Consider the following 70,984-nt stretch of genomic DNA (forward strand, 5'->3'; position numbering starts at 1 on the left):
AAGGACTGTGGCTGCTGTTTATAACTGCAGTGAGCTGAGGGACTGCTGGTCCCGCGGGGCCTCAGGACGAGGGGAGAGGAAGAGGGCAGAGAAGCCCCCGACTCCGCATGCCCCCTGCCCCCAGCCCACCTTCCCTTCCCAGGACAACTGTCCCAGTGGTCTCTGTCCCCTGTCAGTGGGCGGTGCACACAGAAGCCGCGTGTCTCCTGGGGCTGCCGTAACCCATGACCACAACCTAGGGAACGTGAAACAGCAGAAATTGATTCCTTCACAGTTCTGGAGGCAGGAGACCAAAATCCAGGTATCAGAAGAGCCATGCTCCCCCCAGAGATTATAGGGGAGGAGCCTTCCTGCCTCTTCCAGCCTCTTCTGTGGCTTCTGGCTGCATCCCTCCCATCTCTGCCTCAATCTTTCCACGGCCCCCTCCTCTGTGTATGTCTCTTACAAGCACACTTGTTGCTGGATTTAGTGTCTGGATGATCCTGGCCTTAATTACATCTGCAAAGATCCTTTCTCCAAATAAGTTCACATTCTTGGGTTCTGAGGATTGGGTCACATGGACAGAGGTGTTTGGGGACCACCGTTCTCCTCACTACAGGAGAGGTACAATGAATGTTTGATGAGTGAACAAATGAATGAATGGTGACCAGCTGATCACTCCCTGGCCCTGGATCTCTATGGCTCCAAGATTAAAGAAGAGAAGAAAAAATCTAGTCCCATCACCCACGGGAGATGGGGACACTGAGGCTCCTTGAAGGGAAGTGACTTACCCAAGGTCACTCTGCAAATTGAGGTGGGGGGCAGGATCGGGGCAGGGTTCTGTCCACTTCGTGAAGTAGTGGAGTCCAACCCAGGCCTCATCCTTCGACGCCGAGGAAGGACCACAGGGAGGGAAGGGACACGTGGGGAGGGCGTTGGGGGAGGGAGGGAGGAAGGAAGGAAGGTCCACTGTGAGTGACAATAACCCGTCCCACCGGGTTCCCGGAGAGAAGTCCCCGCCTCTCCCACCTCATCCTGGCCTCCTGTGTCCTCAGGATGAGGCCAAGCAGAGGCTGGACAAAGCCCTGTCCCTCCGTGAGGACAAGTCCACCTGTGCCTGGAGGAGATGGTGCCAGGCAGGGATGGGCTCCTGGAGTGACACGGGAAGAACCCCCTCTCCACCAGCCCCCTCGTCACCTGAGCCCTGCACCCACCTCCCTGCACCATCTCAGGGGCCCCTGGTGCACCCTCCTCCCCCAGCCCGGCTGACACCTTGACTGCAGCCGCGAGAGACCCTGACCCAGAGGCACCTGGTTAAGCTGCGCCTGGATTCCTGACCCCAGAGCCTGTGAGATGGTAAATCTGCGTTGTTTTTAGCTGCTAAATTTGGGGCTGTTGGGTACCCAGCAGCTGACGGTAGTGCAGGCTGCAGGCTGCATCTGTCCCAGGCAGGCGGCCCAGGGACCCCAGGGCCCACCGAGGGCTCTGGGGAACCTGAGGGCGAGGGGGGCCTCAGCCTCTGGGTGGCAGCCCTGCGTGGGACCACGTGCCGGGTGCGGGCGGCAGGTGGGACCGAGGCCCTGCTCTTGCAGCATCTGTGTCCCTGCAGGGCAGGGAGACTGGCGGGGCTGGTGCTGTGTCGCTGAGCGTGGGCACAGGCCTCCGCAGACACTGGTGGCAGGTCTCCATCGGGGCCGCCCAGAGCAGGGGCCGCCCACCACGGCCATCGCCCAGGCCCTCACTGGGAGCCCATCGCAGGCTGTCCCCACTCTGGCCAGTGGTCACGCTCTCCACGGTCACAGGGCTCCCCCGACTCTGCCCGAGCCACGAGCCCAGCACCGCCTCTCCGCACACAGAATCCTCCTTGCTGCACGTCTATCTCTTGCTGCGAAATTGCTGCTCCTAATGGTCCCAGGTCAGAGCGGGTGCTGGCGCGTTTCAGACCGTGAGCTCATGCTGCAAATCAGATGTGGGGCGGGGCCCTGGGGGAGGGGAAGCAGAGCTTCCCCCCTCGTCCCTCTCAGCTACCAGACCCCACCTCCTGCAGGCAGGTGCCCAGAGCCCGGGGAGGGCGTTTGCAGGCCATCACCACGGAAACCAAGAGCGCTGCCTTTGTCCACAGGCAGCGGTGGAACTGGCCCTGGGACCGCCTCCCAGCAGGCAGGGCGATGGGCAAAGGTCCCCGGCCACTCCACCCGCACCTCAGTCACCAGAGCAGCTGGGTCATGGGCGTCCCTCAGGGCTGCGTCCAGGAGAGCGGGGCCCGCTCATTAGGGGTGAAATACTGGGCGCGGACCCTGCAGACCTGTCAGCGAGGCGGGGGCTGCGGGTGGCGGAGGACACGCCGAGCTGATTAGCCGTGTAATCGCATCATTACTGCGCTGATGGCTGTGTTTGTCACCTTAGCCAGCCCAGAGCACGCAAATCCCCGCTCAGCCGCCGGGGTGAGGCCCTGAGCTGCCCCGGAACAGCGCCAGCGTCCGATTCTCTTGGTGCGTGGACAGCCGTGGGGAGGTGCCCGGCACCCAGGACGGAGGTGCAAAGGGGGGAGCAAGGGGGTGTGGGGCCCCCAGGCGTAACGCCATGGCCTGACGGGGCTGGAGGGGCCTGGACGGACCGGGCACCCCAACCCCTAGTTCCAGATGAGGACACCAGGCCCAGTGCGGGGAGGGGGGTGGGCGTGCCCATGTCACTGAACAGTCAGGGCGGGGCAGGGCAGGAGCAGAACCGGGTCCCCCGTTGCCTGGCCCAGCGAGCCCGTGGGGAGGCCTTCCCGAGGCAGATGCAGCCTGCAGCCTTGTACCAGTCGCCTGCGGCTTCGTGAGAAACCGCCCGAAGCTGAGGATCTGGAACCAGCACCGCCCAGCGCCGCCCAGCACCCCCCAGTGTCCTGCCGGTTCCCTTAAACCCGATCTCATCCCGCAGACCCTCAGTGGGGAACAGGTGACAAGGCCAGTCAGCCGCTGCCTCTGCCATGTGGGCAGATGGCAGGGACAGGCTCGCTAGGGTCTGACCGCCTGCCCACCGGCCCAAGGTGATCTGGTCAGCCAAGCACAACGTGAGGTGGGCAGGGAGGCAGTGGAGGGACCCCGTCCAGCGTGTCTGCTCTGCCCCACCTGCCACTCGGCGTCTGCAAGGCCAACAGGGGCTGCAAGGGCCCAGCTCTCAAACACCCAGCCAGGCACAAAGCCCTCCTGGATTCCGCCAGTCTCCCCGGATCCTGGACTTGGTCCACCAGGGACTCAGAACCTGCCCGCAGGGCATGGTGCCTGTCTGACCTCGGCCCGTGCAGAGGTGAGTGCTGACCGGCGGTGGGAGGGGGCCCTGCGTGGCGCCTGCCCCGGGGGTGACCAGGGAGTTGGGGGACTGCCCAGCTGGACCAAGCTGTGCTGTTTCCCTGAGGCATCAGGCAGAGAGGCTGCCCTGTGACCTTTGTCCCGCCCCTCTGGTCTCTGTTCTGAGTCCCGAGATTCCAGGGCTTGGGACTCGGGTCCGAGATAGGTCACCTCCTCAAACAGGGTCAGCGTTCTGGGGCCTGACCCTCTAGGGCCGGGTGTACGTGAGCCCTTCCCGAGAGGACGGAGCTGCATGGTGGGCCTGGGGCTCTCCTGGCACCCACCCCCCTGGCCCTGTCTTGACCCCTGTGTGATGCTGACTTACCCAGGCCTGGCCTATGGGCCCAGGGACTCTGGGTTGTGTGGACCCAGAAGTCGTCCCCAAACCCCCAGGGTCACATCACCATGGGATTGGCTTTCCAGAGGACCGTGTGGGCTCGTCTTGCGCGCACACACACACACGAACATACACCCTGTCTCATGCACACACGCATGGACACACACGTGCACACACTCTGCAGGTGGTAAGTGGGGGAGGTGGAAGCCGGGCCCTGTGCTCTGCGTCTGTCCCTTGGCCGCTGACCAGGCAGCCAGGGGCCATGTGGGACGTGACTCGGCCACAGCCGTCCTTCCTGCTCTGCGGGGAGCTTCAGAGAGAGAGGTGGTGTCCGGGGAGGCCCACAGGGTCCATGCGTTGAGAAAAAGGGCACGACTTCCAAGGGTGGGCCACAAGCAACCTCCTGGACCCCCAAAGGACGAGGGGCTGCGGCACTGGGCAGTGCTGGGCGGGCAGGCTCCAGTCCCTATCGGGGTGACAGGAGAGCTTGAAACTTTTGGAATAAAAGAAAACTGGCCTTTCATTTACCATTGCCCCCAAGTCCTCCTCCAATTGGTTCCAACACCGGCATCCAAAAGAGAGGAGCCATCTGACACCCCCTCATGCTCCAGGCCCCCCTGCCCTCCTGCACCCCAGGCCAAGAGGCTGCACAAGCCTGAGCTTGGCATTTTGGGCACTCCCTGCCCTGATGTCCGGAGAACCGCGGTCCTCTAGACTCTCGTGCCAAGATAGGAAGCAGGGGTCCCAGGGTAAGTCACAGCAGGTGCAAAAGTGGCAGGCAGGGAGAACAAGGGGCTGTGGAGCTGCTGGGGGGAGACTGTCCATCAGGGGTTGGGTCTTGAGGTCCCCCTGGTGTCACAGTGTGAGAGCCTCAACACAAGCCGCCTTCTTCCGGAAGGAAGCAGCCAACCAAGGAAAGGGGCTCATGAGGTGGTGCTGCCAACCTGGCCCCGTCTGTCCTTGGGTGGGAGACCGCGGCCGAGGGTGGACACGCTGGGAAGTGGATGCTGGGCCCCCTCCCCTGCCCTCCGCACCCGCCCCCTCTCCGGGTCATGCCTGCCTGTGTTTCCATCACATCTCGGGTTACAGATGAGGGATACTGAGTGGCCCATCCATTCTGCTGCGATCCGCTGCTTCCAGGTCTGGCCGTTTTCACTGCCTTTGGATAAACAGGAGCGGTCGGGCTTTGTGCTGGGCTAAGAGAGGACATTTGTCAGGGAGATTTACGAACGCTTTCGGGCCAGGAGCCAATGCCCCTCCCACGTGTGTTCATCTCCCGAAGGTCCCCGCTCACCTTGAGTCCTTCTCTGAGAAGGTGCTTCCTGGGCATGGGCCCAGGAACCCCCCAGAATTTGTGCAGAGGGTCCCAGACGTGGGGAGATGGTGCGCTGCATCTCCCACCTGCTCCCCCCGCCCGCCTCGAGCCCTGCCGCCCAGGGCCGAGGCAGAGCCAGAGCCTGGCAGACATTTGCTGAATAAATGTTGGACGAATGCATGCAGTGGGGCCTGAGCCCAAGGGGGAGAAAAACAAGGTCCCCATGGGAATCTGTCGTGGCCAGAGGGGCTGGTGGGTCACGGCCTCCAGCAGCAGAAGGGGTGGGCAGTGGGAACCTGGAAGTCCTGAGGGTCATGCATGGAGAATCCTCTGCTTCTTGGGGGCCTGGGCACCCAATACCCCCTTGACAAGTCCTTGTCCTGCTCTCTCAGGGTTCACTCTGGATTCCATGCCCAGGGGCCACCAGCAGGGGTCAAGGGCACAGGGGCATGGGGATCATCAGTGTGCAGGTGGGAGAAGCTGGGCATCTAGGTGAAGGCATTCCACGTCTGGGGCGATGCCCCCACCCCGCACTGCCACCACGGCCACCCCACTGTGACTCCGTGGGCCCCCCCACCCTGTGTATGCAGGGCGCTGACCAGGGTGCTGACCTGGTGGGACCGGCTTTGCTGACCCACTGGCACTTGAACCTGCACCTTATCTTGACCAACTTGGTTTGGGGCGGGGCAGCCATCGCTCCCCATGGGGTGGTGGGTGGGAGGTGCCACCCTGCTTCCCACCAGTTTCCAGCCAGCCTCTTCTCCTGGCCCTGGAGGAGGGAGGTCCGACACAGGACCTGAAGAGGGAGGGAGGGGCTCCAGGAGTCCCCAGTCCTGAGGAAGGTCTAGAAGTCCTGCTCCAGGATGTCTCCTCTGTTCCCGGTCCCCAAGCACGGCTGTGCCCAGAGATGGGACGACGAGTGGGGGAGGGGAGGGGCGAGAATGAATAAAGAAAACAGAGCCGTTTTCCAATGTTCCCTTGATTTCCTTGTAAATTTAGAGACACTGTAAAGGTCATCGCTCCTCCAGGCACCTTCCCTGTCCTTGTTCATGGGTATTTGAGCTCCTCAGGTAGGGCACCAGTGAGGTATGCCCTCTAGCTCTTTATTTTGCAGAGCTTTCCCGGCACGTGGAGCCTGTCTTAGCTGGGTCCTCAGCTCGTGTTCTGCTCCTCTATGTTCTGGGTTCCCAGCTGCCTTCCAGCCACAAATCCCTCTGCCCCCAGGAAGGTGCTCATGCCCACCAAGAACGTGGCCTCGGGACCTTGAGGGCGCAGCCCAAGGTCACTGCTGCAATCTGTTTTATTATCACCTGTTATTCATCTCTCCAGTTTCACTTGCATGCATTTTTTCATTTCTGGTTTCTTTCCCATGAAATGATGTTTTGAAGATCCATCGTGTTGGGTGTTGCTACAGCTTACCACTCTTCTGGCTGCAGTTTCCTGCGCCATGACTCTACCACAATGTTTTTATCCATTTTCCCATCAATTGATGTTTGGTTTTCCTGAGTTGACATATTACACCTAATGCCCCATCCTTACACCTAATGCCCCATCCTTACACACGTCTTGTGGTGCACAGGTGTGTGCATTTCCCTAAGCTGTACTTCTGGGGTGTGGAATTTTTGAGTCTGAGCAAATGCACGTCTCCAACTTACCCAGATATTGGCAAGTAGTTCTCGAAATTGAGTGTGGCAACTCACACACCCAACTGCAGTGATGAGACCCCGTTGCTTGTCTTCTTACCCCCACTTTTATTGTTAGTCTTTTTCTTTTTTTATCCATTCTGGTGCCTATGTAGTGATAAGTCTTTGGGGTTTTAATTAGCATTTTCATAATAAATGATTCTGATGAATACTTTTTCATACGTTTTTTGGACATTTGGATGTCCTTTTTGGTGAAGTGTTTGTCTGAGTCTCTTGCCCTTTTTCTTGCCTTTTTTCTTATTGTTTGTAGGAGGCTGTTTTAAATTCTGGATACAAGCCCTTTATTTACTACGTTTTTCAAATATCCTTTCCCCTTCTGTGGCTTGTCTTTATCCTCTGTGAGTGATTTCTTCTGATGAACAGAAGTTCTTAATTTTAATGTCGTCAAATACATCCATATTTTCCCTTAGGGTTAGTGATGATAAAATGTTTTCTATCCCAACAGCATGAAGCTTTTCTTCTACATGAACTTCTAAAGACTTTATTATTCTGCCTTTTGCACGTAGACTTCCATCCGACCTGGAACAGATTTGAGTGTGTGGTGTGAGGTGGGGTTCAAGTTCATCTGTATCCCCTTGGGTATCTGATCATCCCAGCACACCACTAGTTCTCCACTGCTCTTTGGTGCTACATTTTTCACAAGCCAAATATCTGTCTATGCACAGGTCTGTTTCATGGTTCTCTGTTTAAATCCACTCATGTCTATTGTTTTGCCAATACCGTACTGGCTTAGTTTTAACATCACAGCAAATGTCACAATCAGGTACTAAGGTCCCTCTTCCTCCCCCTCCTTTTGTGTCCTGGTTATTCTTCATCCTTTATATTGTAAAATAGATTGTAGAATTTCCTGGTCGTGACACACACAGAGATGGGGGCTGGGGGCGGGGGGGTGGAGGGAGAAGATCCATTGGGATTTTGGATGGTATTGCATTGAAATATTAGATTGATTTGGAGAAATTTTAAATCGTAAAAATATTGAATCTTAAAATCCATGACCATCATTTTCCTGGTCATTTTCAAAATTAAATTTTAATCTAAATTTTTAAAGATTTCTCTCAATAATGTTTTATAGACTTTTGAATAGAAGTTTTACCCCCATTCTGTTAGGTTCATTCTTGGGTATTTAACACAATCGTCCATCCGTCTTTATCCTCGGGGGATTGGTTCCAGGACATCCCACCACCACCACCCACCCACTCCTTCCTCCCGTGGATACCAGAATCCCCAGATGCTCAGGTGCCTTATACAAAATAACAAAGTATAGTCAGCTCTCCGTAGCCGAGGATTCCGCGTTTGCGGTTTCAATCAACAATTTTATTAGCGGTTAGTTGGATCCACGGATGCAGAACCCGCGGATATGGAGGGCTCACTGTATTTCCTGATGTTTTACCAATAGTATCTTTGTTTTAAACTTTATTTTCTAATTGTCGACTGAAGGATTGTAGAAACATAATTGAACTGTGTATCCTATTTTTTTTTAATTCAACAACCTTGCTGAACTCCCTATTGATCCTAATAACTTAACTATAAGGTATGACATTTACTATGTTCTCAACAATTTTATCTACAAATAATGAAAGTTTTGCTCTGTCTCTTCCTATCCTTACAACCTTTCTGCTTCCTCTCTGACAGGTTTGTCCAGGGTGTCCGGAACTGGGCTCAGGAGGGCACCATTCTCTGATTTCTAAGCGCAAAGAGAAAGACTCTCTGTCTCACCATTAAGTATTATGCTTTTGTATGTTTTACACAAATACTCTTCATTGTATTAAAGAGCTCTCTTTTACTCCAAGTTCACTAATGGATATTTTTATTATAAATCAGTGTTGAATTTTATCAAACATTTTTGGTACATCTTTTGAGATGATCATATAATTTTTCTCCTTTAATATCTTTTTTATGGGTAATTATACTGATAGATTTTTTTCTGTTCAACTTTGTGACACTGAAATAAAGGCAACTTGCACATGATGGGTGACCTTTTGTAAAAGTTCAATTGGCTGATGTTTTATTTAAAATGCATCTGTATTAATAAGTGGGATTTTCCTTCCTTATACTTTCCTGTTTGGATCTGTGTATTAAGGGTACACTCGCCTGATAAAATAAGTTGGGAAGAGCTCCCTCTTTTACTGTCACCTGGAAGAGCTTGTATAAAATTGGCATTAGTTCTTCCTCAAATATTTAAGCAGAACTTGTGAGTGAGGGCTATCTAGTCCTGGAGTTTTCTTTGAGGGAAAGTTTTCAATTTCTTTTTTTTTAATTTTTATTTATTTTATTTATTTATTTTTGGCCACGTTGGGTCTTCGTTGTTGCGCGCAGGCTTTCTCTAGTTGCAGCGAGTGGGGTCTGTTCTTCGTTGAGGTGCACGGGCTTCTCATGGAGGTGGCTTCTCTTGTTGCAGAGCACAGGCTCTAGGCACACAGGCTTCAGTAGTTGTAGCACAAGGGCTCAGTAGCTGTGGCTCGCGGGCTCTAGAGCACAAGCTCAGTAGTTGGGGCACACGGGCTTAGTTGCTCTGTGGCATGTGGGATCTTCCCGGACCAGGGATCGAACCCGTGTCCCCTGCATTGGCAGGTGGATTCTTAACCATTGCGCCTCCAGGGAAGTCCCTAAATTCAATTTCTTTAATAGTCATAGGCAAGGACTTTTCAGGTTTTCTTTTTCTAGTGTGTGAGTTTTAAGTGTATTTTTCTAGAAATTGTCCATTTTATCAAATGTTTCCAACACATTGACATAAATTGGTCTATAATACTCCATTAAAATTGTTCCTCTTCCTAAACTTTTGTTATCTGCAAATGCTGTGGAGATGCTCCCTTTCTCACTCCAAATCTCAGCCATTTATGTCTTCTCTCATTTTTCTTGATCAGATCTACCAGAGATTTATAGGTTTCATAAATCCTTTCAAAGATCTATTTTTTGGCATTATTGAGCCATTTTTGTATATTTATTTTCTTATTTCACTAATAACTGCTCTTCTTTTTATTTCCCTCCTTTTTTTTCTAATTTATTGAGCCAAGTGCTTAGCTTCTTAATTATGGTTTCCTCTTTGACTGATGGGTTACTTTCTTAATTCCCAGGAACCTGGGTGATTTCCATCTTCGTTGCGCTGCAGTAGAGAATGTTCTCCACGCGACTTCAGTGCCCTGGCCTTGCTTCTTGGCTCAGGTGACGCCCCAACCCTCCCCGACATCGGCCTCCGAGGGTTCCTGTCACCTGTGGGCACAAAGGGCAACGGTGTTTTGGGCGTGGATGCCCGTCAGGCCTGGGGCCCCTCTGGTCCCTACTGACTGGGGTCTCAGCCCCCACGTGACTCAGAAGAGGGCGCAGGTGCGAGCTGGAGGTGGAGGAAGGAAGGGGTGTCACCGTTCTCCTCTCTGGGCCGTGCCTGCATGAAAAGAGAGGGACCCTTTGTGAGGAATCAGTCACCTCCAGGAACACGGGCTCAGCCCCATTGCCGAGGGCAGACGGAGTCCTGGCGGGGTGGCTCTGACCCAGGACATCCAGCCACATCGATGTGCTGCACGGCTCAGGCCACCACCCCGTCCCGGCTACCCCGCTGCGTCCAGCGACCTGGACGACCCTCGCTCCGCTCCAGTGCGTGTCCTGGAAGTGCCCTCCCGAAGTCACCTGGTGGTCTGCTCGGTGGTCCCTCGGGCTGCGCAGACCCCATGGCGGCGCTGCCCCTGCAGAATCCCACTGAAGTCGCTCCCCCAGAACTTGTTCTCTGACAACACACGGGGACGAGCACTCGACACCGGAGCTCTCCCAGCTAGTCGCCTCCTCTGACAGTTGGGTGCCCCGAGGGGAAGGGATCGGTGGGTGCCAGAGGGAATTAGAACCACAGTCAGGAGATCCCTCCTCCCCGGGCGTCACCCCCTCCTGGTCAGCTCCAACCTCATGTAAACAGCAAGCTGACCCACCCATCCATCTCCCCTGAGGCCGAGCCAAGCGCCACCCCGAGTGCCCAGCTAGGACCCTTCCAATCCCCCTCGACCAGGAGCAGCCCTGACTTGCACCTCCCTGCCCCCGGGCCCCAAGCAACTGACCCCAATAAGAAATTTCACTGCCCTCCCTTTTATGGCCCTGGGTTCTGCACCATGAAGTCTGGCTCTTATAAAACACCCGGCAGCTTCTCTGGAGGATGGGAACCCCCCTGTGAGAAGTGAGAGTGCGGACAGCCAGGGAACCGCAACAGCCCCGGAGAAGGGAGTGGGGCTTCTCCTGTGTGCAGGTGGGTTCCCCTGGGGGGTCCTCTGTGAACGGGTTCCCCTGGGGGCAGTGGGTCTGGCACAGCCTCCAGGGCAAGGCAGGGGTGCAGGCTCTGGCCAGGATCTACCGTGGTCCGAGGCTCCAGGGCATGACCCCTGACTCCTGGCCAGTATCCAGGCCGATCAAAGAGAGCAGGGCACGCAGGCTCCCTCCTGGCTTGCCGTGTGTCTCTGGGGGCTCGGGCAAGTCGCTAAGTGTCTCCAAGCCTGTCCCCTTACACAAAACGGGGACTGGGCCTGAGCACTGATGCCCTCCCAGCCTTCCGTCCATGAGCACAGGGTGTGGTCTGGAGGGCCGCACCCGTCTCTCTTGGGACAGTTCACTCTCAGAGCGATGTCTGCAGAGCCCAGCTGTTGTGCGAGAGCCCAAACCCTCCCAACACTCAGCCCTTTTCCCGGTTGGTGTCGATTTGTCCTTGGCCAGTTCCTCCCGGGCTCCAGAAGACACAGTGGGCAAACCAGAGCTTTCTTTAGAGCTCATGATTTGGGGCAAACTGGGGAGAGAAGGCAGGAATATACTGACAGAGTTTCCTTTCTTCAGCACACAACCATGTGAATCACGGAGGACTTCCTGGAGGAGGCTAAGCCTTGGCTGACAGCTTTGTTCCAGGGGAGGACGTGCTGCTTCCAAAGCTACAGCATCCCCTGCACACAGAGGTGTCTGTCCCAGGTCTGCCGGTGCCCACACCCTTCCAAAGCAGCTCAGCCACTGCCCACCGGGCCCTTGTGAGCCCACCACAAGCTCAGGTCCCAGTTCAACCTCTGGTGAGGGCACAGGCTTTGCTCCTCCAAGAGCCTCTTCCCAAGGGGCTTCTGTCCCCAGGCCTGCTGGGGTCCTGGTGCTGACCCCATCTGCTGACCCCGTGTGCCCTTGGTGGATGCCCAGGCTGACTGCTTCCCATGGTTCTGGGTAACGTGGAGGAGCCCCGCCCCGTGGGATGGTGAGAACCGGGTGCACGAGCTGGTCCCGGGAGCTTGCTCCAGGCCAAAGGCCCCCAGGAGAGCAGGGGAAGCACTCCGGGGATCTCAGGGGCAGGGGCACAGAGGAGAACCACTATCCCCACGTCCTGGTTGAAGTCAGCGCTCCCTCAGGTCAAAGTCAAATGCCGGGAAAGGCCAAGGCATCCATCAACCCAGACAGACCACAGCCGGTCAGGGGCCAGAGCGGGGTGGGGGCCATGCCGTGGAGCCAGGAGGCCTAGCTGAGGGCGAGGACGGGGCCCAGGCAGCTCCCCTGGCCCCTGGGGGTGGCTCAGAGCCCCTCCCAACCCTGGGCCTCGGTTTCCCCATCCGTGCATTGAAGGACCTGGTTTCTGTGATTTCAGATGTTATGGGAAAGCCGCATGTTTCCAGAGAAGACCGAATTCCACCCGGCCACTGGGGCCCCCAGAGGGGAGGAGACAGGGAGCCAGCTGGGGCCCGAGGCTTCTCCCTCGAGGACCCGGAGCCCCCGATGAGGGCAGGGCAGGAAACTTCTCAGACCTGAAAGGAGGCCAAGGGTCGTGAGGGCAGCTGTGCTCACGTCGGCTCAGCAGCTTCCTGGGTGGGGCGTGCAGGCCTCCGAGCAGGAGTCACACTAAGGACCCCCGTGCCCAAGGTCCCAGCCCCAGGGGGGCCAGGGCCCGGGGCTGGACGGACGGAACGGGCTCCTGGGCCTTTGGCACGGTGGCCACTGGGCCGGATGGGGACTGTGACGGAGCCTCGGGGCAGGACAGGGCAGGCGAGGAAGGGCTCCGGGGACTCAGGTCAGGGTACGGGCCCAACGGCCCTGGGGTCTGAAATGCCACGTTGCACAGTGGGGCTCCAGCGGAGATAAGCACCCCTGTGCCTGGAGCCCCAGGAGGCGGCGGAGCCCGAGGGGGCAGCAGCGGCCCCAGCCCTGCCAGCTGCCGGGCATACCGGCCCAGCTTGACACGCGCTCTCCGACGGCGTGTGACGAGGGGGCCTGGCGAGCAGGACATGAGGTGCATAACCTCCCGGCGCTGGTCAGCTCCCTGCAGGGCCTCAAAATCCGTGTCCCCAGAAAGGGCTGGAAGGGCGAGGACGGCAAGTCCGGCAGCTCCAGCCCCGACACCTGGTGCGGGACCGCCGGCCTCGGGGCCCCCAGTGGCCGCCCCCTTCCGCCCACCCCTGCGCCGTGCCCCCCGCCGCAGCACCGGACTTCCGCTCCCGCGTTTCCTCACTCGACGTTTGCGTCCTGCCACCGCAGCCCCGGGAGAAAGACAGCCACGCGGGGAGGCGGCCAGAGCCCGCGGGCCGGCGTCTGTACCAGCTCCCGGGGCTGCGGCACGCGCGGGCCTTCCAGTAACAGAGATGTCTTCTCTCACGGCTCCACAGGCCAGTGTTCCAAAGTCAAGGTGTCCCAGGGCCGCGCTCCCTCCGGAGGCTGCAGGGGAGGGTCCTTCCTGCCTCCCCCAGCGTCCGGCAGCTCCGGGCGTCCCTGGGCTTGTGGCCGTGTCCCTCCTGTCTCTGCCTCGGCCCACCAGTCCTTGGATTTGGGGCCCATTCGGATAATCCAGGATGATCTCAATATCCTTAACTGAACTACACCTGCAAAGACCCTTTTTCCAAATAGGGTTGTATCCACAGGTTCCAGGGGTCACTGCGTGGATACACCTCACTGGGGGCACCATTCAACTCACTGCAGCATCTGAGGACAGCCGTGCCAGCTGGCGCCCCCGGGCACGTGGCTGCCTGAAGCCTTCCTATAGCAGCCACACCGTGGGCGGGCGGGGCCTTCCAGCCGCGTCTTCGCGGAGGACGGTGGCAGAAGGAGCCCCTCAGGTGGGACCCGGCCAGGCCGGTGCCGCGCAGCCCGGGACACAGGGACCACCAGCACGGGGACCGCTGGCCGTTTCCCGTCTGCCCTGGAGCGGCGGGGCTACCCTGCCACACGTGCACCGGTGCAGGAAGCTGCACAGAGCGGCCGGGGGCTGCGTCGGACAGCGTCCCCCGCGGGCCCCATCAGGAAGCATGGACGTCCCACGGCCGGGCCTGGGCAAGGCAGCCGCTGCCGGAATTTCAGCACCAGAGTTGGCAATTCCCTCCTGAGGGGGACAGACGGGAGGAGGGCATAAAACCCACCTGTGGGGTCTGACGGGCAGGAGGGGACTGTCCCAAACTCAGCCCCGGATACCCAGGGCACCCCATCACGGCATCTCCTCCCACACAGACCGCCCCCCACCCCCGGGACTGACGCAGACTCCCGGAGGCCCCGCCCATCTTTTCAAAGCCCCACCCCAACCAGCATGGAGGGTCCAGGGGAAGGGGGGGAAGGGCCTGCAGCCGGGCAGGGCCAGAGAATGACCTGGAAATCTGCTCTCCCGGGAAGGGCAGGGGTGCCTTCTCTGTGTGATGATAAAAGGCACTTTTAGCAAAAAGCTCGAAATTGTCTCTGAGCAATTTCTTTCTTTTTTTTTTTTTTTTTTCTTTTTTGAGTGGCAATGGAAAAAACAAAGAAAAGGGAAGAAAGAAAAGAGCCCTTTCCCCGGCTGGCACTCCCCGCGGAGGTGGCCGCCTCGGCAGCTGCGGCCACGCTGGGGGCGGGGACAGGCGCAGGCCCCAGGAGGGGAGGCTGTCCCCATCCACCCACGTGTGTCGGCCACACAGCTGACCGCGAGACAGTGACCACAGGCAAATGCTCTGCCGGGCCCGAGACGAGGAAGGCAGCTGCCCCGCCCCCTTCGTCCTGGCCGCCCCTCCCCAAGGTCACTGCAGGATGCTGAGGACCCCACATTCCTCCCAGGGCCTCCGGCTGTGGAGCCGCTGGGGGGCCGGGGTAGGTGGGTGCAGACTTGGCCGGCATGAGGGGTCCAGGAACCGTGGCTTGGCCAGGAGGAGCCCATCCCGGCCAGGGGGCGAGGTCAAGTCTGCAGCAGATGAAGATGGGTGGGGGGACGGCGGAGTAGCTGTCGAGGTTGGCGGCTGGAGCTGGGTGACGTGAGGGCGCTGGACTGGTCGGGCGGGCGTGGGAGCCGCCCACGGGGGAGCCCTGCCCTCAGCTCCTGCGCAAAGCGTCACCAGGGGGCCCCCCAGTGTCCCCCGACCGGCTTGGTCCTGCTGTGGATGTGAGCTCGGGGGTACACTTTGCCCGCTCTGCGGCCATCTCAGTCCGGCCTCCCGGTGACCTGGGCTCCCTGGGGCAGGCCCAGGACAGGATTCATGAGCCAGGATGGATGGGAGGGCCGTGCCCCTCCCGGCCCCGCAGGCCCCGCTCCCCCAGCGGAGCTGGGCGCCCCGCCCCACGGCAGGGACCTGTAGCCACACACCTGCTCGCGGGGCAGCTACTCCGCCTCCACCCACCCCTCCTGCCCGTGGAACAGTTTCAATAATCCAAAGTCATTTGAAACATGGATAATATTTTAGCTCTGCTCCACCACCATTATGGATTCTTTTGACATTCAGTGGGCGGCAATAACAATGAATTTCCTGGATGCTGAATGTCACAGCCGCCCCCAGAGCCAGTGCAGCATCGTTACCAGGACTGGGCAGGCTCCTGGGAGGTGAGGGAGCCCACTGCCCTGGACCCCCGCGCCGTCCTGCCCCCCACGCCAGCGCTTCCTGGCAGAGAGCACCAGCGGGCGGGCAGGCACACAGGCCACGGCACAGCCAACACCACCCCTCACCCCAGCCTAGGCCTCCAGCACTTACGAGCCCCCGGGCGCCAAGCCAGGGCCGCCACTCTGTCCCCTGCACAGCAGCCCTCAGCAGGCCCGTCTCTCCACCTCCTTTCCTGCACCAGCGCAGTGGGGCCCAAGTCCTCGGCCCACAGCCTTCCCTCCTCCGTGATCTTTGAGAAACCAAGTTGGGGTCTCCACGCTGCACGAGCGGCTCCGTGGTTTCCACGGCACAGTGATGAGATTCGAGGCTCCCCAGCACGGCCGAACGCACCCCCAGCCTCACTGCTCGCTCTGCCCCTCCCCCAGGTGGTACCCCAGCCACCCTGGCCTCATCTCTGTCCCCTTGTGCTCCCCTCTGCCTGGAAAACTTGTCGCCAGAACGAATGCTATTTAATTCCTTCCAAAGACCTCTTGTGACCGAGCCCTTCAGGCTCCCGACCCTCCCGACAGCCTCCGGGCGGTGGGCACGACCCTTCCGTCCAGTTTACAGATGAATAAACCGAGGCTCTGAGAATAAAGTGGGTTGGTCAAGGCTGCAGCTGGCTCAGCCCTGCTCCTCCTCATCCGCCCCTCAGGCTCTCACCGGGCTGGAGCCCGGGAACCAAGTGGGGAAGCAGCGATGCTGCCCTGGGGGCGGGCTTGGGAGTTTGAGGGAGGAGGGCTCTGACAGACTCCCCCGCTCTGTTCACGCTCCGCCCCCAGCCCCGCCCTCTCAGCCCCGCCCCTCCCCCACCTGCCGAGACCCCTTGACCTCCTCCGGAAGCCACCTGCTCTTCCGAAGGCCCCTCAGCCTCCTCGGCCCTCGCCCCCTGGTCCTCCAAGTCCCCCTGCCCATGGGCTGCTGTGTAGACACTTGGGGGCCCAGAGCCACCCAGCTTGGGAGTAGCTGGCTGGGTGTCCCCCCTACCCAGGCATGGAGACTTGGGGGCGCCACACTCGTTCTCCTGATGGGGATTTAGGCCTCAGAAGCAAAGAGAAGCTTGGGCAGCTGGCATCCTGGAAGGGGCTGGGAAGCAGAGAGCCGTGCCGGAGACGCCAGGCTGCAGGGACCACGGCCGAGTCAAGATGCAGGTGAATCCTTGCTTCTCCTCCCTCGAGAAATGGGGTCTAACGTCCTGGCACCCTGGAGTCCGCACCTGCCTCAGCCACTGGCTTGACCAAGGGGATGTGGCAGAAGTGGTATCCAAGTCTTCTGAAGACCAGAGCTCTGCCGGTTCACTTGGGAAGCCTGCCCTAGGGGACCCACTGCATGGGAGAGCCCACCTCCCTCGCCTCTGTGTGGAGAAAGAGGGACCGAGGGGCGCCAGGGTCTGGGTGTGTGGGTGAGCTCAGCATCTGGGGAGTGGCGGCCACAGCTGATGCCATGGGAGCCAAGGAAAACCTCCTCGCTGAGCTCTTTCCAAACTCTGACCGTCGAATCAGGAGAGAAATAAGAGGGGATTGTAAGCCGCTGAATTTGGGGTGGTTTATTACTTCGCAACAGGCCCCGAGACACAGAGTGGGGCCTGAGAGTAGGTGCTGCTGCAGCAGAAGCCTCAGACAGGAACTTTTGTGGTGGTCCAGTGGTTAAGGCTCCACACTCCCAATGCAGGGGGCACGGGTTCAATCCCTGGTCAGGGATCTAAGATCCCATGTGCCATGCGGTGCGGCCAGAAAAAAAAAAAAAAAAAAGCAGAAGCTTCAAACAAGGGTCACTGCACTGGCTCGGGCACCAGGTGGAGATGGGGCTGGAAGGGCACTGAGGTCAAGGGGCTTGTGAGGGCTCGAGGGGCCATGGGGCGTCCCTGGGGGCTGAAGGAAACGCTCCCTGGTACCTGATGATGGCAAGTTCGCCAGCGCTTAGCTGTGGTTCCGCGGAAGAGAGATGGGCAGGCGTGAGACTGGCTGTGGAAACTTCCAGGCAGGATTCAGAAGAGCCAGCTGGCTTCCTCTAGCTGCCTGTGATTAAACACAAAAAGAGAGATGAGCTAATGCAGGCACGGTTACATTTCTGAGCAGAATTTAGAGGAAACATGAAGGATCCAGGGTTTGCTGCGCTCCAAAATAACTCACTTCAAACCCTCCACAGAGATTCTCAACACGAGAAATGACTTCGGGGCAGAGACATGTGGCTGAAAGCCAGGGCGCTGGCAGACCTTTTGTTCAGACTTCAGAAAGGTTTCAGGTGGCATCTCAGCTACTCCCCCAGTTCAACAAAGGTGCCTCTCAAAGTCTCGAGGGTGTGCCCTGACCCTCCCAGCCAATCAACAGACTGCCAAGAATGGTAAGGGCCTCACCCCTCCAGCAGCCCGAGCAGGTCACCCAAGGGGAGGAAGGCCTTCCTCGGAAGGCAGGGTGGGTGGCTTTTGCCCAGTCAAGATGACCACCAATTAATGCGCAAGAATCCGCACAGCTTTTAGAGAAGTTGCACCACCACTCTCCACCTCCTGTGGGCAGGATGAGGGCCAAGCAACGGATATTTCCTGTGGAAAAGGAAGAGTGACTCAGGCAAACCGGGACGCAGAGGGTGAAGCTGGGGCCCGGGGCGGTCTTTCTCAGGGAGCCAGAGCCGGCCACAGGGCCCCGGCTGGATTTCGGGATTGCTGTGGACAGACCATCATTTTCTGCTTTGTTGAACAGGCGTGCCCATCCTGGCGAGCCCGTCTAGGTCTCTGCATGGACGCTGATGGGTGGGGTCAGATGACCAGGTCAGGGTCACAGGTCTTCAGGGGTCTCAGGGCCCTGCGCTCAGGAGCCACACCGGGGACCCCCGTGGGCAGGCAGTGTTGACTTGACGAGGTGATCCTGGACTTCAAGCAAGCCAAACCCGGGCAAGGCCAGTGGAGGCTGGAATGGGGTCCAGTTTGTTTGGTGGGAGCCCCGAGTGAGGTTGGGTGTGTTTTTCCTATGAAAGGCATATACACACTTTGTGCCCACAGGGCAGACTTTGGGAGGTTGAAGATGGTCCTTTGCTTCCCCTCCCATTGAGAACTGAACTCTAATCCACCCCAGCCTTGGATCTGCACTGGCCTGTGTGGCGTGACCAGAAAACCTGTGGGTGTGATGCTCTGGGACCTCAGAGACCGAGTCATGTGAGGTCTCGCAACTCTGCCTTGCTCAGCGGAATGCTCGCTCTAGGGAAACCAGCTGATGTGTAGGAAGTTCTCCTGCCCTGAGATGAACCAGATGAAAGAAACCAAGCCACGTGGGGAGGCCCCGGAGGACGAGACTCCGCTTGGGGATCCACGGGGGTGGGGCCCTGAGACCCCCAGCGTGGAAGTGGAGCCTCCAGCCTCAGTCGCCCCAGCTGACAGCCACTGAGTGACGGCTGAACTACCCAGACCACCCAGCCCCCAGCTGGCACATCGCTGACTGTAGACGCATGAGGGGCCCAGCTGAGACCAGCCAGCACCGCCCGCAGAGTCGTGAGCGGCACGAATGGTTGCTGTCAGCCACGAGGATGGGGGTGGTCTCTTGCACAGCAGAGGCAACTGATGGTGAATTTCACGGTGTGTGAATTCTGTCTCAACCATTTTTATTTTTTTAAATTTTTTTTAACATCTTTATTGGAGTATAATTGCTTTACAATGGTGTGTTAGTTTCTGCTTTATAACAAAGTGAATCAGTTATACATATACATATACATATGTTCCCATATCTCTTCCCTCTTGCATTTCCCTCCCTCCCACCCTCCCTATCCCACCCCTCTAGGTGGTCACAAACCACCGAGCTAATCTCCCTGTGCTATGCAGTTGCTTCCCACTAGCTATCTGTTTTACGTTTGGTAGTGTATATATGTCCATGCCACTCTCTCACTTTGTCACAGCTTACCCTTCCCCCTCTCCGTGTCCTCAAGTCCATCCTCTAGTAGGTCTGTGTCTTTATTCCCGTCTTACCACTAGGTTCTTCATGACCTTTTTTTTTTTCCCTTAGATTCCATATATATGTGTTAGCATACTGTATTTGTTTTTCTCTTTCTGACTTACTTCACTCTGTATGACAGACTCTAACTCCAGCCACCTCCCTACAAATAACTCAATTTCATTTCTTTTTATAGCTGAGTAATATTCCATTGTATATATGTGCTACATCTTCTTTATCCATTCATCTGATGATGGACACTTATAATCAACCATTTTTAAAAGAGTGTCCGGAGGCCGCATCTGCCTGCCAAGGGCTTGCAGTCTTGCCTTCTTGTGGTACCCACAACCTGCCTCTAGGGCAGGGGGCCCCAAGGCTCAGCTGGTGGTATCTGTGCTGAAGAGGAGAGGGTGACAGAAACAGACCTTCATTCTGGCAACACAGCTGATTCGGTGTGCAGAGACTTAAAAAGATAAGTGATATTTTTAAAGCTTGCTTGAGTTTGTGAGGAAGTAAGAGAAAACCCCAGAGGCACCCACTGGCCCTGGATGGCCTTCAGCCTGGGTTTCAGAGACCAGGTGTGTGTGGGGTCGAGAGGGAAGAGTTGGCAAGGGAGACAAGCCTGCAGGGCGGTGGGTTGATTCCGCGATCCTCTTCACAAATCCAGGGTCCCAAGATCAAGCTGCCCAGCAGACAGGCTAGAAAAGACACAGGAGACACACCTAAATTGGCCTGAGGTCTCAGTGGAGGGGAAAGGAGTGTGTGTGTGAGGGGGACTGCCCACTAAGGCTGCTCACTCATAATCTCTCGTGTGTGAAGATTTGGGGGCTGGGATCCACGTCTGTGTGCCCTAAAAATAATTTACTTAAAGTGTTCCTGGGTTGGTCGTGTCCCCAGACAAATCCTTTTTGGGAAAACCACACTTTGAACACAAATCTCAAGGAATTTCTATAAATGGACTTCAGTGAGTATGAGCTCACAAACAAAATTCAAAAATGTACCTGAAATGTGGCATCCTGAGTAAGCATCAGCAGAGAAGCAAACAGCAGAAACAGACCTAGTAGGACACAAGCCATTGGAATTATCAGATGTGAAATTTTTAAAAGGACCATCAACAATTCTGAAAGAAGTTGTTGGGGAAAATAAAGACCCAAATTTGTAAAAGAGAGAATAGTAAAAATGGTCAGACAGATTTGAAAAAAAGTGAACTTCTAGAAATAAAAATTATTGAAATTAAAAATTCAACAGAAGTTTACAAGAGCAGATTAGATACAGCCAAAGAGAGAATTACTAAATCAGAAGCTAGAACTGAAGGAATCCCACAGGACGCAGCTCAGGGAGAAAAGAGGTAGAAAACATAAGAGAGATATTAAGAGACATGGAGAACAGTTTGACAAGTTTCTGTCAAACTATCTCAAGCTCACTGATGTTTTCCTTGGGCATGTCTAGTCTATGGATGAGGGCTTTGTCACTTCCGTTACAATGGTTTTTATTTCTAGCATAGTCTTGATTCTTTCTTAGCATCTCCTTCTCTCTGCTGACTCATCCATTTTTGCATGTTGTCTTTTTCCATTAGAGCCTTTAACGTATTAATCATAGTTATTTTAAATTCCCTGTCTTATAATTCAACCATCTATGTTATAGTTGAGTCTGTTTCTGATGGTCTCATGGTGTCTTCAGATGATGTTTTCGTTTTTGTCTCTTAGCTTTTAACATGCTTTGTAATTTTCTGCTGAAAAGCTGACCTATTTGGAGTGGGTGACAGGGACTGAGGTAACCAGGCCTTAGCGTGAGGCTTGATGTTAACCTAGCTTAGCAGTTGGGCTGTGCTTAATGCCTGCCCCCCTGTTGACTTGGAGCCTCTCTGAGTCCTGCTCCTTAGGGAGAGCCTGTCTCTTTCCCAGAGTCCACTGTTATTCTAGGGGGCCCTGTGGGTGGGGGGTTGGGGGGGCACTCTATAACCTTCCAAACAATGTCAGTTTTTTACTGACCCTGTGACCTTGGGCTGTGAGCTTCCCATGTGTTCCTCTGAGGATATAGCTTACTTCCCACTGCCCCTACTCCTTTCCTGCTGCAACGGTTTCAATCTACTTCCTTGAAGCCCTTGCCCTCACCTATGGTTTGCTTGTTTGTTTTTTATCCTAAGGTGGAACAGGAAGGCTGGAGGGGGCTGGAGGGGGAGGAACCCCCTTCCCCCAGGTGGATGAGGTTGGGGACTTGCCCTCTGGCAAAGCCTTTCCCTCAAGTGTGGGCCTTTGTTATGGAGAAGGCTCTGGACATATTTCACACCCTTACCTTCTCCACCCACTGCTGGAGATGCTGAGATCTTTCTCAGATCTTCTCGTGAGAACCTGGTCAGGTTTCTGGAGGAAACGCCCATGGAAGCGTTGGGGACCCCCTACGACCGTGGCTCCCGGGAATCCCTCACTGTCATGCTGGTTCGCACTCAGCCTCTGGCAATTCATCAAAGTTTCCATCAGTGTTTCTACCAGTTCCGTGCTCCAGCGGTGTCTGCTCCAGGTAAGTAGTTCTCAGGTTTGTTCCTCTGTGGCTGACTGAGTCTCCACACTTCAGGGCGGTGGTTGGCTTTGCAACCTCCCTTCTCTGCTGGGTCTGAGAAAAGTCATTGGTTTCCAGTTGGTCTCCTTTTTTTTTTTTCCAGTTGTAAAGAGAGGAGTGATGAGTTCCAAACTCTTTACATGTTGGAGCTGACCCTGAAATCCTGCTGTTTACTTATTTTTATTATTTTGCCCAGAGTGTGTCATTGTATCTATTGCAGGATCAGTCCAGTTGGAGCTGCGTTGGATAAAAGAAGTGGGGCTTGGCTGACAACTTTTTTAAATGTCAGCTTTTCTCACCTCAAAAAAAGTTCAAGGCAGGCCTCCTCTGGCTCCCCACCAGAGAGTGAGGCAGGCGTGGCCTGGATGGCTTGTGTTGGAACTTGTCACCCAGCAACCCTGTCCTGTAGGTGGAGAAACTGCAGCTGGCGTGGTGCGTGGGGGCGTGTGCTTTCCCCGCCATCCCCGCTGGAAACACTCTGCGGTGCCCTCGGGATAAAGCCTGGCCTAACCCCTTGCCGAGGCTCCAAGGCACTGGGTGTCCCCCTCTTCTGCAAACTTCTCTCTCTCCTTTTCTCAGTGCCTGTGAGCCCCGGGCTGTGCCTGGCACTCAGTGCGCATTGGAGCTGAGTAACTGGCCTGGAGTCTGATCCTCCCACCAGGGGCTGGGGTGGGGGAGCGGAAGCCAGCCCTGTGGTGGGGACCCTGCAGGGGGCTGCTCCTACACTCCAGGGGAGAAGAGGGTGCCAGGCCCACGAATGCACAGACGGCCGCCCAGTGCGGTGATGCAGGCCTGCTGGTCCCTCTGGTCTTTCTCTCCTGCCCTCTCTCCTCTGTTTTCGTGTCCTACTACTTTCTCATCTGTTAAGCTCCTCGCCACCGACCTCCTCCATCGGGGACGTAGCCACGGTTCTCTGCATGGTGTTTGACTCCGTGGGCCCCATGGACTCTCCTCCCCTACCACAGCCCCTGCACCTCCTGCGCCCTTGATCCCGCCCAAGGGTGTCCAGCACCGCCAAGGCAAGGCCCCTGATGGCACGTTTCCCGAGTGGGCAGGTCGCAGATGTCTCTCCATCACCCTGCCGTTGGGGCTGGGCTCAGCCAGGTCTCCCCATGGCCGGATGCAGCTTAATTAACCTCACCCCGTACGCCTGCCCTGGTGGTGGCCCTGTCAGCTGGCACACGGCTTCCAGAATGCAACTTGCACCGTGTGGTGAGAGCAACGAGGGCTCCCTTGCCGAGTAATCTCACCACATGGGAACTTACCCTGAAAAAACTGCTCCACTGAGTGAGGAAAGTTTGCCACTAAGGTGCACCTTGACCCAAGTCTAGAGGAGCAACGTGCCGGGGAGACCCCCAGGGGCCGAAGCTCGCTCTGGGAGAGTGAAAGGAGGAATGCACACCCATCCTGCTGAATTGCATACGGGCAACACAAGTGCCAACTCTGCACATTTCACGGAAACGTGTGAAAGCAGTGCACACAAGAGGGGAAAGCAGGAGGACACAAGACGTTACCTGTGCTGTGAGTGCAATATTGCTACCCGTGCTGTGTGCAGACCTTCCTGGTGGGGGATATGCAGCTAATTCATTCATTCCTTTACTCAACAGATACTGAGCACCTACCACGTGCCAGATGCTGCTTTGTATGCCAAGGATTCAGCAAGAAAGGAAATACGGGTGAGGTTTTCTGCTTACGCGGAGCTTGCATCCTAGTGGGGATACTAATAAATGAGTAGCTCTTTCCGGGCAATGATCAGGACTGCAAAGGGAAATAAAGCAGGGGCAGGAGGTGAGGAGGAATGCGCAGCAGAGAGAGCTTCCTGAGCGGGTGACATCCAAGCAGACCCCCTCCCCGAGACACAGGTGCAGCCTGGTACTGTCACCAAAACTGTTCGAGGTCGTCGGGCTGACGCCTCCCCGGTAGTGTGCTCAGCTCGCGGCCCGGGCTGTGGTCTCTGTCCTGGCACCTGCCCATCCACCTCGTGTATGCACAGCTGGTACCGTCTGCTTCTGAGGGTGGGACCCTGGCCTTGTACAGGTGGGACACCTGCACACAGGTTCATGGAAGTGACTCCAAAATCATTCCAAACTGGGTGGGATCCTGCCGGAGCCTGGCGTTGAAGGAGGTGGGAAAGCTCAGCACGGGTGGGGGTGGGTGGATGGGGCTTGGGGGTGGGGGCAGATCTGTGGGCAGGGGCCAGAAAACACAACGTGTGTGCAGAAGGAGAGAGGAAGCAGGCCTGACCCAGCCCAGGGGTCCTGAAGGGACTGACGGAGCCTGCAACAGGGGCCTGGGGGCTTTGCCCTGCAAGCGCCACACAAAGTCAGGTCTGGCTGGCCACAACCCTATCCTACAGTTATGTGTGACAGTTTGACACCTGCGTCTATATGACCTAAGCCTGGTGAACTCCCATGGGTCCCCAGCCCCCATCGTGGCATCTGGCGCTGAGCATGTGTTCTAGAGAGATGCATGGAATGACGGTGTCTCTCCCCATGAGGTTGTCACAGGGTTCCCTTGTGTGACTCAGCGTGGCTGGAGGGGACTCCCTGGGTGTGGCAAGGGGGGAGAAGGCAGACTTTGCATGGGAATGAAGAGATTCCACCCCTTTGCCAGGCTCCTCCCACCCCCAAACCCCACAGCCATCTGGCATGCCAAGTGTCTGAAGGGCAGAAAGTCCAAGCTGAAGATCCAGATTGTTCCACGGAAACTCAGGCCCAGAGAGGGAAGGTTCCTGCCTGAGGTCACAGCAAGCCCATCAACAGAACCTGTCTCAACACCATCTCTCCTGCATGTCTGAGGCCAAGCCGGTCCCTCTGGACAAGCATTGGCTGATTCTTCTGGAATGTGCGTGTCGGGATGCTGGTGGGGCTGGAAGGAGAGGATGTAGGCAAGAGCTGCCAGTGCTTCGCCCCTGCTCCGCTCAACGCCTCTATTATCTCTCCTCTCAAAGGAACTTAGGCGGAGCCAAGACTTGGAGGTGTGGGTGCCCTGACCTCCGAGGTGTTTCCTGGCAACAATGGGCAGTGAGCGCCCGCTCCCCGGGTGGCAGAGCACCTTCAACGGGGCGGGCAGTGCCTTGCTGGTCTGGGGGCACATGACCACCATGGGCCGCCTGCCTTGGGCTCCCCCAGCCCCCACTTCCTTTTCCCAGGCCCTGTGGACAGGAGAACAAAGGGGCTGCCGCCGCCCGCTGGAGAGCCACGCACCCCAAATCCCCGCCTCGTCAGGCAGCGGCTGAGCAGCCGTTCCTCCTGCCTCGGCACATTGACACAAACAGCCGTATTACCTGGCTGGTTAGGGTCCAGGGGCTCGGCCAAAGGCCCCCACCTAATCAGTCCTGGTGTGTAATTGCTTGTGTAAGTGCTTTGAAGGGAGAATCCATGGTGTGTGCCTTAGCATTTGCCCAGACGCATTTCTTTTTTTTTTTAATTTTTTAATTTTTTTGCGGCTTGTGGGATCTTATTTCCCCAACCAGGAATGGAACCTGGGCCCACGGCATTGAAAGCGCCGAGTCCTAACCACGGGACCGCCAGGGAATTCCCTGCCCAGACATATTTCAAACCAGCTTCTCTCCTTCAAGAGAGGCCTTGTGTCTGCCCTGCCTGCCTCCTCCCATGGCCGGGACCACTGCCTGGTGGTTCTCTTTGAAATCACAGATTCAGCACCTCCCGGGTGGACAGCGCCAGGCCAGGCAATCCATTTCTCTGAGCCTGGGTTCGAATCTGTCCTATGGGGGTGATCAGGCCTTCCTCACAGGGCTGGGCATGGTGGAAGCATGCACTTCAAGCACCTGTCACCTGGTACCCTGTTCGAGGACAGGTGCAGGGGACGGCCCACTTAGAGTTCCAGAAGTTAGTCCAGGGGGTCAGAGCAAGGAGGACAGGACAGGTGGCATTCCAGACACCTACATGGAGCCTCCGATTTCTCATCAGGGGAATGAACACAGTAATTTCTCCCCTTCCTGCGTCTGCAGCAAAGCAACCCAGGAGCATCGCCCTGAGCTGGCTGGGCCCCTGAGGACTCAGACAAGCCTTTGTAAAACTTGACTTTTCCTGACCTGAATTTTGGATCCCCTCAGCTCTGACAGTGTCCAATAAATAACTCCCTGCTGCATGAGTGATGGCAAACCCTGCAACGGCTTTAATTTTGCAGAGCGATAAATGCCATGCCATGTGTGCACGATTGAACTCTTTTAGAGCGTTTTATGTTGCTTTACGACGGGATCACTGCACCTCTTGGAATTCTTGACAGAGTCCTCTTCAGGCAGGCAGCATGGACGCTGGGTCATGCGGGTGGTGAGGTCTCTGCAGGATCTAGTCCTTAGGGACCACAAGGTGGGCCAGCTAGGTCCAGGGAGCCGAGCTGGGGATGCCATGAGTTCCTCCTGCCTACAGGTGGCGTTGCAGGCAATTTCCCCTGATTTCTGCATCATAACGTTCCTATTAGTACTTTTCCTCTGTTTTTTGTTTTTTGTTTTGGTCTTTGTTCATTTTCCCCCCTCCTTTCTGGCCTTCATAAGAATTAAGGTTTTTTAAAATTTCTTATTTTTCCTCCTCTTCTGGTTTGGAAGCTATACATACTACTTGCATTCTTTTAGTGGTCATTCATGTTTAATACGCTTATATACAAAGACAGACGTTACCCAAAGGACAAGTTCTGTATTATTCCACTCGTTCATATGAGGTCCCTAGAGGAGGTCTCTCAAATTCAGAGAGACAGAAAGTAGGATAGTGGTTGCCAGGGGCTGGAGGAGGGGTAAATGGGGAGTTAGCATTTGATGGGCACAGAGTTTCATTTTGGAGAGATGAAAAAGTTCTGGAGATGGAAGGAGGTGATGGTTACACAACAATGTGAATATATTTAATGTCACTGAACTGTACACTTAAAATAGTTAAAATGGTAAATTTTATGATATGTATATTTTACCACAATAAAAATAGAAGCTAACCAACTTTTTCAAACAATCCTGTGAAGAAAGAAAGGAAATAAATGCATAAAAAATGAAAAGAGAAAAGATTTTCATCGTTTGTAGATGATATGATTGTCCATGAACAAGCAAAATGAACAACAAACAAATATTTATTTATTTATTTACTTACTTACTTACTTACTTAACAAGAAAGTTTAATAAGTATGCTGGATACAAAATCAATATCCCAAACTCAGTTGCATTTCCATACATTGATATCAACTACAATCAGTAAGAAAATATAAAATTTAAATGCCATTTACAATGTCAGCAAAAAATATACATAAAACACCTAGGAATAAAACCAAAAGGAAGTGTGTAAACACTTTATAGGAAAATTATTAAAACTTTCTTTAAAGACATTAAAGAAAGCCTAAGTAAAAGGAAAGATATGCTGTGTATTTCATAAAGATGTCAAATTTCCCAAACCTGATCTAAAGATTTAATACAATTACATCAAAAATCCCAAGAAGTCTTTTCATGAAACTTGGAAAACTGAATTTAAATTTCATGTATGAGAAAATGACCAATATCAGCTAAGACAGTCCTGGAGAAGAGAAGTAAGCTGGGGAGCTTGCCCCACCAAAACATCAATAATTATGATAAAGCCAAAGTCATTAAACCATCTGGCATAGATGCTGGGATGGACAAAGAGAACAATAGAAGAGAATAAGAACACAATTAAAATACATATTTATGGAAACTTGAAGCATAGTTTGTGATTGAGTAAATAGTGCAGATTGGTGTAAAAAAGATGGAGTTTTTATGAGATACTGGGAAACTGGCTATCCATATTGAAAATAACGAATCCCTACCTCATGCCATACTTAGAAATAAATCTCTAGTGATTAAAGACAAAAGACGAAAAGCATAACGAAAAAGGCTATGGAATAGAAAATTATTTCTCAAACAAGAGCAAGCAATAAAGGAAAAATTGACAAATTCAACTACATTAAAATTAAGAAATTCAATTAATTAAAAGAAACCATAAAGTGAAAAGAGAAGTCACAAACTGACATAAAATATTTGCAACACATCTAACTGACAAGAGACAACATACAAATACACAAGGAACTCCTAGGAGTCAATATGATAAGGCAAACAGTCTCATAGAAAAAATGGGCAAGACTTAGGAACAAGCATTTCACAGAAAAAGAAACATACAGGCTCATAAATGTTTGAAAAAAGCCAACTTCACTAGCAGTCAAGGATATGTCTCTTTAAAATCTTATAGGGCAACAGTTTCCCGCCTTTTTGGCACCAGGGACTGGTTTCGTGGAATACAATTTTTCCACGGATGGGGTGGGGGGGATGGTTCAGGTGGTAATGCGAGCGCCGGGGCGCGCGATGGGAAGCGGCAGATGAAGCTTTGCTCACTCGCCCACCGCTCACCTCCTGGCATGCGGCCCGGGTCCTAACAGGCCACGGCCCAAGGGTTGGGGACCCCTGATATAGGGAATTCGGGTTCAGATCACAGGCTGAGCATGTGCATCTCATTATTTTCCCTCCAAACTCCCACTAAAACTATAGTAATGAGAATTTGTTATGACATAAACCATTAAGGATAGAAGAACAGAACAGGAGACAAAAACAAGAAGATTCTGGAAGCTGAAAAACATATGAACAAGTGGTAACTGCCTTAGCAGACCAGAGGAAGATAAATTCTAGGCTAATAAGGGAAAAACTGTGAATTAACATGGTTTGTTCCCAAGACTTTTCAAATATTCAGGAAGTGGTAGTAGCAGGTGTTTCTGGGACTGGGAATGCAGAGGTGGTGGCAGAACCAGGACCAAAGTGAGGTAAAAGTAGTGCCAGAGCACAAAATTTGAGGTGACATCCTAGCCATTAGAGAAATGCAAATTAAGGCTACAATGAGATATCACCACACACCCAGTATAACATATAAAACAGAAAATAATGACTGCACCAAATGCTGGCAAGGGTGCAGAAAACTGGGTGTCTCATACATTGCTGGTGGGAATATAAAACAGTAAAAACACTCTGGCAAATAGTTTGCAGTGTCTTAAATGAACAAACATACGCTTACCATATGACCTAGCAATTGTGCTCCTGGGCGTTTGTCCCAGATGAATGAAAATTTATGTATGTGCAAAAAAATCTATTCATGATTGTTCATGGCAGCTGTATGTGTAATAGCCAAAAACTAGAACAAACCAAATGACCCCTAACAGGTGAATGGTTAAACAAAATGTTACACCCATACCATGGAACAGCAATAGAAAGGAACAAAGTATTGACATGTAAAGCAACTTGGATAGCTCTCAGTTATGCTGAGTGAAAAAAGGCCAGCCTCAAAGTTCACATGCTTTCTTATTCCATTTATTCAGTATTCTAGAAACGATAAAATTATGTAGAAGAAAAACAGAATGTAGGTTGCCAAGAGTTAGGGATGATAGTGAAGGTGGGGGGGCAGGGGATGGAGGGGTTTGACTTTAAAGAGGTAACATGAGGGAGATTTTCATGGTGATGGACTAGTTCTGTATCTTGATTGTGGCACAATGATGGGCATGTTTGAAGATCAGGAAAAAAATGGCCCCAGCCTTGAGAAAAGCAACATGGAAACAAGAAAACAACAGAGCAATGCCTTCATAATTTTAAAGGAAACTGATTTCCAACCCACATTTCCATATCCAAACCCACTGTCAATCAACTGTGAAGGTGGAATAAAATTGTTTTCAGAAAAACACATCTCAAACAATTTACCCCCTGTGTGTCTTTCCTCAATGAATTACAGGTGGATGTGCTCCATAAACAAGGGAGTAAAAAAAGAAGCCACAGGGTCCAGAAAACAGGAGAGAAGTAAACTTTCAGGGATGATGATGAAGGACAAGCCCAAGCATCCAGGGCAACCAGTCCAGATCAGAGGAGCACTTCCGGGAGACTAAACTGTCATCATTATGATTTCTACCGATGAACCATCTTTTTATCTTCACTTAACCATAGGAGAATGGTTCCCACCAAAACAAGAGAGTAAACCAGGAAGGCATGAGTGGGATTCAGGAAACAGGGCTCCCACCCAGGAGAAAGGCAAGGCATCAGCAGAAGCAAATGTTAGGATGACAGTGTACAGCCAGCCCAGAGAGTGGGTAGGGCAGATCAGAGGAGAAAGAGACCTCCAGTCAGAGAGTCTCCAGGAACAAGTAATGCGGAAAAGTACAGAAAAAAGGGTATTGGAAAATGTGGGAAGAATGAGTAATAGATTAGAAAATATTTAGCAAACGAAAAAGCGAGGCAACTAATAACTTTAGAAAATACAAAGAGTAAGAAAGGAAACAATTGGAGTACACTATAATGCTAAGTTAAGCTGTGGTTGTACAGATATAATGTGATCTATACCAACAGATTCAGCTTGATTTAACCAAAAATTGTAATATAACTATATTGGAAAAGTAGAGAGGGGAAGCAGAGGGGGTGTCAGAATACGAGGGCTAAACTGTCATCTACTCTAATAGGAAATCTTAAAAATTATGCCTTAAATTGATTAATCAAAAGGTAGCAGGATAGTAAGATAGATTAGATAGATAGATAGATAGATGATAGATAGATAGATAGATAGATAGATAGATAGAATTTAGAAATATGTGGTGTGTGAAAGCCAGAAAAATTATTTAAAAAGCTAATAATGGTTGATTTTGGAGGGATCAAGGAAGGGAGGATGAATGAACTACCGTATTTTGTCATAGATTTTTAGTACTACAGACAGTCCCTGCTTTGGAATTTTTACCTTTTCCTGGGTGAGTAATATGCAGTATGATACTCTCTCACAATGCTGGGCAGTAGGCTGGAGCTCCCAGTCTGCTACACAATCACAACTGATACATTCACTGACATTCTGTTTATCTCTTTCAGTATAGCATTCAATAAATTACATGAGAAATTCAATACTTTATTATAAAAATAGCCTTTGTGTTAGATGATTTTGTCCAACTGTAGGCTAATGATGTGAGCATATTTAAGGTAGGCTAGACTAAGCTACAATGTTCAGTAGGTAAGGTGCATTTTCAACTTACAATATTTTCAACTTAGGATGGGTTTATTGGGACATAACCCCATAGTAGAGGAAGATCTGTACATGAATTTGGCATTTTGTTTTGTTTACTATATGCACGTTCAACAATATACAATTGATTTATTGTATTTAACTCGCATTATTTGTTAATTTAAAACAAAACAGCAAAATATCATTTTACTACAACCAAATTTGCACAAATTAAAAAGCAGGCCAATTCCAGGCACTGGAAAGGATGTGGGGCAAGAGGAACTGTCGGCCGTAGCAGTCAGAGTTACAGTTACTTCGGAAAACACTTCACCATACCTAGTAAAGGTCATTTGCACATAACGCATGAGCAGCAATTCCCCACCTGGTGATGTCCCTAGAGCAATGCTCCGCAACCTTTTTTGCTGTGCAAAAAATGATAGTACTTGCATGGCACAGTGGAGTAAGTGGGCAAGGCTTCTCCAGGACACTGGGGCCAGCCAGGAGGTCCAGGGTCCAAGCTGCCCCAGCCCCTGCCCAGCTACTCAAGTACAGGCGGGTCCATCACTCAGACATACCTGCACCCCAGTCACAGCACCCAGTGGGCTCATCCAGAGAAAGGATTACGCATGTGCACCTGGAGATCTGTACTAGGATGTTTACAGCAGCGTTGTGATAGTAAAAAGCCTGGACACAGCATAAATGTCCATGAACAATAGCACTGGTAGACAACTTGTGATATAGTCACACAATGGAATACCAAACAAGAGCAAAGACTAATGAGTGACACCATAAGCGTTAAAATGGATGACTCTCACGCATGAAATATTAGATGGAAGAAGCAAAACACAAATATTACATATAAAGGAAGATTATATTTACATAAAGTTTAAAAAGCAGCTAAAACTAAACTATATGTTTTGGGTGACTACAAATATAAATGGTAAAAATGATATAGAGAAGCAAGGGAAAGATGAATATAAATTCAAGTTAGTATTACCTGGGGGAGGGGTCAGGGATGGGGAAGACAGAGTGATTAGTCATGAGCAACCTGAACTTAAAGAGAGATTTTACTTTTCAGTCTGAGTGGTGGCTACACAAGAGTTCACATTATAATTATTTGTATTATTGTTGTCATTATTATTACTCTTTAAAATATTTTTTCTCAGGTGTACAATTTTAGGGCATGCATAGATTCTAGTTGCCCCAAATATCTGTGCTCCCCTTCTTCTCGAGTAATAGAACTCCCAGTTTTTAGCTGAGTACGTGGCCACCAGGAATAAAGACTGAATTTCCCTGTCCCATTTGCAATATAGTTCAACCACGTTCCCCTTGCAATGGAAATTAAGAGGAATGTGTGTGTGTGTAACTCCTAGGAAGTGTTCTTATTGGGGAAGGGGGAAGGTGTGCCCTTCATGGTCTCCTCTTCCCTGTTGGTTAAAATGTGATGCAATGGCTGGAGCATCAGCAGCCATCTTGGACCATGGTGTAACCTCAGGAATAAAACTCATACACAGTGGAACACAGTAGAGGCAGAAGGATCCAGGAGGCCTGGCACAGGGTGCACCATGATGGTCCTGGGCTGACCCTTTCAGACTTTACAGGCATAAAGAGAAATATATTTATATCACTTTGAATTCATGATTATTTGTGGGCTTTCTGTTATATCCAGACAAGCCTAATCCTAATTTGGTATAGGAGTGAGATGCAGCAGAAAGTTCTCCAAAATCAAAGTAGAACAACTGAAGACCACTACTTGCCCACACGCTCAGCTGGGTGCTCTACATTCATTGGCTATTTGGCCTTCAGAGAAGCCCTATGAGGAGGGCACATGTCCCCCCGGAATCAGAAGGGGAAACCGAGCCCCATGGAAAGTATGTGGCTTGCTTGGCATGGCACACAATGTGCCCTGGGCTGCACATGGGTGGCGCTCTCTGTTTCTCTCCAAATAGGTTGTTTTCTTCCATGTTCCAGGAGTCCAGGGCCCAGCTAAAGGCAGCATCGGGACATCTCTTGGACACTGGTGGACGTGTGAGGGTGTGTCTCCCTCGGTGGCCCTGGCCTCTGGGAATGGAAGGCACCAGAGACCCAAAGCTAGGCTGGTCCTGGCCTCAGGCACCCCCCGGAGTAACTACCCGGGTTACCCCGTCAAAGCTCCTCGTTCCTCAGGGCGGGTCCCCCACAGGCTCAGCCGCCAGTGTCCAGAGCAGGGGGCGAGGCTTGGTGCGCGACCTCTTCTGGTTGGTAGCAGGGGGCGAGGCTTGGTGCGCGACCACTTCTGGTTGGTAGCGGAGGGCCCTGGGGGGCTGGCCTGACGTGGAGAAGTTTGACACAGGGCCTGGGAGAGAGGAGCTGAACAGAACGGAGCTAAGTCGAGCTGGGCGGGGTTTCTCATTCGCACTGCGCCCCACTTGCTGTGTGCCTTCGTGTACCTCCCTGTCCCGGGGGCGGTTGGGGGCTCAGTCTGTCCTTCCGCACTGCAGGGATGGGACATGGATGCCCCCCTTTCTCGGGCTTTTTTGGCCCCATGTGCCCTGGCCTGGGCTGGGTGCTATGCCAGGCACTAGGAGGGCTCGATGGGGAGAAAGGGAAGAGGAGCCAGGTATGCAGAGCCCAGGGCTGTGTGCTGGAGCCTGGGGGAGCCTGAGGGAGCCTGGGGGAGGCTGGGGAGCCTGGGGGAGCCTGGGGGAGGCTGGGGAGCCTGGGGGAGCCCGGGGGAGGCTGGGGGAGCCCGGGGGAGGCTGGGGGAGGCCGGGGGAGCCTGGGGGAGCCTGGGGGAGGCTGGGGGAGGCTGGGGGAGCCCAGGGGAGGCCGGGGGAGGCTGGGGGAGCCCGGGGGAGGCTGGGGGAGGCTGGGGGAGCCCGGGGGAGGCTGGGGGAGGCTGGGGGAGGCCGGGGGAGGCTGGGGAGCCCGGGGGAGGCTGGGGGAGGCCGGGGGAGGCTGGGGGAGGCCGGGGGAGGCTGGGGGAGCCTGGGGGAGGCTGGGGGAGGCTGGGGGAGGCTGGGGGAGGCCGGGGGAGGCTGGGGGAGCCTGGGGGAGCCTGGGGGAGGCCGGGGGAGGCTGGGGGAGGCTGGGGGAGGCCGGGGGAGGCTGGGGGAGCCCGGGGGAGGCTGGGGGAGGCTGGGGGAGGCCGGGGGAGGCTGGGGGAGCCTGGGGGAGCCTGGGGGAGGCCGGGGGAGGCCGGGGGAGGCTGGGGGAGGCCGGGGGAGGCTGGGGAGCCCGGGGGAGGCTGGGGGAGGCCGGGGGAGGTTGGGGGAGCCCGGGGGAGGCTGGGGGAGCCTGGGGGAGGCTGGGGGAGGCTGGGGGAGGCCGGGGGAGGCCGGGGGAGCCTGGGGGAGGCCGGGGGAGGCTGGGGAGCCCGGGGGAGGCTGGGGGAGGCCGGGGGAGGCTGGGGAGCCCGGGGGAGGCTGGGGGAGCCCGGGGGAGGCTGGGGGAGGCTGGGGAGCCTGGGGGAGGCTGTGGGAGGCTGGGGGAGCCTGGGGGAGCCCGGGGGAGGCTGGGGGAGCCCGGGGGAGGCTGGGGGAGCCTGGGGTAGGCTGGGGAGCCTGGGGCACCAGGCAGACTGGGGTCCCATCCTGTCACCAACACACCAACTGGCTGTGCAATGTTGGCCAAGTCCCTTTAAGACTCTGAGCTGTTTGCTGGTGTGGGGAACAGTACTCTGGCCCTCGAAGTGTCCCATAAAGCGTGGCTGTGTGGGGAAGCCTGGGTAAGTACCCAGCACTGCGTGCGCAGCGTGGGGACCTGGCAGAGGGAAAGTCCCTGGCAGTGCCCGCAGTGGAGCACAGGACGCACAGGGCGAGGTCTCAGAGGGCAGGGGAGGGTGCCCAAGCTGGGGTGACCTGAGGACAGGGAGGAGGTGGGACAGACGAGTCACAGGGAAGACGCGGGCTGGAGCCACAAACGTGCCGAGGACCACGGGAGGCACTGGGTGAGCCCGCCCTCGCGAGGGGCGGGGCGGGGGTGTGGAGTCGTGGAAACTGAGTCACCCGGCCTGGACAAGGCCCGCACGCCAGCTGGGCGCCCAGAGCCCGCCCTGCTTCCCACCTCCGCACTGGACTCTGCTATGAGGCTCGCCCGGCACTGCCCAGTCTCTGTGACACCGTGCGGCTTTTGTCCCAGGATTTATTTGTTCATCAGATGGATATCAGAGTCACTTCATGCGGTGCTCTCCCGCGTCAGCAAAATAAAGATGCAGATAAATGCCCTGACCCGCCCCCGGGGCCACCGAAGAACGCAGAGCCTCCCGCCTCCCCCGCCGTACATGAAGGCTTTGAATTTAAAATTTCATTTTCCCATCGCTTTTCAATAAATGCTCTTCCCTGTGGTGTCTCGAGTCCTGGCCTGATGATGCCTGAGTTAAAAGGCAGGGCCTTGTTTCCAGCTGCAGATAATTTACTTTTGAATGGTCCAATTACACGGCAGCCGGGGCTCTGCCTGGCCATGCAGAGACGGGGCCGTTTACCCGGGAGATAATGGTGTCGCTGCAACATATGTGTTGTCTGACCCGGGCCTGTCCTCCGGCGGCCGCCAGCAGGCGGGACCAGGCACTGTCTAAGGAGCCCTGACAGGCACATCTCTGGAGGGGATCCCGGTGTCCACCTCACCCTCCGGCTGAGACCAGCCCTGAAAGACAAGTGACCCCTGCTGGCGTGACCATCCCGGACCCTGGTGAAGCCGTGGACGGCATACTGTCCGGTTTCTCCGGCTGCCGTTGGCTCGTTCTGCAGCCTGCGGAGCGCTGGCTGCCCTGGAAGATGTTAAAGTGGGCATGAAATACAGCGTCATGCTTTTGAAAGAGGTGTGACATCTGACCGATCGCTAGCCCCGAGTCGTTATAACAAGGTGGCCTCATGAATTTTATGTCCACGTAACATAATCTGAACCGATGGAAACTGTCTGTGCCTTCGAATTTCTTAAAATGAAACACTGGAGCATTTTGCTCTTCTGTAATATTTCTCCCTAAGCAAAAAATGTGGGTTCCTTAGTGGTTTGGCTTCAAAGAATGTCTAGATCTGGGTGATCCCACTTCAAAGCCTAAAGAAAAATTCCTAACCCTTCTGCCAGGAGTCGAAGGAAAGAACTGAGCAATTCCTCTGCCTGTCCACAGTTTAAGAATGTGTCCATCTCCAGAAACCAACAGGACCCCCTGAACTTTAAACCCAGATACTTTTCCCTTTGAATTTTCTCTTACAAACAAATCTGAATTAGTGACAATTAAAAGACGAAACAAGCACATGGAAAGTGTGTGATGGGGTGTCACCACCTACATCGTCCCTGGACTGCTGCTTCTGGCCTGTGTCACGGGGACACTCGGGTGGTCAGCAACAACAGGGAACAGGGTGAAATCCTTGATCGAGTGCAGACTGGCCCGAATTCAGCTCGGCTCCCTGGACCCTGGGGTCTCCCACAGGGAAGCTGGAGCCTGCGGGGGAGCAGTGAACGGGGAGGGGCTCCGGGGAGGGGGTGGGGAGGCTCCAGAGGGGGTGCCAGCCCCGCCCACCCCTCCCTGCTTCCTTCTCGGTGCCTCTTTGGCCCATAGGTGCAACCACCCCACTGCAAACCTGTCCACACCCGCCCTTGTGCTGAAGTCCCTTGTGCACAGCTACCCTGGGGCAGCTCAGGGTCTCCAGGCTGGCGGCCATCAGGGGGAGGGGAGGGACGTCTTCGTAAGGTCTGGGCTCGCTTCTGGCTAGTTCAAAGGCCACCGTGGAGAGGCGGCTCTGCTCAACCCAGGGCTGTCGCGTGAGCGCGTCTGCATGCCAGGCACTGGGTCCCGCGTCTGAGATGCTGGATTCACCTGTGGTGCATTAGAGGCGGCTGCAAATTCCCTGCCACTGCCCCTGTGCGGAAGCAGAGTTTATTTCTCCATCCCCTTGAACCTGATACCACGTGGAGAGGCCGTGCGGAGAAGCCACAAGGAGAGAGAGGGAGAAGCCACAAGGAGAGAGAGGAAGAGGCCCTGGAACCAGCGGGAGGAGAAGTGAGGAGCAGAAGGAAGCAAGACCCCCGGCAGACAAGCCAGTGGAGCTGCCGCCCTGCGGCCCAGCTGTCCTACCCTGGCCCGAGCGTGGAGGGAGGGAGCCCTGCCGACAGCTGCCCACTGTGGCCCGGCTAAGTCCTCCCCCAGAAAGGAAAGCAGCTGGGAATTCCCTGGCGGCCCAGTGGTTAGAATTCCACGCTCTCACTGCCGAGGGCCCAGGTTTGATCCCTAGTCAGGGAACTAAGACCCCACAAGCCAGGCAGCCCGGCCAAATGTGGCTGGCTGAGCGGTGGTCTCTGCTGCTCTAGGGAAGGAAAGGCGGGCAGAGCCGAGGTGATGACAGGGACAAATTGGGGGACACACAGAGGCCATGTGACCCAAACAATGTCACAGGTAAGTATGTTCCTGGGTGTCTGGGCAGGGCGGTCGTGGAGGCCCTCCCTCTGCGTGAGAATAAACTGGGTTCGGCTCTGCCCTCTCCCTTCGGGGTCCGCCCACTGATCCCGGGTTCAGAACTGTAAAGCCCGCGCCAGCAGCCCTCGTTCTCCCCGGGCCCCGCCTCAGCTGCACCCGCTTCGTGTGACGCTGTGTCCAGCCAGAGCCCGGGGCCTGGGAATGAGAGGCCCACCGCGGGCCACCCAAACCGCCAGGGGAGGAAGAGGACAGCCCGCTGTCTCCACAAGGCTGGCCCCGCAGCTCCCCTTCCAGAATCAAGCAGCCCCGTGCCCGCACATCCCAGGGTCCACACAGAGAGCGTGTCGGGGGCGCACCAAGCGCTCACATTGGCGCCGGAGAGGGACGGGCTTTACCTGCAGGGGCCAGAGGGGCTACAGAGACTCAGCTCCGCAGCCCGCTGAGGCCTGGGGGGCTGGTGTCCCGCCCACCCCTCTGCCCACACAGGTGTGGGCGGTAAGAGGGGTGTGACCCGTGCAGAGCCAGCGTATCAAAGTTCCACCCCAAAAGCAGTCCCTGGAATGTGCTGTCCGGCTGCCTTCCTCACGGCGGGGTGTAGCAGGGGACATGGAGGGGCGGGGGTGTCACGGGCCGACCTCCTGCTCCCGCTGGGGTCTGGCTTTCAGGGCTCATCCCACAGCGCTGACTGCTGCTACGAGGCCCCGCCCATACTAGGCCCCGCCCACACGAGGCGCCGTTCCCCGCCCACGGGCCTGGGGCAGCCCGGGACTCTGCAAGCTTCTCTTCTCTGCAGAGAGCCCTGCACCACCGCCTGCACCCCAGGCCGTGCACCTGGGGCGCCTCGGGGTGCTGGAGCCAGCGGCACCTGAGCTCACCTGTCCGGGCCTCGAGGCACAGGTGAGATGACAGGGCCCAGAGGAGGAGGGGCCGGCCGTGCCCCGGGCCAGGCCTTTCCCAATACCAGTGGGGTTCAGGGGTCAGGGGCCAGGGCAGGGCACTGCCAGGAGGCAGCGAGGTTTAGGGCCCACACAGACCTGGGCGGGGTGCAAGGGGGTGTTGGTAAGGACGGTGGCACAGACGTGGGGGGCAGAGACCCCACGTGCCTCAGAGGTGGAGGTCTGGCAGGCTGGCCTCCAGAACAAGGAGAATCTCGACAGTCGGGGGAGAAGAAAGGGGGTGCAGCCCGGGCCAGGCCCCCAGTGGGCTCACCTAGCTCCTGGCTCCACCATCCCCGGTAACACGTTACCTGCATTCCCATTTGTCAGCTGGCCGTGCCCCCTTGAACCCACCCTACCTGACCCCAGACCCACAGCTTAAATCCCACCCGAGGGCTGATGGCCTCCACTGAGCCCAAGACTGGTACCCTCACCGCCTTCTCCACATCTCTCCCTGCACGCTTCCCAGATGGTCAAAAGGGGACCATGGATTTCTCCTCCCAAACCTCCACGGCTCCCCACACTTTCCCAATGGCAGCTGATGGCAACACGACTCACTGACTCTGCCAGGCCCAGGAGGAGCCACCCTTGACTTTCCTCTCTCTCTCTCGCACCACTTCTAATCCATGAGCAGGTCCTGCCAGCCCAGCCCCAAGTCACAGGACCCCAATCACCTCCCCCCATCCCCACAGCTGAGACACTGGCCCACCAAGCCTCCGGCTGCAGCCTCCACCCTGGCGTCCATCCTCCTCACTGACTGAGCTTCCCAGAGCCCAGACCACGCTGCCCTTTGCAACCTGAGTCAAAGCCAGGTTCTCGGCCAGCACCCTGTCCTCCTTGTCCTCTCTGGCTCCTTCCCAGCTGCAAAGCCTACCTGCACCTCCTAGAAGATGCCCAGCCACTCCGCTTGGTGCCTCTGCCTTGTAGTTTCCCAAACTCCCCCTGTGGCCAAGTCAGCCCCGCATCTCCCCGGCAAGACCCCTCCGCGAGTGCCGGGGCTGAGACGTCCCCACCGCCTGTCCAGCACCCTGACCGTTGTCACTCGTCACAGCACCTGACCCTCACACGGTGGCCTCACCTCCCCTGGTGTGTGGGTCTCTCAGAGCCCTTGCTGTCCCCCGGCCCCCACCAGCTGATGCTCCAGAAATAAATGTCCCACGTCCTGCTGCTGCCTCCACGGAAGCCCGAGCCCCTCAGGGCAGGTCCCTCTCCTCGGCACCAGCAACGGTGCCCGGAAAGTTCTCCGAACAGACCCCTTCTGGCTTTGGCCTGAAACCAGCAAGCTGGCTGCTGGGGCGCTGTGTGTTCCTGGAGGGGCTTTCCACACGCCAGCGCCCACTGTGCGGGAGGGGGCTGGGGGAGGGGGACTGCGCCCTCGATGGCCTCATTTATTTTCTGTCTCGTTCAACAAGACAAAACGCCCCCCCAGGAAGGGAGCCGGGCTGCCCCCCACGTCTCTGGGCTCTGCCCCTCCAGGTCCTCCCTTGGCCATCAGAGCAGCCCTCAGGACCCCCCAAATTCAGGACTTTCTGTGTTCCCTTAAGATGCAGAAGGTCCTGGCCTGAAAGCAGTGTGTCGGGGCTGGGAGTTGGATGGGGGTTTCTTGCCTTCATATCACCTTTGGGTTTACACATCTGCCGTGTCAGAGATACGGACGCGGTTCACAGACAGAAATGCAAGTGGCCCTGCGACTTCCCCATAATGAGGGAAACGCAAATGCAGGCCAGACCAGATACCATTTCCCACCTATCAGATTGGCGAAAATCCAAAAGTTTAACAGCATTCTGCCGGCGAGGCTGTGAGGAAGAGGCGGCCTTAGACAAAGCTGTGGGAAAGTGAAAGGGTCCAGCTCCCACCCAGGGAGACAGACAAAATCTGACAAAGCTGCAAAATGCAATTACCCTTTCCGACAGCCACCTGCTCGGAGGAATCTTGCCTCAGACGTACACGGGGAAACCCAAAAAGCTGAGTGCGTGCGGCTCGCCAAGGGTCTATTAGTAACAGCAGAAGACTGGGGTCACCGAGTGCCCCGGCACTAGGGGACTGACTGGTGTGTAAATAGAATGTGTCCCCAAGATGGAACTCCGTCCCCCTAAATGTGAAATGAGGGAGCTCGCTGTGTCCCGCTGTGGTCTGTTCAAAAGCAAGGTGAAGAACCATGCGATTCCTATGTCACTTTTTATTTAAGAAAACGGGAGAATAAACCATTACTTAAGAATAAACCCAAGCCGAATGGAAACAGTCGCTGGCAAGAGGAGACGGGGACAGGCAAGGAAACCCAGCTTCCCTGAATGTGCCCTTCTTTGTCCTTTTGACTTCAGAATCTTGTAAATATTTTAAATAATTGTAAGACAAAATTAAATCACAGAACTTCTGCTCTGTGACAGACACTGTTCAGAGAAAGAAAAGTCAAGTCACAGACAAGTCACAGAAAATCTTTGCAAAACAGCACGTATCTGATCAAGGACTGATGTCAGAAATACAGCCGGACCTCTGTATCCATAGGTCCTGCATCTGAGGATTCAGCCAACCCAGGATCAAAAAAAAAAAATTGTTTTTTAATTCCAGAAAGTTCCAAAAAGCGAAAATTGAATTTGCTGCTCACCAACAACTATGTACATATCCTTTGCATTGTATTAGGTATTATAAGTCATCTAGAGATGATTTAAAGTATTTGGGAAGATGTGCACAGGTTATACACAAATACGACACCATTTTATATAAGGGACTTGAACGTCCACAGATTTTGGTATCTGGAGATGGGTGGGGGGCAGTTCTGGAACCAGTTCCCTGTGGATATCAACAGATGACTGTATACAAAAATACTTACAACTTAATGATGAGGAAACAAAGAACCCAATTAAAACATGGGTTAAAGCCCTAAACAGACACCTTATCAGAAGATACACAGATGGCAAGTAAGCACGTGAAAAGATGCTTCATGTTATGTCATGAGGTGATTGCAAATTCAAATAACAATGAAGTACCATTCCACACCTATTAGAATGGCAAATATGCAGAGCACCAACAACATCAAGCGCTGGTGGGGATGTGGAACTACAGGATCTCTCATCCGTTGCTGGTGGGGATGCAAGATGGTACGGCTGCTTTGGAAGACAGTTTAGTGATTTCGTAAAAAGCCAAACATACTCTTACCATACGATCCAGCAATCACGCTCCTTGGTATTTACCCAAAGGCAATGAAAACAGGGTTCACGCAAAAACCAGCACACAACGTTTACAGCAGCTTTATTTTATTTTACTTTTTTTAGCAGCTTTATTCTTAATTGCCAAACCTTTGAAGCAACCAAGACATCCTTCAACAGGTGAATGAATAAACAAACTGAAACATCCAAACAGTGGAATGTTTTCCAGCACTAAAATGAAATGAACTCTCAAGCCATGAAAAGTCATGGAGGAAACTTAAATGCACATGGCTAAGTGAAAGAATCCAGCCTGAAAAGGCTACATGCTATGTGATTCCAACTATATGACACTCTGGAAAAGGCAAAACCACAGAGACAGTGAAAAAATCAGTGGTTGCCAGGACTAAGGGGGTTAAGGGGATGCAAAGGCAGAGCGCAGAGGGTTTTAGGACAGTGAAACTATTCTGTGTGATACTGTAATAGTGGTTACACGTCATTATACATTTGTCAAAACCCACAGAATGTACAGCACAAGAGTGAACCCTAATGTAGACTATGCCCCTTGGGTGATAGTGATCTGTCAATGTAGCTCCATCAGTTGTAACAAATCAACCACACTAATGCAGATGTTAATAATAGGGGGAGTAATAGGGGCTGGGGAGGGAGGAGGGGTATATGGGAACTCTGTACTTTCTGATCAATTTTTCTGTAAACCTAAAACAGCTTTTTTTAAAAAAAAAAAAAAGTCTATTAATTTAAAAAATTAATTAAAATGAAGAAATGCAAAAAATTAAATCATAATAGAAAAACAATCTCTAAAAATCAAAATGAATCTGTGTATCAAGTCAGTGGCTTCACCACACAGAGGAGATTTATTTCAAGTGACTTCAAAACATGGTCATTTGACTACAAATCTCAATTGGGACATATCCTAAGGACAAAAAATAGCAATAAAGAAATCTTAACATATATATGATACAAGTATGTATATATATATATGCATATGTATGTATGTATGTATGTGTGTGTGTGTGTGTGTGTGTGTGTGTATATATATATATATATATATATATATATGTCAGCTACATATTGCTGTGTAACAAACTACCCCAAAGCTTTGTGGCTTAAAACAACGATTTGTTATTTCTCACAGTTTTGTGGGTTGCATGGCCAGTTCCCCTACTGGTTGTACTTGGACTCTGTCACGTGGCTGTGGTCACCTGGAGGCTCAACTGGACTGGAGGTCCAGGATGGCCTCATCTGCGTGTCTGGAAGGAGGTGGCTTTAGGGCACTTCAGTTCTCCTCCAAGCAGCTTCTTATACTCCAGTGTACGCTGGTATAAGTTCTCCTCTTACACTGCAGGAGGCCAGATTGACTTCCCTATACTGAGTCACAGAGCAGCCTCCCAAGAAAGTGAAGGTGGCAGCTTCAAGACCTTTTAGGGCCTGGCCTCAGAAGTACACAATGTCCCTTCCACTATATCCTATTGGTCAAAGCAAGTCATGAGGCCAGCCCAAATTCAGGAAATGAGGAAATAAATCCCATTTTTGTTCAGGCTGGGGTAGCGTAATGTCACACCACAAAGGAGCATGGACACAGGGAAATGAGATGAATTGGGCCCACTACTGCAACAATCTCCTGTAGTCCTCCCTCTGGTCCCAGTGATTCACATCTCTCCCATGACCTCCAAACTCTCATCCAGTCATGGGATCAAGGTGCAAATGTGGCTCTTCTGGGTGTGCAGTGACTTGAGTGTGGCTCCTCTTAATGCAGGAACTGGTGAGCAAAATACAAGAGTTATCCGTCCCCCACACACCCAACATGCAACGGTGAGACAGGGACAGGAAACCTTCAAAGGCAGCAGGCACTCCCCTTCAAAAGGAAAATGACGGGAAGCGGATACAGGCAGATCCAAGGCAATTGTGAAATCTAGCCAGTTTCCCCTACTCTAGGGGCAAGGAAACTTCCTTGATTAAGTCCAGTTTTCCTTTCTGGGAGTGGTTTTCTAATCCATTGTTCTTTGCTCTTGACTATACCCTCCGAGATACCTTTCCTTTGCCATAAGAAGTGGCCCATATAGGCAGCTGAGTAACATTCTCAACCTGTTTACTTCCCAGAAGCCTCTTTCCATTTTGAACTGTCTTCTTTATCCAAGCTGGTGGTGTTTTCAGCAGTACAACTCTTTTTAAAACTTTGTGGATTTCCCATGACTCTAATCAAAGTTTGCTCCATATTCCAAAAGCCACATCCATCGTCCTTTTTTGAGACAGATTTCTCTCTATCTTGAGCCATACATGAAGCTATGAAATGAAACCCTTAGGGTTCCTAAAATTCCTTCTGCTTGGATGAATGGGTCTGATCGGCACTACCTTAAATCTTACAAAGATCTTAACAAGGCATCCTGCAGACACAGCCTTGATTTTATCTTCGCCCCCAGGCTCATCGCACTTTGTATATTTTTACCAGCTGGAAATACTGAGTGTGAGGGACAGTATTATTTTCTAACCAAGCAAGTCCTGGGCTTTCTGTCTTTAAATTTTATTTACAAATTGAACGGTTCCTTCTTTAGCTCATCTCTCTTTCTGCATCTTATCATGTGCAGCTAGAAGAAACCAACTGACACTTTTAATGTTCTGTCTAGAGATTTCTTTAGCCACATGCCACAAGTTTGTTTTCCCTTCCCAGTTACTATAGGAGACAGTTTGTCATTTATTCCTAAGTGACAAGGGTCACCCTTTCTCCAGCCTCCAACATTTCCCTTCACCACCTTCCCAGCTTCCACCTGCTCCAAAGCCAATGTCACATTTCAAGTTTTTGTTAAGGTACCATTGTACTCCAGGTACCAACATCTGTATCATTTATCTATTACTACGTAACAAACCACCCCAGTATGCGGTGGCATCAAATAACAACTTATACTTCTTGCAGTGCTGGGGGTCAGCGCTGGACCGCCTACTGGCCTCACCTGGGCTCCCTCACCTGCATTCGGCTGGGTGCCAGGCTAACCCAGAGCATGTAAGACAGCTGGTCTACCTCCCCACATGGTTTTTCATCTCAGGATTCTTTGTAGCATGGTGGTCCCAGGATCCAGAAGAGCAAAAAACATACTGTAAGATCTCTTAAGGGCTTGCCTTGGAAGTCATACCACGTTACCTCCACTGCATTTTCTTGGTCATGTCATAAGATCAGCCCAGCTTCAAAACATGGGGAAATAGATTCTCCTTCTTGATGGGGACTTAGCAAAAAATGTGTGTACAAGCTGAATGTACCCTGCTACATGATAGTTATACAGACGATGTACCGTGAGATAAAGCAAGTAAGTAATTATGTAGATGTCATTAGGAACCAAGATTCCCAGCATAAGAGGAGAGAGATGTAAATGTAAAATCAAAGAAGCTATACAAAAACACCCTAATCTTACATTTAAATTGGAAATATTAGTATCAACTCACTACGTACTTTTGCAAAAAAAAATGTGTTTCCCAGCTTTGGCCACAGAAAGGTTTAGAAGCAATGACTTGTCTGGTAGTAATGACCCCTCTTTAGCTCCCAGACTGCAATCACAAAATCCTATTTTCCTATAAAAGGAACCAGAGCTTCTGGGAGAAATGGCCAACTTGAGGTCTCGAGGAAGAAATACACCAGATGAATCTGGAACAACTTGTCATATCAGAAAGCAAGGCAGCCCTCAACACGATCAGATAGACTCAGGAGACAACTGGCATAGCCTCCCCCTGGCTGAAGATGGAATGATTTGTTCATCAGCAGAATCTATAGCTTTATCTATACATACATCATATGTGACCGCAAAGAATTGAAACCAAACTCAGCGGTACCATAATGACACCAAATGAAAGAAAAAGCTCTTGACCATCTTTAGAAGTTGCTAAGGCACCATCTCATGATTGTGAAAAGTGCTAAATGGAAAGAATCAGACACTGATCCAGGTGGGACAAACACAAGGTGCGGGGATGGGAAACCTGCTCTAGACCCAGGCGTGCGCACGTTGATTTAGCGGCAATATCATAAAGCACAAACCTAGTTGCTATGTAATTAACTCGAAATGTAATGAGCAATAAAAATACAATTATATTTCTGTGAGACATTAAACTCCTGTACTTTCTCAATGCACTTGAAAGGCCTGCGCGTGTTCTCCAGGCAGAGAAGACAAAGAGGGACCAGGCAGGGGTGCTTCCCAGACACGAGGCCTCAGACGTGGCCCTTTGGCTGGAGGGCTACTGCCCACCCCCCGGGGGGATGTGGAGCCTGTTTCCGGGACTTGGCAGGAGTGAGAGCTCTGCATGGGAGGAGCCAGGGAGACCGGCATCCAGGATCCGTCACCTCGTGTCCACCCAGGAGGGAGGCAAACACGTGTGCACAGGGACACGTGGCCTGCAACGTCCATGTGCGTGGGTGTCCATGTGCACAGGAGCAGCATATACTGTTCTCAGTAGTGCCAATGTGGAAACAACCCGGTGTCTGTGGACAGCTGAGCGGATAAACACCACGTGGCCCATCCACACCGTGGAGTAGGACGTGCCTAAAGAGAGATGCAGCCCAACCTGCGCACGAGCACGTGTCAAGTGCAAGGGGCCAGATGCAAAAAGCCACAGAATGTGACCCCGCTCACGTGAAAGTCGGACGGGCAGATCCAGAGAGACGGGGAGCAGAGGGGCGGCTGCCCCGTCTGTGAATCTACTATAAACCATTCAGGTGCACGCTTTATGTATTTTTTATTTTTTTATTTTTTTAGGCTGAGCGGCACGCAGGATCTTAGTTCCCCGACCAGGGATCGATCCCAAGCCCCCTGCAGTAGAAGCGCAGAGTTTTAACCACTGGACCGCCAGGGAAGTCCCTGAAGTGCACGCTTGAAATGCGTGAATTATATGGTAAATGAATTTCATCAAAATAAAGCTATTTTTAAAGAAAGGCTGAAGGACGGGGTGGCATGCGCGGGCTCTAGGGGTGCAGAAGAGGAGGCCTGGAGGTGGGAGAGGCGGTGCATGGACAGTGTTTGCAGAGCCTCTTCTCCCCGCCTCTCAGAGTCTCCCTGCCCCCGCTCCACGTCGGAGAAGGAAGCATCACACGGGCCTTTGGGTCCCCGGAGCAGCAGACACAGGCTCCAGGCAATCGGGAAGCAATCAGCAAGCGGGGCCTCGCTTCGGGAAGGGGGTCCTCAGGCCCCACCTGATGCCGCCTGATGCGTCTTGTACCTGGAGGCAGCCCTCGCCCCTGGGGCAGCTCCAGGGGCTGGCGGGCTAATCTCTCCATCGGCACCTGCTCATATCCAAGCCGGACCCCTGACCACGAAGCCCCTCTCCTCCACCGGCCACCCGTGTGACTCATGTGTCTGTGAGCCCCACCGAGCCTCGGTCTCCCATCTGCCATGGGGATTCCCATGGTCCCACCAGGAAGGTTGTTAGGAGCTGGGGCCCCGCAGAGCCTGCCCACGAGAGAGGAGACGACATCACCACAGGCATTGCTGGGGACAGTCATGCATCCCTTCCCTTCCCGGTGACATTCACTGGCAGCTGTTACTGTCGTCGTGACGGGCGGGAGGGTGCACGCGCATCGTTCCTCCCTCGCTGAGCAGGGGGGACCTGCTCTCCCTCCCCCGACACGGCACAGGACCAGCGCAGGCGACCCCCAAGCTCCCTGCTGAGGAGCGTGCCTGCCTCAACACCAGACCGCCTGGAAAGTTCCGGTGCTGGGCCGGGAGCTCTGGACAGGTCAGGGGTGGGGGTGGGAGCCCGAGCCAAATGCCCAGCGCAGGGCACGGGGTGGGGGGGCAGGCGTCCAGCAGAGGTGGCACCAGGCCTCTGAGCAGCATCTAGAAAGGCGGCGGGCCCGGGGGCGGTGTGGTGGGCATCGGGGCCGGGGAGCCTCTGCGGAAGGCGGGAGGGAGGCCCGCGCTGCATGTTGGGGGCTGTCCAAGTGTGAGATTGATAAAACCCACGACTGGAAAACATCGTCTCCCAAGGTCATTTTTACAAGAAAGTTGTGCTGCATGGATTTATTGCTGTGTGCAGAGAGGATTTTAATTACCACGTTTTAAGAGGTGTTATTATCTCCACGGCAGGCTCTGCGAAAAACCCTCTTTGAGACCCAACCGCTGCTCCGCTGGCACAGACCCCACCCCCCTGAGACCAGGGCCACCTCTAGCCACAGGTCTATCTCCCCCTGCCTGCCCAGGCCTGCCCAGAGACCTCTCTGACCAGTTCAGAGCGGGGGCACTTAAAATAACCCCACCTCCCTGCCAGAGAAGCCTGACACCTCTGCTTGCATACCCCTGGTGGCGGGAGGCTCCCTCCCTCCCCAGGGACCGATCGCTCCCCTGCCCAGCCTCTGCCTGCAGGGCCCCATGGCCAGCATCTTCTCTCTCCTACTCTCCAGCTGGACGTGGTCAGGCCCCAGCCCCCTGCCCCTGTCCTCTGAGCAGACCTCCTATCAATGGGACTCTCACCTCCCATGTTCTGGGCACTCTGCTCCTAAGGATGCAGCCTTGGGCTGAGCAGTGACAGCCCTGGATCCCCACAGGAGCCTGGGGTCAGGCCTAGCCAGTCCAGAGGGAGGACCTCTGGGTGAGGGAGGGCTGGGCGCTGAGCCGAGGAGGACCTGCTTGCCGGGGCCGGGGGGCCGGATCCCTCTGTCCTTCCCCTGCTGTGGGCAGGAGCAGTCAGATGCCCTCTACACAACCAGCTCTCGGAGTGGGTTTTTTCTTATTTTTTTACTTGCAATTAAAGATTATCCTTGACAAACGTCCCCTGTAAAAAAGTTTCACTAATTTAAAACCCATTCTTTTCCCTGTGCGTGCGTTTTAAAGCATGGGGAGCCTGATGAATTCTAAAGCACCTGCAGCCACTCTCCTTCGGAAGAGGGGCGGGGGGCCTGTCTTGCAGCCCCCAGACCCCCTGCACCCAGGGTCTTGTACACAGGCCTGGGTGCCGCACATTTCAGCACCGCCCCGGGGTCCTCGTGAGCAGTGGCAGAAACCCCGGGCGTCGTGGCCCCAGCTGAGGACCGTGGTGCACCCAGAGCCCCCAACCCCTTGCTGGTCAGGGAGACGCCAGCCCAGGCCTCCTCACTAAGCCGGGAGACACTTCCAGCGGCGCGTGGCCCCCGCAGTGAGACTCTGATCCCCCCCTCGCCCGGCCCAGCACGGCTGCACAGGAGAGGCCACCGGGGAAGTGCAGGGGCGCAGGGAGACCCCCAACCCTCAGTCCACACCCAGCAGAGCAGAGCACAGCCCCTGAGAGGAGACCCAAGACCCCGGGGAAGACAGATCCCGGGCAGGAGGTGTAAACTCGGCCTTCATGGTCTTCCCGGAAAGGAGGGGTTCAGCTGTAAGCCTGCTTCCCACCCGGGTCTCCGCAGTCTGAGATCCAGGCCACTCGGCAGCGGAGGGGGGTCACACAAGGGGTGCTATTTCCTGCTGCCGCCCATTTGACGGCACCTGCCCCGGCCGACCCCCCCGTGTGGCCAGCTTGGGCTGCGTGGGGAGGGAACCGCAGGAACAGAAGTCCTCCCAGAGTGACAGCTGCTTCCGAAAGCATCACCAGGCTCTACGATGTGGCCCTCACCCAGGAATAAGCCCCAACTGTCACCAAGAAAGGGAGACGGAGCTGCGGGCAGGAGGCTGGGAGAGACCCCGCAGAGGGACGCAGAGAAGGCAAGAGCACTGGGGGAGGGAAGGGCGGCCTGGCTTCTCGGCCCTCCATCTCTCCTCCCAGCTGAAGCTGAACGTCCCCAGGGCCTCATGCAGAGTGACCACAGCTGGGCATCCCAGGAGGCACCTCAGCCAAGGAGTGTCAGGCACACCCAACCCGAGTCAGCCCAAGCTGAGGACACGAGGACACGGAGCTGCCAGTCAGATGAGGGAGGCGGCGCAGCCGGGAGGGGACCCCCGAGGGGTCGGCCCGGGATGGCCGGAGCTGACCAGGCCCCCCTGCCCCGCACGGGCTGCAGCCCCTCTCGGTGCATTAGAAGATCTGAAGCCATGGAGCCCGGGGTCTTCAGAAAGTGCCCTGGGGTGGGGGGACCGCCCTGCACCTCCTCAGGCCTCGGCTTCCCCGCCTCTCTGACTCACTGCGGGTGCTGTCCGCACAGAGGCCCACTCACGTGCCCCGAAGCTGGAGGTGACGGGCCTTACGCGTAGCAGGCGGAGACCACCAGCGACGGGGGAGAAGCTGCCGGCCCGGGTGCGGGGCCCCGACAGGCGGGGTCAGACACGGGGCGTGGAAGCTCGTTCTGTGGGAGCCTACAGCCGCTCTGGTACATTAATCATCCATTTACAACGTGTAATCTTTCCTTCCAACTTCTGTCACATTCAAGCCAACAAAGGCTCTGGCTACAGGCGGCCGGCCACAAAGCCACTGCGACTTCCCTGCGCGGCGGTGAGAGCAGGACAGAGACGCGGACCGGCCACCGACAGGACAGGAGCCCAGCACAGGGGTGAAGGGGCCAGGCCGCAGCGGGCCCCGCAGACGGCTCTCTGATGGTCCCGTCCTCCTGGACTGTGTGTTCCGGGCGGGAGGGGGAGGCTGGGAGCCCCTTCCCCACCCAGCACCCCGCCCTGTGCCTCGGGAAAGCCACCGAAGGCCACCGCCCAAGAGGCAGGTGACTGGGGGGAGGGGGGCAGAGAGATGCAGGGGTCCCACCTCCAGACCGGCTTGGGGGAGCCCCAGGCTGAGCTGTGGGGGGAACGGCTTGACTCTGTAATAATTCAGGGGACCCACTGCTCTCAGGTCCTCGGTGAGGGGGTTCCATATGGTCAGCGTCCTAGGGACCCTGAGAAAGGGATTCGCTGTGCAAAGCCCTGAGGTCCACAGCGGCAGGCCCTCATAGCTCATAGAAAAGCATCCGTAGTTTAGACAATGCACCGCTTAGTAAAAGGTAGATTTCTATGTTGTCAGTTCCTTTGTGCCTGTTAGTGTTCGTCTCCAGGGCAGGCGCATCCACCAGCACAGACACACGCCTCTGCTCTGCTCTCTCAACTCCGCCGTCACCATGGGCCCGTTTGCAGGTGAGGCAGTGCACAGAGCAGGTCAGTAATTTGCCTGAGGTCACACAGCCAGCAGAGGCGGAGCCTGGCCTGAACCCAGGCTGTCTGCTCTTAACCACTGTCCTCTCAGGGCAGTGACAGAAATAAGCCCCACATGGCAGGGTCCTTCCAACAGTGTGTGGTCCACACTGGGCAGTCATAAAGCTGGGCCTGTCTCTACTGGAGGGGCTGGTCCAAGGGGCCGCATTAAGCAAAGCCTTGGCTCCCCTCTTCCTGAGGGGAAGCGGGAGGACGTGGCCCCCACGTAAACAGGCCAGAAACTCAGACCACACCCCGAGAGACTGTTCTCCAGAGGCCCCCAGGCTACCCCAGGCCTGGGGCAGGGGTGTCCCCTGAGGGGGGCGCTGCAGAGCAGGGGCCTTGGCTACAAGGACAGGGAGGGAAGAGGGGAGGCTGAGAGGGGTGAGAGACCCTCGAGTGTGCAGGCACCCGGGCCTTCGAGGTCCCGAAGCCCCTCCAGCTCCACGGCTGGCTGAGGGCCGCCCACACGGGCCTGCACGGTCGCTGCCTGCCCTCGGGCCTCCATGCTTGCACCCCGTCCACTCTGCCCACACAGCGCCCCGAGGAAGCAATTCTTCCAAAATGTGACTGGAACGAGGGAAGGGGGCTCCAGAGCTCCCAGCCTGGAACAAAGACTCCCTGCGGGGCCTGCACGCCCCCCTTCTCCACCCGCAGCCCACAGGCTGCAGCTCGTCCTGCACCGCCCGCCCTCCGTCTGGCCTCCTAGTCCAGCCATACCGTCACTCCCCGCCCTTGCTGCTCCTGGCCCCAGGCCCCTTGCACAGGCTGCTCTCCCTGTGGCTACTTCCTCTGACCCTCTTAGGCCCTCCTGGGGTCCTCTATACCCGCTCCTCATTCCTCACCACCTTGTGAGGGCAGAGACCCGGAGGACATTTGCGGCTATGAATGCAGGCCTGGCACATAGTAGGTGCTCAGTGAAAATCGGGAGACCCGGAGCAGAAATGAACACGCGTCCCTCTTCCTCGAAGCCATGAGCATCTTGAGGCTGACTCTAGCTGCAAACTTTCTCCCCCCACCCCTCCGGAATTTCCTGCCAGGCCCGTGACGAATCGACAGGCAGGTAATGAGATGCTGGTGGCACCCAGCGTCCCCCAGAAACTGCCCGGCACCTCGCTTGTCCCCGCTTAATTAAAACATGTTCCCCAACAGGGGCCAGGGCAGGCACCTTTCAGCAGTCTGCCCCTTTGATAAATAAACAGCAAGTGCCCTGGACTTCTCCCGCCACGTGCCAGGCCGGCTCGCTGATGAGACTGTGAAAACCCTTTCGTTGCCGAAAACAGTACAACTTTGAGATCCTGAAGGTCTGAAGGCAAAGACGGGGGGTGGGAGGAGACGGCGGGGACCCTCGCAGTGGGGCAGCCGGGGCAGAGCAGCCCTCCGCCTCCACATGTGCCCCGGGGCCCTCTGCAGCCCCCTCTCTCCCGGGATCTCTCCGTGGGCATGACAGCCACTCCTCAGGGAGGGGAGGGGGAGACGCAGGCCCTGCCTTGGCAGTCAGGCCGGGATGGCCCTCAGCAGAGGCACTGGGGGACCCAGAAGCCCGGCCTCTGCCCGAGCTGCTCACACCCCGAGCTCATTAGAATTAACTCTGAATTTCCAACCCAGGGGGTGCCTTCAAAGGAGGGCTGACAGGTGGCCTCGGCCAGGCTGGTGACCCCGCATGCACACATTCCCCCCTCAACTCCCCCACCTCCACCTACCAGGTCTCGTTACCTGGGCTCTCACCTAACCCCCTCCTTCGACCTTCAAGCCGGCCTTCCTCACAGCCGAGGATGCAGAGGCGGCGGCTTTCCTGCAGGTGCAAACGGGAGCGCCCAGAGCAAAGGTGGGAGCCGTCGTCAGCCTGCGGCTCTGCGGAGGCGAGGCGTCCTTGGAGAGTCCCCGGCTGGCCGGGTCCTGGAAGAACCCTCTGCTGACCCCCTTGGGAGAAGGACGTGCCCACCCACCACCCCTCGGGAAAGACCAGGCTCAGCCAACAGCCACGTGGGAGACGGAGGGGAAGGCCGGGGATGGGAAAGTCTGAGATCTGAAAGATGGGCCGGGCTGCCCCGGGAGGGCCAAGGGACCCAGCCCCACTGCTGGGGGCCAGCAGACAGGGTTAAGGAAGGAGCCCCTGGAGTTGGGGTCAGGGTCCAGGCAGGCGGAAGGCGAGGGGGAGGTGAACGAGGCTTAAGGAAGAGGCCGAGCCCTCCTGGGGGTCCCCGGTGGCCCTTCCTTTGGCACTGTGGAAAATTCAAACCGTAGGAGCCTGGCCTGCACGGGGCCCGTCAGCCCAGCCCCACCTCAAGTCGGTGTCCCTCCTGCTCCCCAGCCGTTTCCAGAGCAGCGTGGGGTCCCCTGCTCTCCCCCAAAAGCCTCATAATGTGAGTAACAAGCCCTTTCCTGGCCTTTGGTGCATGTGGCACCATCAGTCTCAACATCAGGGCTAAGTTTTGGGTGGGGAGGCCATCCCGTACCTTCCAGGGCGCAGGTGCTGCGGTGACCAAGGCCGGGGTGTCGGCACCACGGCCCGGGCCTGGTCAGCCTGCGGGGAGACAGGCTGCAGCGGAGGCCGGATGCTGGAGTGAGCGTCGTGCCAGCTGGTTCTCAGTGTAGAGTTCCAGTTTTTCAAAAACGCTTTCCCAAATAGAAGGAAGAACGACACAGACACGGCACCCAGGCCTGCGGTCGGGGGGCAGGAAGTGCCGTGAGGGGCCCAGCCCAGGGGAAGAGGCTGCGCATTGGGGTGCGGGGTTCCCACAGTCCTCGAAGGACTCCCCTTAGAGCCCAGGGCTTGAAAACCAGACCAAAGGAGCAGAGCTTCTCCTCCAAGTCTGACCCCCGCACTCGGTCCAGGGGCGGAGGGACAGGAGGGTCACGTCCGGTGCCCGCGCAGCCCTGCCACGCGCTCAGGGACCTCGCCGAGCTTCTCTTTGTCTGCACCCAACCTCTTCATGGAGTGAGTTCTTTTTATTTTTTAATTTGCTTTGCAAATAACCCTGCATTAAAAGCAAGATATATCTATTTTTAAAAACCCAGCCCTTTACTTCCTTAATTAAATTTCCACAAGATATTTTTCCCTAGGAAAATTCAATTAGGTTTTAATTTTAGTCACCTAAAAGGCAGTGGTGCTTTGAGTGTCTGGTTTTTAATTTAAGCCCTTGATGGGGCAATTCTGATGAAAACGGGGTGGGCGCTGTAGCGTGGCCAGACCATTCCACAGCAGGTGGAGACCCCAGCGGCTGGGGCTGGGTGAGCGGGTGGCCACCGGGCGAGGGGGGCTTCCGGTGGGCAGTTCGGACCACACCACCCGCCACTCTGGTGTGTTCACCCAAACAGCCCCATGGGATGCTCGGTTCCAGTCCCGGGGTGGGGTTCCACTCTCAGCTGGGTCTGGGTGGGCACAGAATGCCCCAGAAGAGGGCAGGGCCAGCAGACAAGTCCTCAGAGACCCGAGGGCCTGCCTGGACGCCGAGTGCCTGGCGTCAGGCCGGCCAGCCTCCCCGTGCTGCAGAGAAGCTGCGTTTGCGGCTGCAGCTTCTTCTTGGACACTGAGGGGTCAGGTGTGCTCAGAGGAGTGACCCCGTGCCTGTCTGTCTAGGGAGATCCCAGGGTCTAAATGGCCCCGGGCGCTGGTGGGGGAGGGCTGCAGCCCCCTGCGCGCTGCACCTCCTCTTTCCTGCCCCTGGCGGAGGTCCACCTCAGGCTGGTGCTCAGACAGGCAACAAGGGTGACCCTGAGAATCATTCATGCATCTTGGTCAGGACCATGGGAGACCCCCAGCCCACCCCCACACATCCTGGCCGTGACGGAGGCCGGGCAGCCGCTTGCTCCAGGGGGCAGATGATGGGGCCAGCTTGTCCCTGCTTGTGTCCCCTGGTGTGGGTGCACAGTTTCCGACCATCCACCCACTGAAGGACATCTCGGTTGTCTCCAGTTTGGGGCTATTATAAAGAAAGCTGCTATAATCACTCAGGTACTAATTTTTGTGTGAGCATACATCTTCATTTCTCTGGGACACCTGACCAGGTGTGCAATTACTGCAGATAATGGTGATTGCATGTTTTTGTTTTTTAAGAAACTGCCAAACTGTTTTCCAGTGTGGCTGTACCGTTTTACATTCCTTCCAGCAACGTGTGAGCAATCTCCTGTTTCTCTACATCTTCACCAGCATTCGGTGTTGTCACTATTTTTTTTTTTTTAAACACTTTTTTAAAAAATATTTATTTATTTGGCTGTGCCAGGTCTTAGTTGCGGCACACGGGATCTTTAGTTGCAGCATGTGGGATCTTTAGTTGTGGCATGTGGGATCTAGTTTCCTGACCAGGGATCGAACCCAGGCCCCCTGCATTGGAGTCTTAGCCACTGGACCACCAGGGAAGTCCCACTATTTTTTATTATAATCATTCTAATGGGTGTGTAGTGACATCTCATTATGATTTTAATTTGCATTTCCCGAACAGTTAATGAGGTTAGACACCTTTTCATCTGCTTATTGCCATCTGTAAATCCTCCTCAATGAAATGTCTCTTCATGTCCTTTGCTCATTTTCTAATTGGATTCCTTTCTCACTGTTGAGCTTTGAGAGTTTTATGTATAGATTAGATCCTTGTCCTTTGTCAGATAAATGGTTTCAAATATCTTCTCCTCCTCTGTAGCTTGTAATTTATCCTCTTAACAATGCCTTTCACAGAGCAAAAGTTTTTAATTTTGATGAAGCTCAAATATAAATGCTTCCTTTGAAGGACCATGTTTTTGGTGTCAAGTCTTTGAACTCTTTGCCTAACCCTAGATCCCACAGGTTTTCTCCTATGTCTTTTTCTAAAAGCTTCAGTTTTACAATCTACATTTAAGGTCAACGGTCCACTTCGAGTTAATTTTTGCATAAGGTGTAAACTTAGGTCAGGGTTGGGGTTTTTTTTGTTGTGTTTTTGTTTGTTTGCTTGGGTTTTTATTTTTTTTCTTATGAATATCCAGTTGGTCTAGCAACATTGGTTTGAACGCTATTTTTCCTCCACTGAAGTGCTTTTGCACGTCCGTCAAAAACCAGCTGGGCACATTGGTGTGTGTCTGTTTCTGGGTTCTCTGTTCTGTTCCATTGATCTGTGCATCCATCCCTCCCTAAGTATCTCACGGTCTTTGTTAATGTGGCCACCTAATAAGTCTTAAAATCAGGTAGACTGATTCTTTTATTCTTATTTTTCAAAATTATTTCAGCTATTCTAGTTCCTTTGTCTTTTTGTGTAAATTTTATAATTTTCTTGTCTAAATCTACAAAAAATACTGCTAGGATTTTGATAGGAATAGCATTAAATCGCCATATCAATTTGGGGAGAACTGACATCTTTGCTATGTTGAATTTTCCAATCCATGAACACAGTTATTCTCTCCATTTATTTAGATCTTCCTTGATTTCTTTTTTTTAATTAATTAATTTTTTTATACAGCAGCTTCTTATTAGTTATCTACTTTATACATATTAGTGCATATATGTCAATCCCAATCTCCCAATTCATCCCACCACCATCTCCCCCCTCCCAGATCTTCCTTGATTTCTTCAATCAGTGTTTTGTAGCAGTCAGCACACAAGTCTTATATATGTTTTATTAGATTTACACCTAAGTATTTCATTTTTTGAAAGATTATAGATGGCAGTGTATGTTTAACTTCAGTGTCCACATGTTCATTGCTAGGATATAGAAATACAATTGATTTCTGTATGTTTGTCTTGTATTCTGCAAACTTACTGAATCCCTATATTAGTCCAATCAGTTTTTTGTAGATTCATTGGGGTTGTCTATGTAGAAAATAATGCCATCTGCAAACAGGGACAGTCTTATTTCTTCCTTTCTGATCTGTATGCCTCTAATTTCCTTTTCTTGCCTTGTTGCACTGGCTAGCATTTCCACCACTATGTTAAATAAAGTGGTGAGAGTGGACATCCTTGACTCGTTCCTATCTTGAGGGAAATAATTCAGTTATTAATTACATATTTAGTTATAACATTAAGTATTATGTTCACTGTAATTTTCCTGTAAATGTTGTTTATCAAGTTGAGGAAGGTCCCCTATGTTCCCAGTTTGCTTAGAGTTTATTGTAAATGGACATTGAATTTTGTCAAATGATTTTTTTCATAGATTAATATCATCATGTGATTTCTCTTCTGTAGCCTCTTAATATAGTGAATCACACTGGTTGACTTTTAAATATTAAACCAGCCTTGCATCCCTAGAATAAATGCCATTTGGTTATGGTATATAATTATTTTTATATTTGATGAATTCTATTGGATTTGTTATGGATTTTGTGTCTATATTCATGAGGGATGCTAGTTTGTAGCTTTCTTTCTTCTTACTGTCTTTGGTTTTAGTATCAGGGTAATAATAGCTTCATTAAATGAATTGGGAAATGTTCTTTTCTCTTCCACTTTCTGGAAGATATGAAACAGAATCGATATTAGAAATATTAGTTAGAATTCTCCATTGAAACTACCTGGATTTAGAGATTTTTTTGGTGAGTTTTTAAGTTATGAACTCAATTTCCTTAATCGTTATAGGGTTATTCAAATTATCTACTTTATTTTGGGTGAATTGTGGTAGTTTGTGTTTTTTGAGGAAGTGGTCCTTCTCACCGAAGTTGTCAAATTTCTGTGTGTAGAGTTGCTCACAGCATTCCTTTACTATCCTTTCAATGTCTGCAGGGTCTGTAGTGATGCCCCGGTTTGTTCCTGTTATTGCTAAGTTGTGTCTTCTCTCTTTTTTTCTTTGTCACTCTTACTAGAGGTATGCCCATTTTATTGATCTTTTAAAAAAAAAAAACAAGCTCTTTGTTTCATTGGTTTTCTCTATTGTTTTTCTGTTTTCAATTTGATTTAACTCTGCTCTTTGTTATTTCCCTCCTTCTGCTTGTTCTGGGTTTATTTTGCTCTTCTTTTTTCTAGATTTTTGAGGCAGAAGCTTAGGTCATTGATTTGAAACTTTTCGTCTTTTCTAATGTGTGTATTTAGTGCTATAGATTTCCTTCTCAGCTCTGCTTTCACTGTGACCCACAATTTTTGATATGTTGTGTTTCGTTTTCACTTAGCTCACTGTAATTTTTTATTTCCCTAAACTCCCTTTATGAACATGGATTATTTAGAAGGGTACTGGTTACAAATGAACTGCCCCCTTCACCCCTGGAGCTCCCTCTTGCTGTCCCACTGCCCCCCTGCCCTGCAGTCCCACCAGCTTCTTCCACCCTTGGTGCTTATCCCACTCCCTCCCACCTCAGGGACTTTGCACTTGCTGTTCCCCTGCCTAGAGAGCTCTTCCCTCCCCCATCTCAGTTCTAAAGTCACCTCCATGGGGGCTCTCCCCAGTCTGTTTCTCTGGGCTTCTGTAGAGGGGTCCCTGTCCCACCCACGTCCTAGCATTGCTGAGGGAGAAGGGCTTCAGGGCCATTCGTTACCCTGAGGAGGGCCGGAGCAGGAAAGTGGGTCAAAGAGGAGGGGGTGGGGCCACTGGCTCCAGTAAGGACAGTCTCTGGACTCTGCCACCTCCCAGACAGCCCTAGCAGCCCCACCCGGGGTCACGTAGGTCTCTTCTTGCCTCTCTCTCCACACTCTCTCTTCCCACTCAGGACTGTTGGGCCCAGAGGTGCCAGCTTCCTGCTGGGCTGTGTCACTTGGAGGAAGGGACAGAGAGTAAAGCTCAGCCACTGCCGAACCCAAGAGCTATCCTCACCTGCCCCACAGCCTGGGCCCTGAGGCTGCCCTAAAGCTACCAAGTGGCCAGGATACAGCCCCCTGGGCCTGGTGCCAAGGATGGAGAACCAGCCCGCCTCCCAGCAGGGGAGGTGCCTGCCTGCCTGGTCCCTATGCAGCCCATCCTGCTGCCTCTGCCCTGCAAGGCTTTTGTCCCTCTTGTGCTTGGGGATAGTTCTCCATCGGGGAGGCTCGGGGAGGCCCGGGGAGGCCAGGCAGAGGTGCACAGCAGCCGAGCCGATGGCCAGTACTGTCCCGATGCTGTGAGCTCCCTGTGCCGAGGTTGTGCAAGCATGCTGCAGCTGCAGCCTTGGGGTGGGGGACTGCTGCCGGACTTTGGGTGCCCCAGGCATGGGTGGGGGGCTACTGCCGGACTTTGGGTGCCCCAGGCATGGGTGGGGGGCTACTGCTGGACTGTGGGTGCCCCTAGCATGTGCACGGAAGCCCATGCGTGAGGCACCTTCTCACCCAGGACTGCCTTTCCCAATCAGGTCAGCGTGGCCTGTGCAAAGCAGGATGGGGCCGTGGAGATGGGCAGACATGATTCCTCACCTCCAGGAAGGCCACGGGCAGGGCCCATGCTGACTCGCCCATCCCCGCAGGTTGTGGCCAAGGATGAGAAGGCTTCCTGGGGAGCTGGGGTGTCAGCAGGGTCCTTAGAAGGTGCACAGGGGGCCTGAGAGCTCCCAGGCAGGGGGGCTGTAGGAGTGGGCCTGGAGGTTGGACGACCACGGCCCAGGTTCGGCACAGGAGAGACCCGCCTGGTGGGGGACAGTGAGGGACGTGTGGGGTTCGGGGGAGCCCAGGCTTTCCGGGCCAGCGGTGGGTGTCCCCACACCGACCGGATGTGCCCCCAGATGTTGGGGACCCAGAGAGTTCTGGGGGTCCCCAGGTCCTCTATCCCCAGGTCCCCAAGCCAGCCTCTAGCCAACCAGGCAGGAGAAAGGCAGGAGGTGGAATGCCATGTGACAGGTAGCAAATCGGCTCTCCTCTTAAGAGAATAACCCAATTATTTGAGTGTTTTTCCAACACTCACAACATCTATCCTTACGTCTAATTTACGGAATAGCCAATTAGTAATGGCAGTCTCTGCCTTTGTGAAGGGCCCCACAGGGTAGGGGCTCTGATTGGCGGTGATGGCACAGATCATCATGGTGACGCCGGCAGCTCCATGGTGGGCCAGCCCCCGGCCAGCAGGGCTCCAGGGCTGGTGTCCCTCCCCAGGAGGTGGCAGGGCCAGCCCATCAGCTCTCTGCTCCCATTTGGGCAGGTGACCAAGGGGGAGCCCCGGGCTGGCTGCTGTGGGGCCATTGGGGTCCAGCCCTGAGGCCTCTCCTTCTCCTCTCTGTCCGGGAGCAGGGGGCTGTCCCTGGAGGTGTGTGAGCCGCCTGTGGTCGGGATGTGGCCTGAACGATGGTGGGTCCCATCCACTGTGTGACTGTGTGTCCCCATACCAGGTGGCAGGAAGAGCCAGCTAGAGGGCAGGGTCACAGGATGGCAGGACCCCGCTGAGGGCAGTGGCGGGTGTGGCCTGGGCCTGGCGAAACTCGGCTGGTGGCCCGTGGCTGTAAAGAATGGCAATCTGCAGCTCTTCTCAGGACTGGCTGCTTATCTGAAGAATTGCCCTGAGCCCCAGACCGTGTCCCTATCAGCCCTGGACCTCTACGTTAGGGATCTCTGCTCAGGGCAGTGCCACCCCAAAGTGGCTTTCCCGCCCCAACTGGCAAACTCCCACTTGGCCATCAAGACCCTGGCCAAATGTCCACCCTCATGATGCCCGATGGGCTCAGGCCCCGCCCGCCACTCGCCCTCGGGGGCTGCCCCCGGCCCCACCCACCCGTCCCGTGTCCTGCCCGGCCCGGGTCCCACCAGAGTACACGCGGCTCTCGGGGCTGCAGGGGAGCTGCTCCTGGAAGGTCAGCCTGGGTTGCGCTGGGAGGTGCAGCTCATGGATGACCACACTTGCTGGCCCCACGCCCCGGGCAGTGTCAGCAGCCGCCGGAAGCTCCCGGGGTCCGTCCGCTCCACCCCCCACGCCTGTGTTTCCCCCAGGCCATCCCCATGTTCGGGTAATTTCCAGTTTCCACCCTGACTGATGGCCGCTCCTGTCTCGTCTCAGAGGAGCTATTTCCTCCGGCCCAGCTGGATAAACAGGACCAGCCCTGATAGGCCGGAGGAAGGGCAAGAGGAGGCGGGCGGTGCGGCCAGGAAGCCAGGGAGGGGCCAAACTGGAAACACGAGGTGCTGGGCCGGGGGCTCCGCCAGGGCCCGTGCCCGGGAACCCCCCAGCGGGAGGCTCCCCAGGATGGAGACGGCAACCCCACGCCCCTCCCTGCTCAGGCTGCCGGCCCCCGGGGTGGGGCTCCAGCCTGACCAGCCCACTGCCCGGCCCCGCGCCCTCGGCGGCAGTATCCATCCGCCGACTGTCACACGGCGGCTGTAACCCCCCGCCTCTCCTCTGGTCCTGGCCCTGCGCAAATACCCTGGGGAGCCCTGGTCACGGCCCCGTTTCGGAGATGAGCAGACTGAGGGCCGCGGGGCCACTGCCATCCTCCAGGGTCCCAGGACCAGCCCCCAGGCCCACCCTGTCCCAGCCCCCACAGCCCTGCCCTGCCTGGTACCCCCGTTTGCCCGTTGGTGTCATTCCCCGCCGCACCCTCCTCCTCTCAGACGCTCCCCCATTTTCGCGCACGCTGGCGACAGCCGGCACCCTTGTTGGGGGCTGTGCCAGGCTGCCAGGGCCCCTGGGGGACATGGGTCTCGATTTTCCAGAGACTCGGCCTCTGGCCAGTCTGCACCTCTGGACCTCCTGGGGGCCGCTCCTCCGCTTGGCCTCCCCCGACCCACCCCACCTCCCTCTCCCTACTGGTGCTTCTGGCACCTCCCCCCTAAGTCCCTCTCACCCCCGTCATCTCTGCGGGGCCGGGCGCTCAGCCTCGCCTCGTCAGGACCACCCAAGGTAGCCCAGAGCTGAGGGCCGAGCCCTGCCCACAACACCACCATGTCGAAAACCCCCAGGTGGTCTCTACCAATGCCCTGAAGCTGGTGTGAAGAGATGGCCCGGCCTCCTACCAGCCGCCCACCCCCAGCCCCCGCCCCGAGCCCCAGGCAGGTCAGGAGCCCCTGCTCTGCTTCTGGGAGCTGCACACAGACGACTAAGTAAGGCGTCTCCAGGTGACAAAACCAGGAGTGAGGCTGGCAGACTGCTGGCGGCTCTGCCCGCACGTGGGGTGGTCCCTCACCCTGCTGATGCCCCAGCCCTAAGCCCCGGCGCTCATGCCCTGCCTCCCCTTGGCACTCAGAGACCCCCTCCTCCCGTCCAGACCCTGGGCCCCTCCTCTGGTCCCCAGCCAAACCTGGGGCCCCAAGGATTTGCGCCGGGGGACGGGGTGTGGGGCAGGGGAGGCCTCTCTGGGGAGGGGACATGTGAGCTGGGACCCACGGGACCCACGGAGCAGGGAGTGGGTGCCTGGCCTGGAGATCAGGAACTGGTGACTTGGTGAGAGAGCACAAGAGACAGAGCAGAGCGCCGGGCCTAACACACAACAACCATGGCACACGCCTGCGACATTCAGGGCCAGACCACTGTGAGTGAGACCCTGAGAGGCTCTAACCTGCATCGGCAGGGGACAACGACGCCTGAGTGGAGGTTCCAGCTGAAGCCGGGCGGGAGGAGCTGAACGGCAGAGCAGGGGGCGGGGGCAGGGACGGGCTTCTCTGGGCAGGCAGGTGCGAGGGATCCGGTCCTGGAGAGGCTCGGTGTGCCACAGTGACCTTGGCACCACAGACCCCAAAGCACAGGCTCCTAGAGCCCTTGGCGCCCTCACCCCCAGCTGCTGGGGCCACAAGGCCAGTGGCACCAGGTGTTGGCAAAGCCACAGTTAGGTGACTGTATTTGGAGATGGGGATCTTTAAAGAGGTGATTAAGTTAAAATGAGGTCACGGGGCTTCCCTGGTGGCGCAGTGGTTGAGAATCTGCCTGCCAATGCAGGGGACACGGGTTCGAGCCCTGGTCTGGGAAGATCCCACATGCCGCGGAGCAACTGGGCCCGTGAGCCACAACTACTGAGCCTGCGCGTCTGGAGCCTGTGCTCTGCGACAAGAGAGGCCGCGATAGTGAGAGGCCCGCGCACCGCGATGAAGAGTGGCCCCCGCTTGCCGCAACTAGAGAAAGCCCTCGCACAGAAACGAAGACCCAACACAGCCAAAAATAAATATAAAAATTAATTAATTAATTAATTAATAATTTTTTTAAAAAATGAGGTCCTTAGGGTGGGCCCTAATCCAGTATGACTGTGTCCTTGTAAGAAGGGTGAATCTGAAGACAGACACAGGGAGAGGCCAAGAGAAGATGGAAGCAGAGACGGGAGTGATGCGTCCACAAGCCCAGGGACCCCAAAGATGCCGCCAACGCTAGGAGCTGGGAGAGGTGCACGGAGCAGACGCTCCCTCGGGGCCTCCAGAAGGACCGGCCCCGCGACACCTTGACTATGGGCCTCCAGCCTCCAGAACCGTGAGAGAATAGCGTCTGTGTGTAAGCCTGCCGGCCTGTGATCCTTTGCTGGGGCCGCTCTAAGAGACTGACCCACCAGGGAAGGGCCTCTGAGAAGGTCCCCCTGCCCCGTTTGCGTCTCTGAGAGTTACCTGGACCGCGGGGCTCCCTGCCCTCGCAGCTCAGAGCGCCGCTGTGCTTGGCGGGATGACCGGAGTCGGCCGTTTGGAGCGACAGCCGGAAGTCTGGTGTGAAGTTGCGTTCTTGCAGATTAGTGTCAGTCTTCGTACAGGGCACATGCAGAAGGGCATCTGTTCCAGGGCCTGGGAGGCAGAGAGCCCGAGGAGCTGGGGGTTCAGAGGTTCTGCTCCTGGTCCTGGTCCTGGGTCTGCAGGACCCTGCCAGCAGCTCCCCTGCCCCACGTGGCTCTCCCAGCCCAAGTGCTGACCGGCCCAGGTCTTGCAGGGGTGGCCCCTGTACATCCTGCAGCCTCGGCCCCCGGACGGCCTAGCCTCCACCCGTCCACCTTCCTGGCCCCCTGGGCCGAGCTGGAGCTGGCCATTGGCTCTCAGGGCCAGGGGTGGGATGAAGCACGGCCTGCCTGCAGGGCTCACCGTCTGGCCAGCAAACTGACCACTGGGCCGCAGCAACGGGAAGGCCGGCAGATGGGGCTCCTGGGGGCGCAGGAGCTTCCGGAAACCCCAGCTTTGGCTTCCTCGTTAGCGGCACCTGACAATACACGAAATTGCTTCTCCCTGGTGCTGCTGGAGTGTTTCTGGAGAGCTGGGAAGGCTTAATTGACTGCATATTTAATGTCAGAGTTGTTGAAATTCTGGCCCATTTGTCTGCTGTAATGTAATAATATGAACACTTGCTGTGTGCTGGCTGGCCCCGTCCTAGTGTTTTAGCACACATACCTTCACCCCAAACTCATGAGGGCGGTGCTACTTCCCTCATTTTACAGATGCATAAACGGAAGCCCAGAGAGGTTAAGGGAAGTGCCTGACGTCACACAGCTGGCATGAGGCACAGGCGGGGTTTGAGCCTGGGTGTCTGAGCCTGTGCTGTTAAGCAGTGCTTATCCTCGGCCTGACCCTGGGCCAGCCCGCTGGGCAGGGCGCCAGCTCTCAACTGGGACAGTCTCGGGAGAGGGAGGCAGGGAGTGAGGCTAGGATGGCTGTGGGTCACCACACCCCGCGACCCAGGGACCTGCCACCGTCTGCCCGCACGGGGCTCCTCTGTTTGCCACACAGAAACCAGAAGCAGCTTCATAGAAGGAGACAAATCTCCAAAACAGAGTGACCCGTCCCCGTTGCTGAAGCTCCCCCGGGGCTAGGCGCGAGCCCTCGAGGAACAGGCCGGAGGCAGTGCAGCCCCGAGCGGTGCGCACGCGCACGGGCCGAGGCGCCTCCACGCTCGCCCCCGGGCAGGCAGGCTCCGCGGCCGGGCACGTGCAGGCACCCACGTGGGTACCATGTGTGCACGCGTGCTCCGGACACATCCACACACACGCACACGTGAGCGCGCCCGCACCAGCAGAACCTCAGGCCATGTCCCCCGGGCGGGGGGCGGGGGAGGAGTGACGCTTTGAACTGTACGGCGACATCCACAGTGAAGCCTGCGTGTTCGGTCTGGGCGCCAGGCTGCCCTGGAGAGAGCTCGGGCCCTGGGCCCCGCGGCGGGCTCAGACCTCGGCCCCTCCCGTGGTACTCGAAGTAGGAATAGTAGTGATAGTAGTAACAGCAGTGGTGGCATCGGTGGCGGTGGTCCCTCCCCCACTCGGTAGTAACTCAGTGGTGGTGGTCCTCTCCCCCCTGGTAGTAACATCCGCGGCGTTGGTACTCTACCCCTGCCCCCCGTAGTGACGTCAGTGGCGGTGGTCCTGTCGCCCTGGAGATGCGGCTGTCGTGGGTCCGCCTCCGCTGCTCCTCGTGGCCTGGCTGGGTCTCAGGACGCACCTCTGCTCCCCGCTCCTTCCATAGCGTGTCTCGCACCCCCAGCCCTTCCTCCCAGGAGCCCCACGTTCTCTCGGTCCTGCCAACGGCCTTCAGCGTCTCTTCCCGCTAGCGTGGCACCTGTGTGGCCACCGCAGGGTCCCCACCCAGGGAGGCACCCCCTCCAGGCCTGCAGGCGCTGAGCAGGGGCGGGGGGACCTCGGTCCACCAAGCACGCAGGGCTCTTCATGTTGCAATCAGCGCTGGAGGGCGGCCCATTAAGGGGAGACAGTAAATATTCGCCATTTAAATGCAGTCGCTGTAAAAATCAGCCGGCCAGTCCCAGCTGTCACACCCGCTCGGGCGCTGGGTCAGTTGTTAAAAGCGAAAGGTCACTGTCGCCTCTTGGTTGCGTTGTAATCGGATTCAGCCTCTTCCAGCTTCCAGCCATCGCCTGGCCAGGGCCTGGGCGCCTCATTAATGCGAACGGAGGAGGGAGATGACCTCATTTACATTTAATTGTCTTGTTTATCTGCCGTGGCTCTGTGGTTGTTTTAATAAAGGGCGCAGGCAGATAAAGGCTACATTTGCATCCTGGAAGGGAAGTCTGACAAGGTCTCCCGCTGTTGACATTTATTGTTTGCAAATGAGATAATCCAATAACGAGAGAGCCAGCTCCCCGCCCAAGCCCTCTCCGCCCTGCCCTCCTCCCCGCCATGGAGGTCCAGCCCAGCCAGGAGGAGTTGGGGAGGATCCGGCCACTTGAGGGGTGATGGGCCTCAGTCCCGCTCACTCCTGGGACACCTGCCAGAGCAGTGGCCCCAGAGTCAGGAGCAGGCCGGTGAGAGCCTCTCACAGCCACCACGTACAAGCACCTGTTAGGCCCAGCCACCTGAAAGCTAGAATTCGCGTCCCCCTTCTGCCAAAGAGAAAGCTGAGGCTCAGAGAGGTCAAATTGCTTGCCCAAGGTCACACAGCTGCTAGGAAGGCACCCAGCACTCTCTGAGCTCTATACTTTGTTATTTGGCATAAAGAACCTCCGTGACCACGGCACCTGTGCTAATTCACAACGTTTTTTAAAAAATTATTGTGAGTATGGAGTTCCCATCTATCCTGTTTCTACCCACCTCTGGGGACCCAGTTCTGGTCGTCAGAACTTCCAAGGAACCTTCTAAGAAATTCCTAGAGCTGCACAACTCTACTTTCCAGACCCAAATTAAGATTTTGGCAGGGGATTATTTTTTACATTGTAAATCTGACTCCTGAAAAGTGTTATAAAAGATTGGCATGTCGGGTAAATGACACATTTCATGGGTAGCTTTATTTGAAAGGAATATGATTATTAGCTCTCTGGGGCCAGGGGCCTCCTCTGAGCTGCCACAGCCCACCCCACGCCCACCCCCAAACTACCCGCTGTCACAGCCCAGGATGCTGCAGACGCTGGTCAGGAAACGGCAGGATCCAAATAAATGTTGGATGGATGGATGGATGGATGGATGGATGCAAGGAAGAGTGGGTGGGTGGGTAGACAGATGGACAAATATCCTCCGTGCTGGCGTCATCCTCAGTCAGGGGCCACTCTGCCTGAGTGGACCTTGGCTGCAGCAGCCATGAAGCCTGAACCCCCTTGCCCCCATATGGCCCACAGGCTGTGGGCAAGCCCCACTGGCGCCCCTTTCCCAGGCACCAGAGAAAGTTGGTTCAGGCCTCACATCCCTGAGCCGATGGCAAGGGAAGGGCCATTGTGACGGGCCCGGGGCATCACCAGGGTGCACGGATGCTGGAGGTCAACCCCATGCCGTCCACATTGGCCACGCTTTGGGGTCTGAAATGTTATGATCCATCATTCTGTGTATAACCCAATGTCCCAAACTCTCCAGCCTGTGGACCACACTGTCCTTCAGTCCCCAGGTCAAACATCGTGCCCCACACTCCCGCCCCCCGGTGTCCAGGTGTCGGGACGCTCATCCAGGTGGGGAACAGGGCCTGGGGCTGGGTGCTGGGCTCACTGGCTTCTGAGACCATGTGGGAAGCCCCGGGCTCCTGCACCACAGGGTCTGTGGTCCTCACACGGATCCCACCACCCCTAAGCTTGGACACGGCCCCAGCTTAAGTCCCCAAAGCTCAGCTAAGTCCAGGCCAGGGTGAGCACCTAGAGCGATCTGCAGAAGTTTCTGGAAAGCGTGGAGTTACCAGCAGGAGGAAAACCAGATGTGGGGGGAGCGGGAGAAGGTTACTGGAGGTCATGTCCCCTACGGCCACTTCTCTCCTCTCTGGGCCTGGTGCCTGTGGCCTCCGGGGCTGTGACCTGCCTGCTGCCGCCTCTGGGGAGGCCTGGATGGAGGGAAAAATCCCAGATCCCATGACTTACAGTTTCCCCAAAACAAAGGGCTGAAAGGGCTTGTCCCCGCCCTTGCCTTCAAGGGCCGCCCCCTGGACACTGGCACCTGCCATCACTGGACCCTGGACCTTCATCCCAGGCCTGAGAAATGGGCGCCTTCCACCCACCAGGGTGAGGCCGAGGAGAAACAGCCGGCCAGCACCGTTCTGGAAAGTTCCAAAGGCCGAGCAAATGCCAAGCCCGGGGGTGAGGTCCTCCCCGCTGCCCCCACCCACTCGAGGCACAGCAGGACGCGATGGCGCCACGTCTCCGCTGCAAGGGTCTGCTTCCCCTCGGAGGAGGGGCCGTGAGCTCATCCACCCAGAGCCAGGGATCAGTCATCGGCAAACGAGATTAAATGTGCTTGAAATGGAATTAAAATGACGTCAAACAGCAGATCATCATTTTCTTAACAGGGCTCAACGAGCTGCTTCCTGCTTTAACCCTCCACTGGCCATGTTTCAACCCCCAAACGTGAACCGCCCAGGAGCCAGGCCGCCACGACCCCTCTGTGCTCCTGCCCCAGCCCAGGGACCACCGAGGGACGACTGCTTAGGTCATCCCTGCAGACACCCTCCCTGGTCATTGAGCCTTTAAATAGCAGGTGGATTCTCGGGCCTCAAGTTTCCCTGGCAGAACCTGCGGCCACGGGCTCAGCCCTAGGAAGGAACTCGGGCAGGACGGGAGGAAGGAAGGGAGTTGGCCAGGTGTCTGGGGGTCTCTCCCTGGGTCCTTCCTGCATTCATTCATTCATTTAGTCCAGACTCTTCTCCGTTAGACCACCCCTGCCTGGCCTCCCGAGGACCAGCAGGCCCCCGACCCCATCCCGCCGTCTGTCTGCAGCCTGGGGTCCAGAGAATTCGTCCCCACTGACACCTGCTCTCCACCTTAGAAAAGAAAAGAAGACGAACAATGCTGGGCCCGGGGTCCCAGGGAGGCTGCAGGCAAGTGGACACCAGCTCTAGGAATGACCACCTCTCCCGGGGGTGGACCACGCAGATGCCCCCACTTCTCCAAGCCCAGCGGGAGGTCAGGAGCGCCGTCAGAAACCGGATACAGCGAGCCCCGGGCTGGCCCGGCCTGGCCCACCCTGGCCACCAACGTGGGCCACGAGCGCGGTCAGGAAGGACCCCACCAATGCCTAGCCGGGGCCCCTGCCTGCCTCCTGACCTTCCACCAGGATGTCCGTGTAAACCACATGGCTGGCCTGTCTCGTAGGGGAAGAAGGATGCCACCGGAAGCACGCGTCTCTTGGCAAGGCCCTGATTATTAGAACAGCCAAGACAATCTGCGAAGTCGCAGGAAGTCTTTCTTAATAATCTGCTCTGGCCCTGATCGTTATTTCTCATTTTCGCTGAAACAATCGCTTGTCGGACAGCGTGCTCGGTGATCTGCCAATTCATCACGCAGGGCTGCGTCGGTGGCGGCCTGGCCCTGAGCTCGCGCCGTCAGTAGCTGTAAATGGTGAGATTTACGAGACAAGCCAGGACAGCGTCCTGCTGGGCCGCAGTCACCGAGCTGCCCGGCACAGGGAGGCACCGTCCCTCAGGGCTTGGCCCGGCCGGAGGCTTGGTCTGCTCGTGACTTTGCCGCATCGGCCCTGCATCATTCCCCGGCTGAGCCCGGCTCTGCCCGGTTCTGGGGCTCCAGAAATGATCACAGGAGCCTGAGAAGGACCCCTCTGTGTGCCCCTCACCACGTGCCCACCAGCGGCAGGCTCTCTGCTCGCCCCCCTCCCAAGGCGGGGCTCCTCCCCCGCCCCGTCCCAGAGCAGCCTGGGAGCCATAAGCCCTCCCCAGCTCCGGGTGGGAGTCGGCCCCTCCCAGGGCATCTCAGACCAGCCCTCCTCCTCCTCACAGCCCTTCGGTTCTAGGGAGAGCCTCTCCCGGAAGTTTGCTTGGATGACCTCCAAAGAGCTGCCCCCGGCCTGTCACCCCACCGCGGCCCCATCGGGGCGTGCGCTCCGCTGACCTGTGTCTCTCACTCACAATATCCAGTTGGGATACTGAGCCCGTCTCCACCTGTGGCAAGCCTGGGCGGTTTGGGGGTGAGAGGTCCAAGACGCCCACCCTGCCCACCCTGGCTCGTGGGATCCCAGGAGTCGCGGTAATAATATCCCAGTCTCTTTCCATAAGGCAAACGAAAAAGGACACAGAACATTTTGAAACAGGAAGCCAAATATTTATTAAATGTTTCAGAATCCATCAAAAACCACAGATGCTGGGTAGAACAAAACCCCATCTTCAGGAAGAGATGGCAAATCATAGCGAGAGGCCGTGAGAATGTCAGACATTGCTCCTGGGCCCCAAACATCTGACACCCCCGTTCCCAGCGCACCCTCTTCCCCTCTCTGCCTGCCGGGCCCCTCCCAGCCCCAAGCACAGACCCCTCCCAGAGCGGGTCTGAGGAAGCCAGAGAAGGGACTTCTCAAGTTCAGTCGATGTCTGTTGACACTGCACACGTGCTGTGCATGGCCGACTCCAGCAGGGCGTCGGGTGTGAAAGCCAGCCAGGCCACACTCCCCCAAGACGCAGAGAGCCGGGCTCGCCCCTTGAGGGCCCCGAGCTGGCCCAGGGCATCGAGCTGCAGAACAACAACGTGGCACCCAGGCCGTGGAAGTACCCAGCTAGGAGCTCCCCATCCTGGGACCTCTGGGAAGGGCCGTGGCCACACCAGGGGCCTTGCAGCTGGAGGAAAAGAGATGCCAGACCGGAAACCACCCTGCCAGAGACTCCCCCAGCATCCCTGGGACATCCCGGCCCATCAGGAAGGCTCTCCATAAAGTGGGGTTGGCTGGGGCAGCACCTGGTTTGCCCCGTGGGGTGAGCACCCCCTTCGAGGGGCAGAGAAGACTCCAGAAGCAGCGCGGCCTCTGGATGCGGAGGGCAGAGAGGTTGTGGGAAGGGCGATGCTGCAGAGGGCGGCTGGGCGCTCCCCCCCGGCTCGGGAACCCCCAGACCCCTCCCCTCCCTCACCCCCCTTGTCCTTCTGTTCCTTCCTGCCCATTCCTGCCCCAGGACCCATCATCCAAAGGATCCCCAAAGACCCCGAGCCCAGCGCCAGGAGCCCGCCTGCCCCCGCGGCGGAGAGGGAACAGCTGTGTGACTTGCACTGTAACACTGTCTCGTCCCTGACCCGCACTAGGGTGTCCGGGGCAGGGCCTGGGACGGGGCAGGCTCGCAACGTGCCAGGGAAACCCTGAGCCTTACTCCGTCCAGGTTCGTCCCAGGTCAGGCAGGTGCTGCCCTCCCCCCGCCAGCCGGGCTCTGTAGACAAGAAGGGAGGTGCCGACAGGAGGACGCGGCACGGACGGGGGCCGCGGGACATCTGTCACCACCCGGCCTGCTCCAGCCGCCCACGGGGCCCTGCGGGGAGGCCTGGAGGGCGGGAGGACCACGGGCTGCGGAGGCGGCTGGAGGCTGGGGCCCTGCCGCACAGCCCGCCTGTGTAATGCAGCCGAGCTCGGCGGGAGCTGTGCGTAAAGGCTGTGGGTAAACACCAATTATCAGTAAGTAAAACAGCTCGGCTATTAGGGAGACGCAGGAGGCTGGGTGCCTTCAGGAAAGAAGTGATATCTGTGCAGGCAGAGTGGTCCGTGGGCAGCCGCGGGCACTCCGACCACCCCGGGCAGAAGGCGCCGTGGGGCTGCCCCCGGGACCACTCCAAAGGGGTGGGGGCTGGGCTCCCAGGGCCCCCGGCACACCCCTTAATTATCTGGTGATGAAAAGAGGAGTGGGCTTGCAGGAGCCCCACAGTGTGGCCACACAGCTGCCCCCAGAGAGGGAGGGCCGAGGCCCGGGCTTCTGCAGGCTCTACGGATCCCTGGGTGCCGTCTGCAGGGCCCTCACCGCTTTGGCCCCTGCTGTCCCCCCGCCCTCTGGCTGCTTCCCGCCCTGTGCCGCAGGTCCGCCTCTCAGGGAGGCCCGGCAGCCCCTCCCGTGACCCTCCAGAGCCCCAGCTTCCACCTCATGCAGATGGT

Source organism: Balaenoptera borealis (assembly GCF_965194805.1).
Source record: "Balaenoptera borealis genome assembly, chromosome: 3".
In the NCBI taxonomy this organism is placed as follows: Eukaryota; Metazoa; Chordata; class Mammalia; order Artiodactyla; family Balaenopteridae; genus Balaenoptera; species Balaenoptera borealis.